This window comes from Strongylocentrotus purpuratus, unplaced genomic scaffold, assembly GCF_000002235.5.
Source record: "Strongylocentrotus purpuratus isolate Spur 01 unplaced genomic scaffold, Spur_5.0 spur5_scaffold_13, whole genome shotgun sequence".
Classification (NCBI taxonomy): domain Eukaryota; kingdom Metazoa; phylum Echinodermata; class Echinoidea; order Camarodonta; family Strongylocentrotidae; genus Strongylocentrotus; species Strongylocentrotus purpuratus.
This window is the reverse complement of record NW_022145598.1, coordinates 35,521,783-35,593,871: the sequence shown is the minus strand read 5'-3', so window position 1 is coordinate 35,593,871 and position 72,089 is coordinate 35,521,783. Positions and strand designations below refer to the sequence as shown.

Here is a 72,089-nt window from a genome sequence, read left to right as displayed (position 1 = left end):
CCACTCCCTGGGGGAGCATTCTAGAAAGGCACCATTTTACTGACGCTCACAATGCTGAGCAAAATACATTAATTTTCGCATCATACTATTTTAACACGTGGGTGGCAAATGTAGATTAACGTCCTGCCGGACGTTACAATTAATGCCGGACCTTGGATGTGAACCCGTACCTTGTGATCCACTACATCACGACACCTCTACATACGATCCCGTAAAAAAGCTGATCAGAAGTATCATAGACAATCTTTAAAAAAACATCGTTGATAACATAACGATCTTAAAGAGAAGGTTGAGTTCTGGGAAGAGGTGAAAATAATTTGTGAGCGTTATCATTCTTATTATGCAAGTGTGGAAGAACATCAGATAAGACATGTTCCCTGAAAAACATGGCTCTTCAAATGCCTTCATATTCTAAATATGTCATGTAACATCGTAAAACTCCGGGGTAGGATTTTTACGCCACGTGTTCGTGTAGTCCCATATGCATCTTTCTGTGTACAGTGTTTGTAACTTTACAAAGACTTGGCCAAATTTCTTATCATTTTGATGTTTCCAGAACCTTGCAATACACACAAATTCTTATATGCAAGATGATCAACCTTTCCTGGTTGATTCCACACCGTTTCTTTCACAATGCAATCGCATGACCAGAACTCAACTTCGTCTTTAAAACATAACTTTTTGAAAATTAACCCCCTCCCCACAAAAAAAAAAAAAAAAAAAAAAAAAAAAAATTAGCATTGATAAACCACTTTAATCTTATTTCTCTCTCATAGAACATGTGCCTCTTCGATGGAGATTTATCTAAGACCTCTTTTATTAAAAATCTTATAAACAAATAGGATCTCATGAGAACAAACCTATTCCACCAGATTAGCGAATTTCAGTGTTGTCTGCTATACACGATATACAAACTCCCACCATTCTCAGTATTTAAACCAACCATCTGGTTCGGATACTTTCACACCACTGTTATTGATCGAACTTGCCCTACAAAGGAGACATAATCATGATGATGGCACAGGACAAGACCAAATTATTGGTAGATGCAGGGAATAAAACAGAATGACACATTAAATAAAATTACAGCATAAAAACATTTAAAAAACGTAGAATCTGTAATAAACTTACAAGAAATATTCAGACAGATGTCAACGCGTAGGACCTCAGCAAAATAATGACATTTCGAAAAAAATTCGACACTGACATTGATGCCCCGTGAGAAAGCGCTCTTCTTTATTCAGGTGACCCTATAAGATAAGATATCATGGTGTTTTTGCACTCGAAGCTTTGAACTTTCTTATCTACATATTTTCTATAAAGGCAAAGGCATACGGGAATATTTTTGCCACTGGGATTGACGCTCCTTGCCTGAATATCAACATCTTAGAAATGAAAGAATCTTTGTTATTGTTGATATGAAGAAGAGAGGAAAAAAAATCGTCATAGCTCAATTTGATGCTATAATGAGAGAGGATGTGTGTGCTGAAAGCTGGATCAAAATCCATGTAATCCACCACTAGAACTTGGCTTTTTGGATACAAATTTGCTTTATTCTTCATTATTGACACCAGATGCAACTATATGGGCAATTATTTTGTTCATTCTATGTATTTTGGAGAGTTTTCTTGGAGAATACATTTTGATATGCAGGCATGCCACTGGAGTGAATACCATTTCAGTCCCACTTGTGCATTTCTATGCGAGCAGTAACTTCACTACTTTTTTAGTTTGGTGTTCTCAACAAACACGATTGTGGACTGGACCTTACTACAAGATAACATCAATATCATCAGGAGTGATAAGTGTTGCTACTATCTTTGTTTCAATCAAAATCATGATTCATGCTGTTGGATGTTTTTGAGATTTTGAGTGCTCTTTCAGCCCTTGCTTTGACCTTGAAATTGAGTGAATAGGCCAGGTCTTGTATCTGTACAACATTACTTAACTGAACTGAGTGAACTTTGAATTTTGTCTGTACATAACTGTATTCAACGTGAGATGGCTACCCGCAAAGGAAACAAACCACCTTCTACTACTACTAGAATCAGACAAACTAGAGGAAGTGTGAACTTAGATGAAAAGCAGTCGACAAGCGCATCCAAATCAAAAGATGATAAATGCTGTGGCTCATGTAGACTGATCGTTTTGTCTGATGATTATGCCATTGAATGTGAGTTGTGTAATTTCTGGTTCCACTGCACATGTCAAAATGTCTCAAGCAAATTATATGATATAGTCAATGAGGAACCAGAATCTGTCCACTGGTATTGTCACATCTGCAACGGAACAGCACGGAGTATGCTAAATGCAATGGCACAGCTCCAGACCCAGCAAGCAAATTTACAGAAGGAGGTAGAAGACATGAAAAGGGTGATGCAGGATTACAGAGAAGAAAGTGTAGACACCTTCCATCAAATGACAACAAAGTTGGAGGAGGTGAAGAATGGTATGATCAATGCAGAAGGTGCAGCCAATTCTTTTCAGCCTGAAGCTGTTCACATTGAGCTAAACAAACTGGTGAAAGAGAAATTTGATAAAATGGAAGAAAAGGAAAAGAGAAAGGGCAACCTTATACTCTTTGGAATTCCGGAGTCTACCAGTATCGAATCTGGCACACGAAAGGCAGATGATGAGAAAAGGTTTCGAGATATGATCGGAAGTAAGCTTACCAATGATAAGATAGAGATCAAGGCATTATATCGACTTGGGAAGAAAGACGGCGAAAGACCAAGACCATTGAAAGCAGTTTTGAACAACCAGTCCATCAGAGATGAGGTATTAAAGACGTTTAGAGATGGAGGCTTGAATCTTATAGAATATCAGGAGAGATCGGTACAGATATCTAGAGATCGTACTAAGGCAGAAAGGGAAGAGTACAGGAAACTACGTGAAGAGTTGAAGTATCGATTGGAGAATGGAGAGAAAGACTTGGTCATTCGAAATGGAGTGATCAAGACGAAACAGTCTTTTCGCCACCCAGGCGAAGAGTCTGGATAGAAAACAGAATTCATCAAGTCACAAGGGCACCTACACAAGCACCACTAGCACCACCAGCACTGGCCACAACACCTTCTGCAGCAACATCACAGTCACAGGAGAAAGGTGCAAAAAACTTAAAGATAGTGAGGGGGGTTATCACAAAGGTGAAGCCTCCCACAGACCAAGGACCGTAACGAAGCAAACCATCACATGCACAAATGTACATAGAGCACCCTTAAAGCACTACACACATTTGGAAGAACCAAGAACTTTGATGGAAAGCCACCACGAAGAGGATCATCCAAATTATTCTGATATAACAGCACAAGAGACACATGGTAGCAAAGAAGCAGGTATAAATGTGTATAAACTGAGTACTAAGAGATCAGAATTAAGATGTAGTCTAGAGGAACCAACCACTTTGGAGGAAAGCCACCACAAAGAGGTCTCATCAAATGTTTTCAATACTAAACAAAAAGAACAATTAAGACGAAATGCAGGCCTGAGGAAATGCAACTCAAACAAAAGAAAAGGGAAAGTGAAAAACTACATAGATGAACAAGGACCTCTAACAGAAAGAAATGATGGAGGCACAACAAGTACCCACGATGACCTTAAGGATCAAGTGAAACAAGGAAAATTAAAGGATACTCACGCCAAATCCACAAATGCCAGGAAAAAGTTGATGTGCATCTTTACCAATGCACAAAGCATCACGAACAAAGTAAATGAACTGTCTGCCGTAATTGAAGCAGAAAAACCAGATCTGGTCAGTATAGTAGAAACCTGGTTGAATGACAAGACCACAAATGCAGAAATTCAAATGCCAGGATACCAAATCACAAGACTAGATAGACAAAGAGGAGCCCATGGAGGAATAATTTTATATGCAAGAGATGGCATTGAAGTGCAACCGAGAGAGAGCCAAACACTAGCTGAATATGACGAAGCACTATGGTGCGATATCTCAAGTAAGGATGCAGCCCTTGACTTACTTTTGGGCATAGTGTATAGGAGCCCAAACAATTCAAATGACCAAAATGACTGTCTGAATCGAGTTTTGATGCAATTAAATGATGAACATAAAGATATAATGATTGTCGGCGACTTCAACTACAGAGACATTGATTGGGAAAACATGCAAGCTGCTTCAAGCAAATCAGGTGCATTTCTAGAAGTTATACAGGACAATCTATGGTGTCAGCATGTGACTCAACCTACAAGGCTTGATTCAATTCTGGATCTTGTCATCACATCAAATCCTGACATGATCGATGAAGTGGAGGTCCTCGCACATCTTGGAACCAGTGATCATAACATGTTAAGATGGGAAACCAACTACTATGTCCAACCATGTGTACCTCAACCTAAGAGAGACTACAAAAATGCTGACTTTGATCAAATCAGAACAGAACTAAAAGAAATAGATTGGATAAAGGAACTTGAAAACCAGACGACTGATCAAATATGGAACACAATTGAAAGAAGGTTGAAGCAGTTAATGCATGATCATGTACCATTAAAAAGGCAATCTAGAAAGAAGAAAGCTATCTGGCTCACAAAAAGAACACAGAAAAGCATCCGTCGAAAGCATCGAGCTTGGAAAAGGTACAAATCAGATAAGACAACCAAGAACTTAGAGTACTACAAGAAATGCCAGAGGGACGCCAAACATGAAATAAAGACGGCAAAACGTGACTTCGAGAAGAAACTTGCTCAAAACATTAAAGAAGATTCGAAGAGCTTCTATGCATATGTTCGATCAAAACAAAAGGTCAGAGACACTGTAGGACCTCTTAAAAGAGAAAATGGAGAGTCAGTCCCATCAGGCCAACAAACGGCAAATATCTTAAATGAATACTTTGCAGCAGTCTTCACTGAAGAGGACCTAAATGTTCCCAATCCCCAGAATGTCTTCATAGGAACTAATGAAGAGATCCTTGCTGAGATAGAAATCACTGAAGATTGTGTGAAAAAGAAGCTTGAACACCTCGACCCATCCAAAGCAGCGGGTCCAGACGATATACCACCGGCTTTTCTAAGACCCCTGGCTGAAGAACTGAGTGTTCCATACACCATTTTGTTTGGAAAATCATTAAAGGAAGGACATGTACCAGAGGAATGGAGATCAGCCCATATAACTCCAATATTCAAGAAAGGGGCAAGATCTAAACCGGAGAACTACCGACCGATCAGCTTAACATCAGTCAGCTGTAAAGTACTAGAGAGCATTATCAAAGACAAAATAACTAACCACCTGAATAAATATGGTCTGATACAGGATACCCAGCATGGTTTTAGGAAAGGGAAATCTACAACTACCAACTTGCTAGAATACCTAGAAATCATCACCAAATCAGTAGACAATGGTACACCAGTAGATGTAGTATACCTTGACCTAGCAAAGGCCTTCGATACCGTCCCACACAAGAGACTAGTAACAAAGATCAAGGCCCATGGAATAGATGGTAACATATTACAGTGGATAACAGCCTGGCTCAACAGTCGCAAGCAGAAAGTCGTTACCCAGGGAGCCAAATCTAGCTGGAGACCTGTTACCAGCTCTGTAGTACAAGGATCAGTCCTGGGACCACTGTGCTTCTTGATATACATGAATGACCTCGAAATTGGGCTAACCGACAAATTAACAGTTAGCAAATTTGCTGATGACACCAAGCTAATCCATCCAGTGCAAATAGACAATGATAGAACAGACATGCAAAACTCCATCAACCACCTTCACAGATGGGCAAATACATGGCAGATGAGGTACAATGCAGACAAATGTGGAGTGATGCATTTTGGAACCCACAACCCACACTACACATACACGATGGGCAACTCCCAGCTGAAAGAAAGTACAGAAGAAAAAGATCTAGGGGTTCTAGTACACAAGTCCCTGAAAGTTGCCTCCCAGTGTGCTGCAGCAGCAAATAAAGGAAACAGGACACTAGGAATGATAAAACGCAACTTTACATTCAGGAGTAAGGAAGTGATCTTGAAACTATACAAGTCACTCGTCAGACCCCACCTAGATTACGCCATTCAGGCCTGGTGTCCTTACCTGGAAAAAGACAAAAAGAAGTTGGAAAAAGTTCAAGCAAGAGCCACAAAACTCATCCCAAGTATTCAACATCTACCATATGAAGAGAGACTAGCAAAACTGAAACTAACTACTTTGGAGAAAAGAAGAGAGAGAGGAGACCTACTGCAAACCTACAGGATAATGACGCAAATCGACAAATCCAACCCCGAGAATTATTTTCAGTTTGCTAACTATGAAAGAACAAGAGGCCATTCCATGAAGCTAGCCAAAACAAGAAGCCGCCTTGACATCAGGAAACATTTCTATAGCCAGAGAGTTGTAAGCAATTGGAACAAGCTGCCACAAACTGCCATTGATGCTCCCACACTCCTAAGCTTCAAACAACAACTATCCAACCTGGGTTTTTAAATGGGTCCCATGGGACCCCCTTAACCCTGCCACACCACACTATCTACGGGATCTTTATCACCACGATGGCGAGGTGTGGACTTCAAGGTATATTCAAGGTATAAAAGACATTAAAGATGCACAAACATCACTACCTTACTACCAATCACAACCAGGCGCAAATAATGACATAGCATGTTGAGGACAAAAACCATAGAAAAAAGGAACATTTTGATAGGCTCAAACTTATAGCCAATCACGGCTCATTGTTTGCACACACCATAGCACAGCGTACTGATGACGTAACAACTACTTCAAAGATGCTTTTTGCTCTTCTCTCTCTCTCTCTCATGTCCCTTTTGGCTTCCAAGCAACTAATTCATTCCTATGTTGCCGAATTACATGTTCTTATATCCACTCTACCGATATAAAGAAGTCTCGGATTTTTTAAGGAGCTTTAGTTTTCTCGCGAAGAAGCGGGTGTTATGCTGCCTTTTGTGCAGGTAGGATGATAACCTGTGATAAGGGACAATATATTCAAAGCATATTTTGAGATAAATTTTACATTCACTGGCAAATTTTGTCTCCTCTTCTATTCACTTGTAATTTTTATTTGGATGTCAGTGGCAAATTGAGAGTGTGTTAGAGAGAGGGAGAGAGAGACGAGACGAGACGTGACCGGGGGTGAATAAAACCGATAGAGAAAATGCAATGGACCATTATAGATGGAACAGAGAGAGAAAGAGAGAGAGAGAGAGAGAGAGAGAGACGTGAACGAGGGGTGAATAAAAACCGATATAATATAGAAAATGCAACGGACCATTTTAGATGGGGAATAGGGAGAGAGAGAGAGAGAGAGAGATAGAGGGAGAGAGAGAGAGAGAGAGAGAGAATGAGAGAGAGAGAGAGAGAGAGAGGGCGCGCTCGTGTGGAAATACTGTATCCAGTAGAAATGGCACTATACAAATTTATATTATTATGTCTGCATTTTGTGGGAAAAATGTTATATCCTCTGTTAAGGCCTAATATTCGACAGTCGTTATAATATGACCTCTCTATATTTTTCAGATCCCCGTTCAAAGTAATTACGAAACATAATTATCTTGGCTCTGTAATATCGTTGATGAAGATTGGAAGGAAGAAGCAGAAGAGGCGGAGGCCCGGCCTGCCCCCCCCCCACTCAGTGTTATTTAGGGTACGCATATGCGTGTTCCCTCCTTTTGAAAACACCCCCTAAGTCCGGGTTAAAGTCAATTTTGTGTATGTACGAGCCGGACTCTGGTGCGTGAAAAGTACCCCATTACCGGACATTTTGGTAACACGCATGCGGTCATTCCGACCCCGGAGTGGGGGGGGGGGGGGGGGCGGGGGGCGGAGGAGAGGAAGAGCAAGTAAAGTAAGATGAGGAAGAGAAGAAGGGACAAGAGGAGGAGGAGGACCAAGCTCAAGAAAATGTGGAAGGGATGAAGGGAGACGAGGAGGAGGCGGAGGAGGAGGAGGAGAAAGGAGATGAATAGGGGAGAGAAGAGAGAAGGGACCAATTTGGTTGTATATCAGGTTAGGACAAAACTCTTAAAGTTGATACTCTAAGACAATCCCAAATACTGAGATAATTACATAAATAGAAAGCTTTTAACCCCCATAATAACACCAAATGGTGTCCACCCGACAAAACAAGTTTAGAATAATGAATTTATTCGAGTAAACTCTACCAAAATATCTAATACCCCATTCACAGTGGCCTCAAACACCGCGACAGCAGCGGGACTGTCCCGCTGCTGTCGCGGTGTTGTCTTCAGTGTGAAGGCTCGGACCCGTTATAAACTATCGCGGGATAACACCGCCTCGCGATAACGCCGCGACAAACTATCGCTAGGTTCGCCTAGCTACAGCAGCGGGACAGTCCCGCTGCTGTCGCGGTGTTTACTCAGTGTGAAGGCTCTCCGCTATAACACCGCGACAAACACGTGTGATTTGTTTACTTACCTATCACTGACTTTTTTCTCCAGCAATGGGGAACATAAAGTGAAATAGAAATAAAGTAACCAGTGGATTCAAATTGATTTTATTATTATGTAGATATTATAATTATCCAAATAAAAATATTTCACACTTCAAAAAATTAAAATATTCTGACTGGAAGCAATAAAAATGCTAGTTTTTTAAAAAGTAATATGATCGCGCGCAATTTCAAGCAATCGAAAACCCCGCGCTGAAGTATTTCCGGTCATATCGGGGTCACTCGCGGGTCATGAGCCATGCATACACGTGTTTGTTACGGAGGTAATAAAAATCACCCGCTGCAGCGTGAATGGGTACATGATATTTATCCCGCTGCTGCAGCGGGATAACTTTTCTACTGTGAATGCATTTGTAGCGGTGTTATGGCGGTGTCGCCGCTCCGCTACAACGCCGCTACAAATTTCAAAACCACTGTGAATGGGGTATTAGTCTGAAACCCGGAAGTGCACGTAGAGTCGGGCCTCTATCCGTGACGTCACGAACGGGACTTATGGGCTCAGTGAGACTGAGAGTGAATGGCAGTGATATCCCTACGTAAATGCTATCCTGTCAGAGCTTAGATTTTTTGTTGTTAAGGAGTATATTTGAAGGATTTTCTGTTTTCATTTGAATGAGGATAACGAAGCAACATTTTCCAGTCGCTGATTTCTTTTTATATCCTCATATTCACCTATTTGGTAGAGATTTAAGACGAGTTTACTGCTTAGGAATTAAAGTTAAATCGTGCACGTATGAATAGGCGGATGCATTATATTGTCATCAGATAAGGTACAGGAGCAGTTTTGTAAAACGAATAGGTCTAGAACTATGATAGTACTTATCATAGATGTGTGTGACTGCCTCAAAAAAGGATACAGTACCAGTTAAACATTTTATGTTGTAAAATATCAAACTTGAACGAGATCATGCAAGCGCTTCCTCTATAATATTTTGGCGAGTGATGCGGCTCTTGCAAGAACGTTCGTGAAGCGAGCAGAATCGGGAGGTATAAGACCAAGCCGCTGCTCTAGGCGCTGCTTGCTTGTGATGGAACATACGTGCGCTAGTTATATGTTTATCGGCAATTGCAAGAGAATGAAAGCGACGTTGCCAGCTAAGAAAAACAACTAACAAAGACTTGCTCCTGACTACCGGTGTCAGAATTGGTAGATGAAGGATCTTCAGGGCCAAGGAAGGCGAAAGACATGGGAATAAGGAAGAAGAAACCATCGGGAGATCGCTGTAGTGTATGGTAATGAACTGTGCATGGGTAGACAGCTACTGTTCACTCCGTGCCTGGGCCGATTTCAACACCAAAACAAAAATTACATGGTGAAAATATCGACTAATAGCACATCGTTGGCATGTATATGTCATTATTTTTAAAAGGAGAATTGATATTAATACTATGAAGTACTATAGGGGAAGGTAAAGAATTGTACATAGAATTATGATTTATTAGACTTTTCAGCCTTTGAAACAAAAACATGCAGAAAATCGTATCACTCTGCACATGTTTGCTATGGAACATCCGAGTACGTGAATATACTCTTTCCCGGACGTGAGGTCATAAATAGTAGACCAGCGCGGTGACTGATTTTCTATGCAAAGAGAGGCGGATATTTTCAACATTTCAATTGAGGATTTCGAGTAGACAGAATTTTTTTGTGATATACTAAGTAATTGAAAAACTTGAAAATAACATATACTTGCCGTAGGTCACAAATTAAGGGACATTTATTTGCTTAGAGTATCAACTTTAAATATACGAGACGAAACGAGGGTCGGTATTCATATTTTTTGACACTCCTGATAAGTGCTCTTTCCATCTCTAATAACCGCCCCTTTTATTCTGACACGTGCCCCTTTTCTTTCCTAATAAATGCTCTTTTTCCTTCATATAAGTGCCTCTTCCCCTTTTCATGAAAGCCCCCTTTCACCTCCAATAAATGCCGCTATCAAAATCTGATCGGTGCCCCTTTTCTTTCAACAAATGCACATTTCCCTTTATTATTAGTGCCCCTTTTTCATTCTCATAAGTGCCTCTTTTCATAATATGGTCAGTGCCCTTTTTCAGATGCGATAAGTGCCCCTTTTCACTTCTGATAATTATCCTTGTTAACACTGATACGTGCCCCTTTTCCTTTCTTATAAGGAACCTATCCCTCTTTTATAAATGCCCCTATCAAAATCTGATGGTTGACTCTTTTCCGTCGACAAATGCCTATTATCCATTCTCATAAGTGCCTTTTTCATCCCTGGTGAGTGCCCCATTTTTACCTCTGATAATTACCCTTTGTACTTTGACACATGCTCCTTTTATTTTCTAATAAGTGTCGTTTCCCTTCGATAAGTGTCCCCTTTTCCTCTCGTCATTAAACATGCCCCTAATTTCAAGCGACTAAGAGCAATATCTCCCAAAGCTCGCTCGCTACGCTCGCTCACATTTATAGATGTTATAATTATGTTACTTATCAAAGGTCTTTTCAGTCTGCTGTCATGAGAATGTGCTTATTTATAAACCGATGAGGAATGGATTTTTCCTCTTTATAAGATGTAGTTTTCGCACTGCGACCTCACAAATCTTTTTTTTCTTCCTCGCTCGCTTTGTTTGCTCGCAAATGATTTTTTCGACCATCACACCCAACTGCAAGGTTTGATGCTTAAGCAATATTTCATACGATGTATAAAGAGAAACAAATATTGCAATTGTATATTTTCGCTTCGATATTTCCCTTTGTAGGTGTCCCTTTTCCCCCAAGAAATTGCCCTTTTTTTTGGTGCCTCCCCCCCCCCACTTTGGATGTCGCTCTGACGCCTCTGACAGTGGCAACATTTTTCTCGTATGCCTACGGACATTTAATACGTAGATAAGAAAGTCCATGCTTCGAGCGCAAAAACACCATGATATCTTATCTTATAGCGTCACCTAAATAAAGAATAACGTTTTCTCACGGGGCGTGAATGTCAGTGACGAATGTTGTTCGACACGTCATTATTTTGCTGAGGTCCTACGCGTTGACATCTGTCTGAATATTTCTTGTAAGTTTAGTTACAGATTTTATGTTTTTTTAATGTTTTTATGATGTATTCTTGTTCAATGTGTAGTTCTTTTGTAATCCCTACATCTACCAATAATTTGGTTTTGTTCTGGGTTTTGTGCAAGTTCGATCAATTAAGTGATGTTAAAAAATATCAAGATGACAGCCGAACCGGTGGATTGGTTTATATAGATATTGAAAATGGTGGGAGTTTGTATATCGTGTATCGCAGACAACACCGATATTTGCTTTTAAAGAAATTGGATTCTTCCTCAAAAGATCCTATTTGTTTATAAGCTTTTTAATGCAAGAGGTCTTAGATGAATCTCAATCGAAAAGCCACATGTTCTGTGAGAGACAAATAAGTTTAACAGTGTTTGTCAATGATGCTTTTTTTTGGGGGGGGGGGGGGGTTATGAAAGTTATGTTTTAGACCGTTATGTTATCAACGATGTTTTTTTTTATATAAAACTGGCTATAATCCTTTTGATCAATTTTTTCCGAGAGGTATAATGAGACTACGATGAAATGTCGTTCAAAATTTGATATTAGATCAGATGTAGTTTCATTACAAAAAATTATGCTAATGACCCCCACCTCCACTAATATAAAGAGCAAAGAGCCATGCTGCAGGTTTATGTATACAGAAGTTTTGATCGGTCTGTTGTCGGTCTGTTGTCGGTCTTTGTCGGTGTAGTATTTAGCATGGAGAGAAAAGATGAGATAGGGAGGGGGTTAGAGAGAGAGAGAGAGAGAGAGAGAGAGAGAGAGAGAAAGCGAGAGAGAATGAGAGGTTAAGGCAAAATATGAGGGAGAAAAATAGTTAAAGTAAGGAATAGGATGACCATTATAATATCAATCAACCCACAAACAGGTGAACCTCGCAGAGAAGAATCGTTTCCAAAATGGCGTCCCTGATACAGAAGATACCTCTGATGGTGCTTCTCCTGACCGGCTTCGTTTGGCTTTCTGAAGGTCAGTTCTGCACGAAATGTCCCGATTATTGGATGAAGGTCGGTGAATATTGCTACCAATACTTCGGCAATAAAAGGACATGTCACGACGCTGAGAACATTTGTAATCGAATTGGAGGAGACCTGCCCAGCATCCGAAACGAGAAGGAAAGTAACACCATCTACCAGCTATGGAAGGGTCTCGTTAATCATCCCACTCAAAAGGAATCTGTAAGTGCAACGTGCTTCAGTGGTGGATCCAATATTCTCTGGTGTTGGATGGGGTTGGTGTTGGGGAAGGGGGGGGGGGGAGTGTCACAACTGTGAACAAATCTGTGACAAACAATCAATTTTGATATACACAGGACATATTGTGTTGTAAGTAGTTACCATTCCTTTACAAGTAAAACATTATTATACAAAAACGTCGCGGCTTTACTCATTAAACTACACCATCCCTCCTAAACAGGCATACTGGATCGGTCTCCGTGATACCAACCAGGAAAACAAGTTTGACTGGACAGATGGCACCCCTGTAGACTACTATAACTGGCAGCCTGGACAACCCGACAACTGGCAAAACGAGGACTGTGTTGAAGTCCGCAACGTTGGCAACAATGACTACGAACGACAGCGCTGGAATGATAAGGGGTGCAGTACCGCTCGAGCCTTCTTTTGCCGTATGCCGCTCAACTGAACGTCAGAGATCCAATGTCGATTATCACGAAGGGGGGGGGGGGGGGGGGGTAGAAAGACAACTTTTTGTTTTAGTTTCCCTTTTTAATCTTATCTGCTAGTTAAGGCGAAAGCTAGTCAGTTTCAGGTAAAATTGTTGACGGGAACCATATAAATTTTGAATTATTTTGATCGTCAGCTGTACATTAGACCTGCGGTCTCTATAAAAAATATATGCTGCATTCGATCTCTACACGGGATACACGCGCCTGACTCGAAATTCTTTCATTTATCCATAATTTTCATCTGATCTTTTAGTTTTTGTTCTCTAAAAAAAGATACCCTATAGAAACAAACATAGACAATTTTTGGCTAATTTCGGCTAACGCGCCCCGCCACAAAATCCGACGTTTCAGTAAAACCTTTCATTTTTTATTTGAAGCACTTCTCTACTGTATCAAATTAAAGTCGCCCCTTTTTGAGGTTTACATCGAAACACTCGATTTCAGTTTTGATTAGGATTTGAAAGCAAAATATATTTCGGGCTTTCAGCTGGCCATTCACCAGACAAGTTTGAATTTAGTAACCTAACTTAAAATTATCATCATACATTAGTGCTTTATTCGTTGTTTTTATCTGCTTGTTGTACCGTATTGATAAAGCCTATACCAGGGACTTTGGCAAAATCAAATCAAATATTTTGAAGACTAACAATGATATCATCATATGCATTAACTTATTTCTGTGTATTCTGTATCGTACTTGGTACGTGGAGATGACAAAGTGATGCAGAGGATAGAAGATTAAACATAGTACTGAAGATTTTTAAAAAGAAGAAAGAAAGAGAGAGAGAGAGAGAGAGAGAGAGAGAGAGAGAGAGAGAGAGAGAGAGAGAGAGAGCATAACTGTGAGGGGTATCTGAAAAATAAAGAGCGGTCATAATTATTATAAGGATTGTCGATTACTAGGCCTACACAACGACAGTAACTTTTGTCTCACAAAATAATATTCATTCATATTGTGCCATTGCTACTGGATACAGCGTTTCCTAAAACACACACACACACACACTTTCTCTCTATCTCTACCTCTCTGTCTCTGTCTGTCTATGTCTGTATGTCTCTCTGCCTCTTCCCTCAATTCTATTACATTTTCTCTGTCGGTTTTATTCTCCCCTCTTCCACCACCCTCTCTCTATCTCTTTCTTTCTATCTCTGTCTGTCTATTTCTGTATGTCTCTCTGCCTCTTCCCTCAATTCTATTACATTTTCTCTGTCGGTTTTAATTTCCCCTCTATCTCTCTCTCTCTCTCTCTGTCTCTCTGTCTCTCTGTCTGTCTGTCTGTCTCTCTCTCTCTCTCTCTGTCTCTCTCTTTCTCCCTCTCTCTCTCTTTCTCTTACACTCTCTTAACTTGCCACTGACAGCAAAAATAAAAGTGAATAGGAGAGGAGACATAATTTGCCAGTGAAGGTGAAATTCATCTCAAAATATGCTTTGAATGTGGTATATAGAGCCCTCCCCCTATCCCAGGTTATCATCCTACCTGCACATAAGGCAGCATACCAACCGCTTCCTAGCGAGAAAACTTAAGTTTCTAAGACTATCCGAGACATGTTTATATCGGTAGAGTGGATATAAGAACATGTAATTCGGCAGCATAGGAATGAATTAGTTGCTTGGAAGCCAACAGGAACATGTGAGAGAGAAGAGCAAAAAGCGTCTTTGAAGTAGTTGTTACGTCATCAATACGTTTTGCGCTATGATGACGTGTGTGCAAATATCGAGCCGTGATTGGCTACAAGTTTGAGCCTATCAAAATGTTCCTTTTTTCTATCGTTTTGTCCTCAACATGCTATGTTATTATTTTCGCCTGGTTTTGATTGGCGGTCAGGTAGTGCGCACGTGATGTTGTTTCTTCATATAAACCGTAACAAATTTTCTTTTATTTCTGAGATGTTGATATTCAGGCAAGAAGCGTCAATTCCAGTGGCAAAAATGTTTAATTTAATACGTAGATAAAAGAGTCCATGCTTCGTGCGCAAAAATCCCGTGGTATCTTATCTTATGGGGTCACCTGAATAAAGAAGAACGCTTTCTCACGGGGCATCAATGTCAGTGTCGAATGTAGTTCGAAACGTCATTATTTTCAATCATTCACTGAATTCCCCCCCGGTCCCCAACTTAATTTTTTTTTTGTCTGTGTGCCCATGCCTTGAGCCATAATGCATGGTCGTAAAGAGGATTTTTTTATGTTGGGGGCCGGGGGAAATGCAATGAATTATTGAAAATTTATTGCATTTTCTTTGTTTTTTTTAATTTGTGGGAACTGCCCCCTACCCTAGCCCCCGCTGCATACAGTCATGGTTCAGTGGCCAAGCAATGGCCTCGTAACTGTGAGGCCCCAGGATCAAAACTGTGTCACTGTGCTATATTAGTGCCCTTTTGTGGGGCATTCATCCTCATTACTGTCATTTATGAAGAATGGATAAGCTTGAGAGCAAAACCTGTAATACCAAAATGGTCTTCAAGACGATAAGGCAGAATCATATGGTCCACTGTGTCAAACGCAGCAGACAAGTCAAGCAGCACCATCATTACTCCTTTCTGACTGCCAATGTCTTGAAGTAAATCAGTCTGAATGTTAAGTAGTGCTGTTTCAGTGCTATTAAGTTTAGCCGCGAGCTCAGAGGCAAATTCTGGCGGGAGGTATCTGAATTTCAAAGGGATAACCATATTTCTAGAAAGTTAAATTTCTGCCCTTTCAAAATGACATCTCAATCAGGAAAAATGAGCCTGGAATAACAAAGTTCTGATTGTTTAAAGTAATGCTTGCATTTCCATAATTTGATTAAACGAATTCGTCCATGCATCAAGCCGTTCGTCTTCTGAGCATGGCTGATTATCAACTCTGTTTGTTGCTACGACAATAAGCCAGTGAAAATGAATTCGTTTTATTAAATTATGCCTTCAGAGGTTTAGATGGCAATGCTTCAACCTAAATTCGCAACAAAAAAAAAGCAGAAACATATGCCCAAATGTTCAATTTTGAAGTGCATTCGCGATATCTATCCAGGCCGGATCGATCTGATAGTTTACCAAAAATATCAATTAGTGGGCGATTTCCCGGCAAAATTTGTATCATCACGTATTAGTCAAACCATATACCACCCAGATATTATCGGGTATTTTGTGATTTTCCACTACTCAACGTGTGAAGATGGGCGCGGTTATTATATTGGTTTCATAAGATGATATGACGCAATTAAACCTTCAGATAGTCTTCGACTCTATTCTGACTGAGGTTCATCACCGCACTTTTAATTCATAATCTTATTTTCTAGACCATTTTGCGCGAATTTTTCATTTTTCATTGAGCCTTGATGGAAAAGGTAATAATGCCTTTAAATTTATCATTTTTTTTCTTCTCGTAATTAAAGTATGTCGAGAAAAAAAATTGATTGAAATGTGGACACTTTTGTAAGCAACAATACAAACACAGGTGGTTGCTTTCTTATTAATTTTAATTTCTTGCTATTTATTTTTCCCATGTTCACGGCCTCAAGCACAAAAGACTGCTAACCTTCGAACAACAAAGGGTTCTCACCCAGATTTCTATATATATAGGTTTTTTCTTGCTATGTGTTTCTTCCCACGGTAACGCACAAAAGATTGCTAGCCTTCAAACAACAAAGGGTTCTCACCCAGATGTCTATAACATAGGATTTGTTCCCCTTACATCAGTTTTAAAAATCCAGGCACCGTTAATAGTCGCTGTTCATCATTTTTGTTTATTCATCATCCCATCTGGCATATTTTCCTGGCATTTTCCATCATTTGTGTGTTTGTTGAGATACAGAACGGTCGCAATGTTTTCGTTCCCGTGCATCCTTCTGTCGTGTTTCGCCGTCGCCGTTGTGACCGCTCAAGAAAATGGCAAGTGTTAGTTCTTTCATAAATGGATACTTGGATAATTTAATTAAATTCAAATTCTGTTTGTGACATTGATTCTAAATTTATTTAAAAGGTTTGTAACTCTGAAACAGAAATTTCCCATGGCAGTGGGTTCATAATTCCGAAAATAAAATAGGGTTCATTTTACGGAATCAAGGTTCGTTCATGATTCTGAAAATGAAATAGGGTACATAATTCCGATAACAAAAAAGGGTTCGGTCTCCCGAAGAATCGTTATTAAATTAAAAAAAAAAAAATTGGCTTTCATTTTCGGAATTATAAACCTTCGGGATTATGATTCCTATTTCATATTCGGAATTAGGAAACTTTGGAGGAACGAACCTTCGGAAATACAAACCTGTGAAATTATACATCCTTCCGTGTAACGAACTTTGAGAATAACTAACTTTCGTATCAACCTTAGGACATTGCAACATGTAACCGGGTCTTATGCAGGCTTTCAGAACTGAATCACTTTTTTGGTGTCATGTCTGAGTATACCGGTTAAAAAATGCAATATAGCCTGAATGGCTTTCACCCCTTTTAACTTAAAACATAAATCTGCCTTAAATGTTTAACATTCCAAATAATTCCAAAGAAGATTTAATTAATGTATGATACCGGATTTTTATGATTTTATTAGGACTTACAGGGTTAATTGATGTTTCATTGAATGAGGACAATCTTTAATGGTACAACTTTTGTTGTTGTAAGCTATCATGGTCAGTATACGGGTGTATGGAAACATGTTTGGTATGTCCGGTATAAGAGGCGTCCGATAGTCTTCTTCTTCTATAATCTATAATAATAATACGAGAAGCTCCATGGGTCCGATTGTGGGCGGTCCGATGACGTATTTCGCGTCGAAACGCGTCGATCTGCGTCACTTAACGAGGGTCCGGGCTCGACGTCGGGAGAGCTATCTCCTCCCGGACGACGGGTCGAGGGGGGGCGGGACCCGACCTGGGGGACGAGGAATTTTTTTCTACATGGCAACGGCCGGGTTTTTACCCATTCTGTCCCGCCATCGACCAGGAAATCGTAAAAAAACGATGTGACACGCTCATGAATATTATGCATGACCTGTTGCATGCATGCATGAGCCTCGAACTGTTTCAATCCATTGCCCTTAAAAAATTGTTTTTATTCTAATTTGATATTATTTTAACAAAAAATATTCAACAAAAACGAATGTGTTTTTATTCTGTTTATACAGTCAATAACAATTTGATAAAACGGAGATATACAATCACGCAAAAGCAACGAGCTAGCTTATACTTTTGAGCAGCACAGTCCGACCTTGATCTATGAATTGTCTGCCAAAATCAGAAATAAACATTTTGTGTTTGATTTCTTAGCAAATACATGACATGATAATAACAAATTTTGGTAATATATTTTTACAATCCTGATTAGATTTATATTGAATATACGCAAAAAGTAACAAAAAGAGGTACGTACGTACCATCTCTATGGTACGTACGTAGTACATGCATGGACTTCGGCTGTTCTGTACATGCATTGTTCTAATTAATAACAAGTGTGCGCCCGAACTGTAACTCCATGTATTACTTATTCATGTTCATATTCAGTAAAAGCAATAACAGGACAGAGCCACAACAATCACCTCAGCGTCATCTTAAAATGGCCAACAAAATATACATTTACAATGTACTAGTATACATTAGTTTTTGTATCGAACTCGATACTGGATTTCATTTTTTTTCCGTAACATTATTTTATTTTATATATATTACGTGGTGTCATTACAGGAGGATAACACAACCATAACCTTCTCTAACGTTATTACGTACGCCAAGCCTGGTTCGGAAGATGGTACGGCAATCACCCGTAAATATCACATGCAGGTTCGGGACGAATGTTGCCTCAAGAAAGAGGAAGTCATCAGTGGGTCCTTCAGACCACAGCTTGGTGAGGTGTCCTTTAGCGACAAGGGCTCTGGTGACTTCAGTCTGAGACTCGAAAGGTTCCAGACAGATGCTTTTGATGAAAGTGAATCCGAAACCACCTCCGTTGTCGGGAAAGGAGATGACCTCTACTTTGGTGTGTATCTTGAGTCGGTACCAGGCGTTGGTATGTTTATCGACAGCTGCTGGGCGACAACCACTCAAGACTCAGACGCAGAGCCACATTACTCTCTAATTTCTTCAGGGTTAGTAGAACTTTTCATGAGCCTCAAGAAAAATATATCATATAGTGATGGGATAGTGGTTCATTCACTTGACTCTTAATCCAAGGGTTAGAGTTTCCAATACAAGTCCGGCGCTTAGGTCTTTTGGCAAGACATTAATCCACATTTGCCATTCTCCACCCAGGTGTTATTCGGTAACTGGTTTACTGCTGGGTAATGATACTTTGAAGGCCCTCAGGAAAATTGGCATTGATGCTGATGAGGCTTCTTGCCTTACTTCGTTCTGCCGGGTGTTCAAGTCGGGTTCCACAATCTTTCTTAAAAAGTAACCTCAAAATTACGAAAAGTCGTGTGCTTCATGTTGTCGGGTTAAACGATATTTTGTGAAAATATCCCCCAATGGTCAGGTAAACTTAATGCAAATAATCATGTTTTCAAAGATGCTCTTTGAGATACCGATACAGAATACAAAATAGTACAATGAATATTAGTGGCAAAAATATTCAGTCCTGACTGATTGCCAAACAAATATGAATAATATTTCAACAATAACGAGGATTCGACCGCTAGCCTTTTTTTAAAAAGAATGTATGTAACCCGTATTAAAAGTGCTGGGCCGAGATACAAGTTTTCTTAGATTTGATGTAGGTTTTTCAGAGTGTCTAGTAAACTAGACGCAACACTTTGGCGTTGGGTGGGAAGCATTTCACAAACATTATACCTGACCCTTGGGGATTCACGACTTGATTTTTCACGAAAGTTTGTGTAAACCGAAGACGCAATGAACCGATGGAACAAATAAGCTAGGCTTCTATGGGTAAACAAAGTTAGTAGAAGTAGTGGTAGTGGTGGTAGTAGCAGTAGTAGCAGTAACAATAGTAATCGTTGTTGTAATCATAGTACAAATTGTACACATTTTTGGTGTTGTTATTATTATCATTATTATTACTACGATTAATATTGTTCTTCTTCTTCAACTATATTTCATGATTTCCGGCCGTTCTCCCACGGCTATGACTCCTGCTAACTCGAGTACATGTTTCGATTGGTTCTACAGTTGCCCGGATGATGAAACAGTTGCTATCTATCGTCTCCTTGGATTGAATCGAGAAGGCTTTTCTTTTAGTGCATTTGCCTTTGTTGGAGATTACACTGAGGTGAAATATTTACATGGAATGAACTTATACACCTAATTTTATTACAATTTTGTTTGCCAATTTCATGAGAATGGAAGAAGAAAACTAAGCTGTAGGATCTAGGTCTTAGATAAGTCATGTCTGCCCTGTCTCTTTTGGCTCAGTAATTACCTACATGTAAATGAATCGCAAAGTCTTGAACACATTCACTGAGCTCCATGGGATAGGATATAGAAACTTGAATCGTATTGCACTTCACGTCATCTTATTAAAGCCTTTTTTTAAAGCCTTTTTTTAAAGCCCTTTTTTCATTTTGGATCATAATTGCCCACCTTCAAGGGGAATTGCACCCTGATATGACTTTGGTTTTAATGACAGCAGAAAAATTAGACTAACAAAAATAAGTGAAAATTTGAGCAATATCCGGTTAAAAATAGGAAAGTTACGGTATACAAATTTTTGTAGTTATCTTCAGTGAAACACAAATTGTGAGGTACCTTGCGAGCTCTCCTCCATTTTGCTCTATACATAGACTTACATAAACTTTCATTTTCTTAGTTATTGATGACGGAATAAATATGTTTCATACAGGGGTTTATAAAAACATATTTGTAATTATCATATAGAGGGCAAATGTATGGTTTGAAATTTCTGAAGATAAATTTAGATTCTTGACGTTTTTTAATACATGGAAAATGGGAGGGGACCTCACAACTTGAGATACATCAAAGAGAAGCCAATTTTTTGTTGAATGCACCTTTAAAAAATTCCTAACTTCCTTATCTTTAATTGTTTTTTTCACTGATCCATTTCTCTCACCTTTTCTGCTTCTATTAAAACCAACTTAAAGGGATAATTGAGTTCTGCTGCAGAGGGCGCTACACAATTTTTGTGTGTGAGATAATGAAAAACTTGAATGTCAAATTTGAAAGAACATACAATTTAAATGATAAAATCATCTTTATTTGATCAAAATCGGTTCAGAGACGGCAGGAATATCCATTTCTAATATTTGTGTACCACCACAAAATTAGATAATTTGAACCAGCCGTTGAAAAAACGAAGTAGCGCATTATACGTTTTGTTCCAGCCAATGAGATGTTGGCGTTTTGGGCTTTTTCTTATATGTTATAATACGCACAACGAGCCGACCCTTGTATTGTTATTATTAATTAAGTAATTGATTAACGGTCACCGTATTTTGAGGAAAGTAGAGCTGAATTGGTATGATCGTATTGGCTAAATTTCACACATGTTGGATCTAAAAATACCTTCATAGTAATTTTAGGTCCTAAAAGGGCAATAGAAATGTCAAAAAGAAGAATAAGAGCAATAACCATGCCTTTTGAAGGCATTTGCGGTCTGAAACAAGAACCTCACTATCCTTTTAATATCAGGGCGGAATTCCCTTTAAAAATTAGGACAAATTTAAAAGCAAATTTGTTTGGATATTTAATGCATGCATCATCACATAATGTTTTCTCAGGTGTACATTCACTGTTCAGTGAAGGTCTGTGGTGCCGCGAAGGCTCAATCGTTTCGAGACGCAGGATGCCCCTCAGAATCTCCACCTCCCGACCGCAAACGTCGATCTTCGTCCGTTATGTCCACTCAGACCATCAGTAATGGTCCGATTTACATCCGTCGCTCAACCAGCGATATGGCTATAGGTATGTACTATTTTGGAACAACAACCATTTAAAAAATCTGAAAATGTAACATTTTCCTCATAGATAGCTTAGCACGTACACTCAGTTATGATAATTCTTGACACAAATAAGGATTGCAATATCTGAAAATATGCCATTAGCAGATACTCTCTTCTATTTTCTACTTAAAGGTGGAGGGGACGGGGACGGGGAGGAGGGGGACGGGGAGGAGGGGTACGGGAAGGAGGGTCGTTTCCTGTTCCCTTGGATACGCTTGTGAATATATCTAATCCACATCCAATTGTTCTACCATATTTTATCTTTTCCAATGCTCACAGATTTGTCTTCCTACAACCCTCTTGCCATGCTCCTCCTTGGAATGATAGCAACATTGGTTGCTATGGTAATCCTGATGGGTGTGGTCAAGCTTGTTCGTATCTCATCCGATAACAATTACTATCAGCGAGTTCCAATTGCTGAATCCATGGAAGGAATTTAGATTAAAGCTCTTTGGAAGCGCATAGAGATGTTATTTCATAACGTATTATGCGCTATACAAGAATTAAACTAATAAACAAAATAAAGAGCAACCATCAGCTCCAAAAGCCATAGTATGGAAAATAACCTCCATCTTTATCGATCATTGATTTGAAATCGAAACAGGACATCCCACAACGTCGTTTTATTCTGACATACAAACAGGGCCCCTTACTACCCAAAAGAACAACAAGGGGGACACTTCATATCGTTAACATTTTTCATATAAACTGTTAATAAATTATACTAAAGAAACACAAATTTGTCTAGAATATGGCGTCCCCCAGGCTCTGTGATCGGCCCTCATTGCTTTAACATATACCTTCAGCCAGTGATATATAGATATCTTACATTAATATGATGTCTTATCAAACCATATTTACGGCGACTACAATCTCTTCGCATATTAGGTGTTAGCTTTGACAAGCATATGAATATTTCAAATTATGTTTAAAATGTAGGTGTTAGCTTTGACAAGCATATGAATATGTCGAATTATGTTTTAAATGTAGGTGATAGCTTTAACAAGCAGGAATATGTGAAATCATGTTTTAAATGTAGGTGTTGGCTTTGACAAGCATATGAATATGTGAAATCTTGTTTTAAATGTATAGGTGTTAGCTTTGACAAGCATTATTATGAATATGTCAAATCGTTTTAAATGTACGTGTTAGCTTTGACAAGCATATGAATATGTCAAATTATGTTTTAAATGTAGGTGTTGGCTTTGACAAGCATATGAATATGTAAAATCTTGTTTTTAATGTAGGTGTTAGCTTTGACAAGCATATAAATATGTCAAATTATGTTTTAAATATAGGTGTTAGCTTTGACAAGCATATGAATATGTCAAATTATGTTTTAAATGTAGGTGTTAGCTTTGACAAGCATATGAATATGTAAAATCATGTTTTAAATGTAGGTGTTGGCTTTGACAAGCATATGAATATGTCAAATTATGTTTTAAATGTACCAAAATATGTTATTTCTATTTACGTAACCTCAGTAGAATAAGGAAGTTCGTATATACAAAGATTCATCAATGTAGTTTTAAGATCTCTTGTTTAGTCTGGTGTAGATTAGTGTAATTCGCTTCTATATTGCTTATGATCTTAACCCCCCTCAGCTCCCCCAACATAAAGCACCACGGCTCATTCATTGGAAACAACAGAATGTAAACGTCTCACCTCCCATCACTAATCTTCACTCGCTGCGCGTTCTTGGTCGTATCATACAGAAGACCCTCTCATTTACAAGTGTTGAATAGGACAGTTAGATTTGCACGTCGACATAGTGGACTGCTATATACGTGTCACGTCCTTTTAAGGCACTGTGATTTCCTTTTAAGGCACTGTCGCGTCCTTTTAAGGAACTGCCATGTCTTTTTAAGGCACTGTGATGTCCTTTTAAGGCAATGCCAGTGCCTTAAAAGGACGGCACACGCAGCGGTCCACTAAGTCGACGTGCAAATCTAAAAGTCCCTAATCAGGCCAAAGCATACCCAGGTGATCTATTCCGTTCGCACACCTGCATGACACGATCAGCCAGTACTAAAACACTTACCGTCCCTCTAACGAGTAAACAGTTTTCGTTATTGCTCCCAAAACCCAGAACACCTTCCCCCGTCTTCGAATCGCCATACTCTCATACTTTGGATAGTTTCTGCGCTCTATAAATGTATTATTATTATTATTATTATTATTTCTTTTTAGTAGTGTTTTTCTATTTTTTTTCTTCTCGATTTATAGTTAATGTAAGTTTCATATGATAATGTTTATTTTTGTTTGTTAGTAGTTTTTTCTGTTTATGCGCCTTGTATCTAATAAAAGGCGCTTTACAAATGTATTATTATTATTATTATTATTATTATTATTATGTAATATTATTATTATTATGTAATATTATTATTATTATTATGTAATATTATTATTATTATTATGTAATATTAATGAAAATTTAGTTCTCTACCGTCGGTAGTTATTTGAAAATCTTATCCATAAATAGTATCCAATTTCACCTTTTGTTTTTGAGTGTTTTACTACAACTATTACTACTACTATTATTACTAATCTTTATTGAAAGGGGCAGCTTTTATAAAAGAGAGTGATATAACCCAGAACAAAATAAATAAGATCATAGAAGTAAAGAATCTTGTATTTATTGGTCAGTTTTGTTTTGTATCGAACTCATGATTTTTAGAAAACCTTTGTTTCAACTAATTATTGACCTCGAACCTTGTTAAATGGATAGTTGAGTTTTGTTTTCAGACCGCAAATGCCTTCAAAGTGCATGCTTATTGCTCTTATTCTTATCTATGACATTTCTAGTGCTTTTTATGGGGACCAAAATTGCTATGATGGTACTTTTAGACCCCAAAATGTGTAAAATTTATCCAATACGATCATACCAATTCAGCTCCACTTTCGAAAAAAATACGGTGACCGTCAATTAATAAATAAATTAATAATAACAATACATGGGCCGGCTGGTTGTGCGTAATATACCCAACACGACAAAGCCAACAAGAACAAATCCAACATCGGCATTGGCTAAAATACAACATAAAAGGCGCTATTTCGTTTTTTTATCAAAGAGATTCGATCATACACAGTATGTCCTCCGTAGGAGGACTAGAGGGCCAACTAAAATCATGACCTTTGACATTTCATAGGTTTTGCATTGGATGCATTATGGGGGTTTTGTCCGATTTGAACGACGGTTTTGGAGGGTCAATGAATATTCATGAGCAATGACGTAAAAAATACGCCAACTACTGTTTGTTGATTGGCCATCGACAAAATGTTTTATGTATTAGGTCATGCATAAAACATTTTTTTCATTCCCAGAATTCCCTACGATTTGAGCACGAAAATGGCGGTTGTATGAACTGCAACTTTCAAGTTATTCAATTACGAACAATGAAACATTTTTCTTTTAAGTGAATTTCTATTATAATAGAAGTTTGTCAAGTACATCTCAGTGAAGCAGAAAATCTTCAGGCGAACATTGACATCGAAGTGATACCCTATGATATCAAGAAAAGTAAGTAAAGATCCATTTTGTGTGAAGGTCTCTGAAATGATTGTGATGTGTTCGTCATTGCAGTGAGCGGCTCTCCGCATTGTCACAACGTATTAACCGGTTAACCCCCTACCCCATCCTCTTTTCTTTCTTCTGACCAAAGAATATTAACTAATTGAATGAACTCTAATTTAAGTCATCGACGCTAATATTTTTAGAAACAATCAGGATTTTACCGTAGGTTATTTCATTAGAGCACATCTCATAATTTTAAGTTCAGTTCATAGCTTGATTACCGATAGTAATCGGTCGTAGATGTGGACCTGTTGGAGACTGCGCAAATGGCTCAGTGCTAGTCCAAGCCGATGAGATCTCGTCGAGCGGTTTATGATCTTCAATCCGCCGGTTCTAGCCGGCTGTAACACTCCACCAAGAAGCGACTGCGTTTCCTGAGCTGGCGCGGCTATAACTTACAGTGTGTTACTGTAAAGCCTAGGGCTAGGCTAGTATTCATAGCATAGTCTGGCCTGAATTTTCTGTCTCTTTTGTTCGTTAGCCTCTGATTTGGGTAGGGTCGGCTCCTCTCTTCAGCCGACCCTACCCAAATCAGAGGCTAACGGACGAAAGAGACAGAAAAATTCGGGCTAAGCAGAGCCCAAGCAGAGCCTAGGGCTAGGCCTAGATCTAGATCTAGGTCTAGAGTCTAGTCTAGATCTAGATCTAGATCTAGCACTTAAATATAAACAGCATTTAACCCGCATCTAGTATAGGCCTAGATCTAGGGCTAGATTCTAGGCCTAATGCATTCTAATAAAGAAAGACTAAATAAATGCCTGGTGTAGCACTGTAGGTGGATCAAATAAATGATGTGGAAGTTATGGAGAGAGGGGGGGGGGGGGGGTGTGCACAATCATTCTGTGCCCCCTTTTTCAGATGTGGCATAGGGATGGGTCTAGATCTAGGTCTAGAGCCACCTACTAATAATATTAAAAATAGGCAATTAGATCTAGATCTAGCTTGTGTTATGCCATAGCAAAGAATTCCATAGCCATGGGTCTAGTCTCGTTTTTGCTCCACTAGACTAGACTAGTCGTGCACATGTGTCATTATTGTGATCCAGCTCCAGATTCAGCTTAGTTTGAATGTAGATCTACTACTAGGATAGATCTACCATCAACAACAAAAACAAAACAAAAAAGGTGTCTCCTCCCCCCCCCCCCCCTCCCACTTTCCCTGATTTTGCTCTTAGTTATGTCATTGTGCCTTGTTTGAAATAATTAGTTTATTTTCAGGATTTTATGCCACCCCTTTTAGTTTTATGTTGGTGAGAATTCTAGATTCCAACCCTACATATGATATGGATATTTCTTTCTCTATTAAAGGACATGAACAAAGTTATAAATTGATAACTAATGCATGCATTTGATATTAGCAGGAACCTTACTAAGTTTATGTTTTCTTTAAATTGTAGATCCTATGGAACAAAGAAGCAGATAATGATCACACAAGTGCAACAAAGCGCACCAGGACCTGATCATCAAATGTTATGGTGTAGATCTAATCAGGAACAGGACACCTAAGTTGAACTCTGGCAAGGTATGTTTGTATAAAGTTCGAAAATATTCAGGCTGTATAATCTAAGCCCATGCGAACACCGCACTCGACTTTGACTATATACAAAGATTTGGGGAACTGCATTATATCTAGTAATTCTCATTTATTCTCTAGCTTTTTATTTAGGTGACAAACTATGGTGTTGCTACAGTTTATTCTCTAAGCATATTAAAAGACGTACCCAAAGGCATTTTCCCCTAAATATTACATTATATCTAACAAACTTTTGTTCACAAAAGTCTAGCAAATAATAACTTAAAATAAATTGGAAATTACTTTCAAAATAATTGGAAATACATCTAAACCTTTGCTCTTCTTTTCAGAAAGGCCCTATCAGATACATAAGTGTATCATTTTTTAATAAATTAAAATGCAAGACCTAAAAAAAGTGGGGAGGTACTAAATCTATTTTTGAAAATCCAATATAATGCAGCAGTTTTAATCTTATTTGATTTCTCCTCTCTTTTTGTTTTTATTATGCAGGTTGTCCCATGCAGAAGGTTTGATTCCCAGGCTTCTTTTGTACAAGTCCCTTGTCCACCCTCATCTTGAGAACTGTTCCGGTGTCTGGGATCCCTACAACATCTCAGATGTCCAGGACGCTACTTCACAATGGGGACCACAAGTGAACCAGCAGTTTGACTGAGATGATCAGCACCTTTAGTTGCCTACTATATCTACAACTACAAAGCACTCTGCAAGAAGACTGGGAATGGTGCACAAGATAGTCAATGGTCTCCCCGCTCTCCCTTGAAAATTTTCCTACTTATAGCTACTTGCGCCTTCTATATAGCAAACAATGCCTAATCGGTGCCTGTTGGTCCCCCATGATCCTCTTTTTCTTATATTAATTGAGAGCTGATTTGATGAGATAACCACCTGTAAGTGACCTTGCAGGATGGTCTAATCTCCCTGACCAAACTAGTACAGACGGGCTTTAACAAATCACGAGCAGGAAGTACCATGACATGACCCTCCAGTTGCACCAAGCCAGAAGCGACATAGACAAGTTTGTATTTGCCCAACACTCTGTCCCAAAGTTAATGGAACTTACTTTAAGCAAATATAGTGCATGCTGACAGTCCAGAGAACTGACAGGGACTACTTCTGAGGCATCTACTCTCCTTATCCCACTTAGAAACAATCTATCTTCCTCACACCACTTGGAATCTTTAGTATTAATTCATCTTCGTGATAGGCTACAACGCCTTTTGAAGATTACCAGAAGAAGAAGAAGAAGATATATCGAGGATCATGAAAGTAATCATTTGTTCTTTTAAATCGTGTACATGTAACATAGTTTTTTTTTATATTTAATCTTAAGTCAAGTTCTGACAATATATTAGGGATGCTGAACTGGATAGTAAATTGAAGGGGGGGGGGGAAATAAATGATGTAGTTCATAGTAATACTGTAGTAATATAATTAATAACATTAATAATAATAACAATATTACAAAGAGTAACAATAATGACAATGGTCATGATAATAGCAGTAATAATAATGATAATACAGGTAGTAGTACAAACAGCAATAATGTCCAATGTAAGATAAAGTACTCATAAAACTCAGTATATACCTGTGCTTTACATAATAAAGTAGCATGTTGATATTATTGAATTTTTTTTCCTCAAAATCTACAGTAAACTTTTACAACTGAAAAATTTGAATTCAAGAGACAGCACCCCCCCCCCCCCCTCCCCCATCCTTTTGTCATCCTTTTGTTGATGTCATGTTGGATTTAAAAAGATCTTTATAAAAACAAAATATGTTGATACATGAGTTCATAAATATTAATAAATTAGTTAATACTGCTTAATTCTGTTCTTTTCATTTTCTTATTTTGTGAAAAATATTTGATGATGCTGGTGATTATGATGATGTAGGCACTCTGTAATGATAATGCTCTATGACTGAGGTGAGATGGGGGCTGATGCAGTCTTGTGTAGAATTGAGTATGGTGTTCGACCTTTTGATGTTTGTTTATATCTGGCATCCAGTGGCGGATCCAGGGGGGGGGGGGCCCCGGGGGCCCGGGCCCCCCCCCCCCCTTGAGAAAAAAATCATGTAAAATCATGTGATTTTTACGATTTTGGGGGTTGTGGCCCCCCCCCTGGCGCTCAAGGGGGGGGGTGCAAATTGAATTTTTTTTTGAGGATCAAAAAAAAAATGTGCTCACTACCCCCCCCCCCCCCCCCCCCCCCCCCCCCCCCCACTGAGCGAATTTTTTGGCCGGCGCGTTTTTCAAATTTTCGGGAGCAAAAAAAAAAAAAAAAAAAAAAAAAAAAAATTGTGCTCTGTACCCCCCCCCCCCCCCCCACTGAGCGACTTTTCGGCCGGCGCGATTTTCAAATTTTCGGAGCAAAAAAAAAAAAAAGTTGGGCCCCCTCCCCTAAGAAATCCTGGATCCGCACCTGCTGGCATCAGCGAGATAGATTTAACCATCTTTCCTAATGAGAGAGAAAGCGGAAATGTAACAAGAGAGTGGGCAAGACTAATGTATAAATACAGTACAAAAAATGGTTTACAATAAAGATGAGGGGGGGGGGGGGTTAAATAAAGAATAAGTCAATGCCAAAATGATGAAAGCATAGGTAATTGGGGTGTGGATGGGGGAGGGAGGGTAATAGAGCCTATGGAAATGTCAATATTGGAAGGGGTCCCTGTATTGAAAATGTTACTGATGGGGGGGGGGGGGCAAATTTTTAAAAAATCAGTGGCGACGAATGCAAGAATGAAAAGAACGAGACAAAATAGAAATTTCATTGGGGATGGGGCACAATATGAAGATCATTGAAGTCGAGGTGAGAATGATTCATCATTTGGACACTAAAAATATGAATATATGACTAGTTGAGTGGGCTAAATGATTATTGCAATTTTTCTGATTAAAAAAATATTTAAGTTAATAAACGAACAAAACAAAAAGAGGTAAAAAATGAATTGAGGTACCACAGTGAAATGGGGTCATTATTTTTGCCTTTTAACTGAACTGAATTTTAAAAATGTACTTTCCATCCTGGTGACAGTGAAGTTTGTGGCCCCAACTAAGTCAACCATTTGAAGTTTATTTACCCCCCCCCCCCCCCCCCCCCCCCCCCCCCCAACACACACAGCTCCCCAACTCTGACCTTTGTTCTACATTTATCGGCCCAATTAAGGATTCTGTCGATATAGTAACGCATGCGCATTGTCTTTTTTTATTGCGATAATATGCTTATAAGTGGAAAAGAGCTCATGAATATTCCAAATTTTAATTTAAATATTTTGCGCGCTGCGCGCAGTCCAAAATCCCCATTTCGCTGGTGCACTAAAAATTTGTCGTCTTCATAGGCTAATACACGATAAGTGGAAGCAGTGTGCACTTTTGACCCTCCAAAATTTCCCCATGGCTAGACGGATGCAGAAGCGGAGTTGAACCCCCCTGTTTTTTATTCAAATTATCGAATAATTTTGTGGTGATACACAAATATTAGAAGTCGTAATACTTATGGATATTTCAGCCGTCTCTGAACCGATTTTGATCAAACAAAGATGATTTTGTCATTTAAATTGTATGTTTTTTTCAAATTTGACACGCAGTTTTTCATTATCTCACAAAAAAATATTTTGTGTAGCGCCTTCTGCAACAGAACTCAACTATCTCTTTAATAAAGAGCCCATCTATACGTCATAGCGAATACAAAGTGGGTAAAATATGAACATGATAATAATAATTGCTTATATAGCGCTTCACACTTACTTTATCAGAAGTCTCTAAACGCTCTACAATAATGCAGCATAATTACCCTGGCTTTAGCAGTGCAGCTGTTACGCGCGATGCGTTTTCAAGGAATAAATCCCTACCAGGTACCCATTTACATCACCTGGGTGGAGTGTTGCAAATGTAGATCAATGTCATTAGTACAGCGGCGGGACTCGAACTGCGGACCTTGTGGTCGAAAGTCCGGCTACGTATCCACTAGGCCACGACACCTCTACTACATGCACACGTTTGATTCAGTCAATCTGGAGAAAAGACTGTAATATGTTTATCCTAGTAGTATAATTGATGTATTTTTATACACAATATCTTCTATTCTACTTGAATTTAGCAACAATGCATCAAGTAAAATATCAAGTTTATTTGTAAACCATTGATATATCTTCTTGTTAACAGTATAAATATATTAATATCAAAATCAGTTTCTAGACTAATGCTCCAATTCCATTAGGTTCATTCATTTACTCTTCCTTTGTTTCTGAAAAAAGTCAAACATGACGTTTGTTTATTCATCTTTATTCAAGAAACAACATATAACATAGTAATAAAGATGTTACATAAAACCCAGGACCGAAATTTGAATAGCATTGAATGCATCGCATGCAGGGTTAAATAATTACAATACACAATAACAAAACGGAACAGAGAACATCATAACTTTAGTTTTTTAATTAAAAACATTAATAATTTCTAACAAAAAAAACAAATACAAAAATTATTATTTTCTTAGTTAGGAATACCTCACTATACATTTATATACCGTGGTCATATCTATCAATCTCTTCTTAATGAGTGATCAACCACGGGAACCTATCTCCATAGAGAGAGAGAGGGGGGGGGGGGAGAGAGAGAGAGAGAGAGAGCGAGAGAGAGCGAAATAGAGAGAGAGAGAGAGAGAGAGCGAGAGAGCGAGAGAGGTCCCGTTATAACAAGTTATATACGTCTCCTAATTTAAAGTAATTACGCCTCCCACGTGCTGATTCCAAGTTTTTCTTATTCTTTTGAAACATTACTCTTCCCAATTACATATACCTCACCTTACATTTAGGTACCGTCATCATTATCTATCAATCTATTCTTAGTAGCATGCGTAATCACACCACGAGAACCTATCACCATAGAGAGAGGGGGAGATAGATAGAGAGTGGGGAAGAGATAGAGAGAGAAAGAAAGAGAGAGAAAGAAAGAGAAAGAGAGAGAGACAGAGAGAGAGAGAGAGAGAGAGAAGGGATGAGAGAGAGAGAGAGAGGTCTCGCTATTGTAAGTCATACAAAATTGTTAAACCAATTACATTCCCAAGTAATGTTGTGATTGCCAGGTGCGCTACGGCTGTACAAAATAATATACGATCCAAACAGTACGGTTTTCAGTTGTGGATACCTTACTTTGCATTTACATGTTTTTTCAACATATCTATAAGTCTTTTCTTGTTATTGGGAGTTATCAGACCTCGGGAACCTATCTCTATACACAGTAGTTTGGGAGTCCAGCCGGCTTCTGAGATATCATGTATTAGTCCGGCCAGGCGCGTACGCAGGGGTGGGGGGGGGGGGGGGGGGGAGGGGGGGGGGTTGAGGTTTTTGCTATTACAAGAGGTGAGTGTTTTGGAGAGTAGTCATGTAATCATGTTATCCTATTTTACAATCCACTTTTATCAGAAATTATATACTACTTCTACTTCTACTGATATTACTGCTACTATTACCTACTACTACTACTACTACTACTACTACTACTACTACTACTACTTCTACTACTACTACTACTACTACTACTACTACTACTACTACTACTACTATTACTTCTACTACTACTACTACTACTACTACTACTACTACTACTACTACTACTACTACTACTACTACTTCTACTACTACTACTACTACTACTTCTATTACTGCTACTGCTGCTACTACTACTACTACTACTACTACTACTACTACTACTACTACTACTGTTACTATTACTTCTATTTCCATAACTCATTGTCGATATTATATATGTTCAAATGCGCTCTACAATCATATAATGTTCAGAAAAATTGAGTTTTGAAATGCTTTCTGAAGGCATCAAGATATTGTTGGTTGGGGAGAATTCGAGGTACATGTTCATATCCTTGGCACAGAAAACACTTCAAACAAAATAATAATAAATACTAATAATAATGGCTTCTTATATAGCGCACATGTCCGTCACGTTGTGACGCTCCTGGCGCTGCCCCGATTATTACCCTGGCTTTAGCAAGGCAGCCACATGTAGCAAACGTTCTGAAAATTGTGTGACATTACTACGACTTCTAGAGCACAACAATCACGGCATTCAATTCACATATTTTAGTATAAAAGATTTATTCAATAATTTGATTTACGGCTCCTTCGTGCCTAGTGAAAAGGGGAATTGTAATGCCACGCTATTATGATCATCAGAGGTGAGTTTGTATCTACTTCCGTATCAGGGTTAACTCGCTACTTGTTATGCACTATTACACCTGACTCGTTCAGGAGGAAGCGAAATTCATTTTCTCTCCATATAAAAATCAACTGTTATCAAGATCCGTATTATTTTAGGAAGAATATTTGCTGCCGTTTCTTCGGAAAACAATCATCGAGAAAGCCTAACCAGGTATAAATAGCAGCATCTCTCAAACCAAAAGGTAGGTTCAATTTCTTTAGATTATTACATGTTAACAATGACTTGATGCTTTTAACGATCTCTACAAGTTAATCTAACATTGGTGCTTACAGTATTATTATTATTAGCCCGATACCTGAATGCAACTATTACAATCATACTTCTCATCACAGCGTACACTCTCCACTCCGCTGTGTAGGGGGAGCATATATTTCAGCATGTCGTCATTTTCCTTGTACCCACATGCTTATCCAATCATGTTGACTTCTGTATCCTATCGGGTACCTATTTAACTCATGGGTGGAGAGGACCAATGTAGATAAAATGCCTTGATCAGAGACATAAGTGCCATGCCGGGGTTCGAACCCACGACCTTTGTATTTCCAGTGAAGTGATTATAAATCCACTCAGAAACGATCCCCATGACAAGATTCAAAATTAATACTTGACTATACAGATTGACACAACCTGTTCAAAATATGATTGAACTTTCATGCAAATGTGGTTAATTATCATGATCATGGTTTTATGAGAGAATGTTGGCGTATCTTGGTAAAAATCGGTTTCGGACAACCCCTCCCCCTATTAAATGGGAACTTTTTCTGATTGCTTCCATTAAAAGGACAAACCTCGATCGGTTCAGATCATTGTACCAAATGATAGATCTGTCCTTAGAGAAGGTCTGCACATAGGGGTGTTATGGTCTAGTGGGCTGTCCCCGCACTGCGAAGTACAGTGTATAGGGTTTTAACGCTGTATTATACAATGATTTTACCTTATTTATCGTATTGCAATATTGTGGGGCACAGTGCAATGTATCTTAGAAGTAGCATTGAAGTACTCCAGAAACGTGCAATAGGAGTAATCCACAATATTCACAACCCCTTATCATTATAATTATTATTATCGTTACTATTTTTTATTAAAATCAATTTAAATACTATTATTACTACTTTTTGTATTATCATTATTTTTGTTATTATTGATATTATTATTGTTTTAATATAATTATTATTATTATCATTATTATCATCATAATTGTATTACATTATACGTAATGCAATATAATAATCTCACGTTTCATTTCCTTGTATTTTACAGCGAAAAGTATTGAGGTTGAATCGTTTTGTTGTCAAGTAATTCCCGCACAATGCAATTGATATAAGCAAGATGTATTTCTTGTATACATGTGAGTACAAAATACTCACCTGTTACAAGCTGCATGCTATACATGTAGGTTGATTTCGGATCAAATGTAATACCTCCATGGAGAGGAAAAGCTAAATCAGCTAAGAATCGTAGCGTTGTCAGACCAGTAATACAATTGTCTACGATTTGAGGCCGATTCGACTTTTATTCTCGTTAGAAGAGTGAAATGCACTCAAATTTCTGTTTGTTAATATTATGATCATTATTTAGAACCTAAATCAGGATGATAGTGGTTGCATAGAATTCCATGTCTAATATAACCGCCCTTAATAGAAATTGTTTTCTTGATTATTCTACAGAGGGGCCACCATGGATACCTGGCGGGTTGCTGCAGTGCTTTTAATCACCTCGTTTTCTTGGTCGCTTGTTGCGGCAACTTCCACTATTTTGATGCCTACAACTGGTATGGCATCTACCAATAATACAACGCCAGACGCAACAGCAGCAACAAACGCTACCACTGATGGGATTAATACCACAGCTACCCAAATTATGGAAACATCGCCTCCTACAACTGCAACCATAGCGAATAGTTCCACATCAAATGATACAACAAATGCAACAACACCTACCACAGTTGGCACTAATGCTACGGAGACGGAGAGTTCCACATCAAATGATACAACAAATGCAACAACTCCTACCACAGTTACCACTAATGCTACGGAGACGGAGAGTTCCACATCAAATGATACAACAGGTGTAACAACTCCTACCACAGTTACCACTAATGCCACGGAAATGAATAGTACAACAGATGCAGCAACCCCGACCACACTGGCAATATATACAAACGCAACAACAATGTTTTCGTCATCATTAGGTAATGTATCACATTGTCTTTCTCATCATTCTTAACCAAATACTTTGCTTTCAGTATTATGCATTATCAAAACATTAAATACCGATGAGGAAAATTTACAAAAAGTTGTAGCTGTAATAGCATTTAGAGACATGGTTTTTCGGAATATCATCATAATCATTATTATCATTATTATTACTAAAAGCAGAGAAGGTGTCAATTGGTAATGGAAATGGAGAGGGAGAGGGAGAGAGAGAGAGATAGAGAGAGAGAGAGAGAGAGAGAGAGAGAGAGAGAGAGAGAGAGATGGGTGGGTGGGTGGGATAACGGTAGGGTGGGATAACGGTAGGGGAGGGGTGGGAGAAAGGGAGGGGAGGGGGTGGGAGAAAGGGAGGGATGGACTTTGAGGGATATCTATTTAGAGAGAGATATATAAAGAGATAGATAGATAGAGAGTTAAAGAGAGAGAGGTTGAGAGACAGAGAAAGAGAGACAGAGATGGAGAAAGAGAGAGAAATAGATGGAAAAGGGAGGGGGAGGTAACAAGGGAGGATTCTCTTGTCTAAACGCAGCAAAGTTTTCTGTATAAAAGTTGACTCTCTGCTTGGCATAAAATTGTTTCCGCAATATATTTCAATATTTCACTTCGATCAGAAACGATGAACTTTTTGTTCTGTTTTTCTCTTCTGAGAATGAGGAAGAGTGGCTTAAAATGTCATGAATTACAAATAGAACGTACAAACAAAGCATTGCATACACACGTCCAGGAAGTTTAAGTCCATTAAAGTAAATGTCTTAAGGAACAATAATAAGGAAATTGTGATATCATGGATTTAATGTCGATATATTTGTTTATTTTCTCTAAAATTGATTAATTTATTGTTTATTTTATTGATAATTATTGACTACTTAATTAATTTACTTATCTGTTTATTTATCTTTATAATTGCAATACTGATATTTCCTTGAACGTCGAAGTGACAATGAGGTGATGTTTCTGCATCTTATCAGAGGAAAGTAATGAAACCAAACTACATTGCTTTCTGACGGAGCCCTCCATAATATCCTCGTGGTTTTGTAGTGCCTATCAATATTTGTATACGCGTTTCTATGGTCTATGTAAATCATACGAAACCTGTAATTTTGCCATAATGTTCGACTACTAGACCTTGAAAAACACGAGACATGTCATTCAAAGAATGTTTGCTTGATCGTATTGTATCAAAGGGAAGTTCAATTGACAATACGCGATCACCAAACTGGAACGAACTACACGTTACAGGGATTTTCCCACCGGCGAAGTCATTTCGACGTGCTTCAATGGCGCCAGGGGTGGTGGAGTGTCTTTAAAAGTAGGGGTGCACCAACATAAAGGGTACTTCTTGGGGGGAAGGGCACCTACAAAGGGTAACTTTAAAGCCAGAACAAAACCCAAACTGTTTAGACAATGGTATATACCCTTACATTGTATTAGGAATGATCTTCAACTTTTTTCGGTTACGTGATCCAAGATACTGCTTTAGCACCATGCTTTGTAGTTGTACGTGATTGTCTTAAAGGGATCCGGTAACTTTGTCTCAGATTCTGAAACAAAATTCTGGATTTAGCTCATGATGCAATGATAATTATAAACCTTTAGGTCAGTCAGGAACCCCATGACTTTTACAAGCCGATCGCCTGTCTGATTATCAATATATTCATGATTGGAATTACAAATTTTGAAAACCGTTCGCCTGACGGTTTTCATAACACTACAGTCTATTGGGGAAAACGAGTATGGTAAAACCGGTCACTCAAAGATTTTTACTTTTGTGAGGCACTTCTTGATCATTTTGAAGCGCAATTTTTTTAGGGCTTCAATATTACACCATATCACAGACACAGATAACACGTAGGGCCGTGTATCTCAGATTTAACATTGTTACACGATCCCTTTAAGGTCAATTTGCGAGCGAGCGAAGCGATTGATCACAAAATTGAAGATGTCCAAGGTTGCTTTGAGACCGATGCGGTCTCATCATTTCGATCAAATCACCAATCCTAATGGGGCTTTAAGCACAGTCTTATAATGAAATAATGAATGAGACCCCCCTTTTTTAATTAATGAGATAGGCCGACGATAATTACGTGCAAGCGTAGATATATCAAAAACACGAATAAACAGCCACACTGCCCAAATATCAGGTGACAGCTAACGAAATAGTGACAGTTCATAATTTTCCCTACTCTGGGCGGCCGGTTGAGGGCCCAGCCCCGTGCCTCATAAGCCACTGCTCAAGAAGTGCAAATATGTATGTTTACGGATTCAGAATGTGCAAGGGAAATTTTGGAGAAATTCGAGAAAAGTGGGTGGGGGGGGGAACTCTATAATTTTGTATATTTATACAAAAAAGGCACCTTTTGTACAAACTTTTGAGAACAAAAAACAAGTCTGAAAAGAGGAACAGCAATGACATTTAACCGAGCCGTAATTCATTGTTAGTGCCCTATAAATATTCCAAAAAGGAACCGCAGTTTATCATAAAACAATCTAGTGCTTTTTCCCCTCTTCATGCTTGTTAGGGATTTTCCTCAAGGACCGAACTAGCGCGCTACTGTAAATAGCCTTTACAAACAAAAAGGGGAACAAGCTTTTTGTAAAGATTTTTGAAAAGAAGTGTCATGTGGAAAAATTGCATTTGAGTCTGGGGTTTGAAATGCAGACTTAATGTGCTATAAATATTTCAAAAGAAACCAGTCATGTTGAGGATACTGTGTTGCTCTCAAGATAGCACGATCTCAAAATGATAAACTGAAATGATGAACATATGCGTTGGGCACGTAAGTTATTGGGTGAAGGGTAAAAAATATAATTAAGAGGCAAGGAAAATTAATTGTGCTTGAAGCCGAAGTCACACATGTACATCGACCTTCTTTAAACATTTTATATAAATTACCTCGAGATATTTTTCTTATACAATGTGCTCAAATTTTATCCAACTTCTTCTGTATTACTTTTCTCTTGGAGTTGGAGATATTATTGAAAAGACGAACCATGATTTTCGACACACAGACATCAAAACTTTTAAGTATTTTGAAGACAAAACGCCTGCTAAGTAAAATATTCCAGACGCTAGAAACAGTGAAAACTATTAAAAGAGTATCATGGCTTGATTGTAAATAACGTCTGCCTTTGAATAAAAAAGTTAATAAAAATAACATACTCTAACAAATTACCTTTGACCTTTTCTGCTACATGTACGTTGCAGATTTACACAGTTATTCGCGTTTGTAAGCGGTCGCGCGTCTCGGACTAATTGCACTTCATGCCAAACAAGGGAGACAGAGGGTGTATTGTACAAAAAAAGAAAGCAAGAATATCAACCATGATACTTTTTGCTTTCCGGGTGTAGTGATCAATCAAAGATAATTGTTAACTTTCAATCACATGCAAGCTGTCGGGTTTCCTATCAAAACTCGACAAATCGTCTCGTTTAGGACAAGAAGACGAGATGACGAGTGATTGAAATTTGGCAAATCGACTTGTTCAGGACGATGCCCCCATCACCTGTGATTTGGCATAAAGCTTTTTTTTCTGGAGGGGGGGGGGTACCTACAAATGTATGTATAAAACTGGCTCACCCCTTCTTTTGATTTTCAGCTGAAAGGTTCAGCATGTACGATTTGACTCTTATCCATATCTCCAACATTTAAGATAGCTTTGGCCGGGTAGAAAACAACACGCAAGAGGTCCCCTCCCTCTTTCAGCGACTTCTTCAGGGATGTCACCTTCGCTACATTTCGCCTACTTGTTCTATACAAGTCGACATGGTTAACTTGCCGGGTTCCATCAACTCGTATTCTTATGTCCTCGTCCTAAACAAGTCGACTTGCTGAATTCCAACAGCTTGTCTTTTCGCCGTTTAACTCGTCTTTCGTCTTCGTGTCCTAAATTATCTCGTCATCTCTTTGGCACTTTTAAGCTTCTGTAATTCTTTTACAAAAGTAATTTACTGAAACATTAGCTGTTCCAATGGAATGCTTAGTATCAATTTCTTAGAAACCCTCAGAGCCAAGGCTAAGGCCAAGGTTTGAAAAAGCTGACCTCGTGATGCTTTACATCCAAGACCGAGCATCGAGGCACTTTACTATCTAATTTCATTTAAACCTACAGAATCTTCTACCGATATATCGGCAAACACATCGGTGACATCTACGACGAGTAACGCTACTCAAACAATGATGAATTCGACAACACCAACAGCTCCTACCGACAATATCACGACCACGAACCCGATGTCGACAGTGATGACGAATACTACAGGCAATTCAACATCATCTACCATGTCTATCACCACAAACAATACGTCGTCATCGACCATATCGTCGACAATTATGAATAATGTTTCGGGCAACGCAACGACGTCTATGACCTCGACTATGGCAGTGTCAAACACGTCTACCGATGGGCGGATAATTACGAATGGTTCCGACATCATTTCGTCATCACCGACAACGCCGATGACACCAGCATCGAGTAACGTGACCCGAACTGAACCTTCAAATAAAACGACAAAATCAGCAGGAGATCTAGGTAAACATCTTGATGTAAATTAAAATCATAGATTCGAATGAACTATCTACCGTGCACCCACACACATGCACACCCAGATATGGTGCGTATGTGTGGTTACGTGTATAATATTTGGGTAAATGATGATGGTAATGGTGATGACGATGAGGGGGTATCATGGAGAAGAAATGAAAGTTTCTTTCATCAGAGATATCAGCTCCAATCAGAGTGAGATTAAAATCTTTAGTATAGGAAATGGATGAATTATTAGTGACATATCAAGGTGAAAAAGAAAAAAAAGGCATCTCTTGTGGTTCTTGAGATATCGCAATAGCAAGGCTAAAACCTGATATTTCAGAAATTATCCTCTGTGATATTTGAACTTGGAACCCAAAATCTGATTAGATCATCTTCCTATGGTGTAACATATACTATCACCAAGTATGAGCCTCGTATCTCTAGAGGATTTTGAGATATCGCGATAACAAGGCTATTTCTAGAATTTCAGAAATTGACCTGTGATCTTTGACCTCTGACCTAGTTACTACAAATCTAATAAAAACCGTCTTCATATGGTGATACATATCATCAGCAAGTTTGAAGTTCATATCTCGAGTGATTATTGAGATATCGGGACGGACGTACGGACGGACAATCCGACAACAGAATGTCTCCGGTACCACCTTCGGTGGGCGAAGGCATACAAATACATTTCAGCTTGATATTGTGTTTACGATATCATTTTGTTAACAATTTCTACAGGCTTTTTGACCACTCACGCTATCATTGGGATATCTATCGGTGGTGCAGTGCTTCTACTCATCTTGTTCCTGGTAATCATCTGCGTGTGCTGTAGAAGGTAGGTCTCTACTCATGAACGTCTGTTCGGGAAGGGGGAGGGGAAGGGGAGGGCAATTTCCCCCTCTCAATAATATCAGAATAAACTGTGCATCCCCAAGAGCGGCTTTGATTATTTCAAAATTTTGTCCACATCCCCCCCCCCCCAGACAAATCGATGCCAGTGTATCTATTACGCTGTTACGCACATTTCTTATGATTTTCCCCTTTTGCTGAAATGCTCCCCAGGGAGTGGAGAATGTGCATACAGTTTGCGCGGGCAAGCCTGAATCCATACCGGGATAATAATGTAAAGCGCTTAGAGACATCGTCGATATATCAAGCGCGATACAAAAGCGGAGTATTATTTACACTATTAATATTATTTTTGTTCTCTCATTGGATCCCCTTCCATGACTAATCTTCATGTTATAATACATGTATTGTCGTATTTTCTTTTTATCAATAATTTTAATAATATTAATTTCCTCTTCCGCCTTTTGTACATTCATCGTATTGTTACATTGTCATCGTACTCGTTTCATTTCCCTCCTCTCTTAGGCGTATAAACAACCCTAATTTCTTTTTATTTTGTTTTCAAGTTCCCTTTCTGGAAAATATTTTGTTCAATTACTCATCAGTCATTAGGCAAAATGAACTCTATTTGGTTAATCCTTCAAAAGAATAAAAACTATGAATTCTAATGCACGAAGTGTTTTCAGATACATGAGGGTCCTCATATCTGAGAATTTCTTTTTCATTTTTAAAGTGAGCGTAAGCATGATTATAATGTTGCGATTTCATGTGGCAGTGTAGCCTACTGTACGCGTACACTGTCACTTGAAGTTAAATCATTCTTTAAGATCCCATCATCAGAACATAGAGGTGTGGTGGTCGAGTGGTTTAAACGCTTGACGGGAGATGGGAAGGTCGTGGGTTCGGGAATCGGCGCGGCCACTCGGGTGCTAAATGGGTAATGATAGGAAGAAATTCCTTGATTGGATGGTGTGGGCAAATGAGATTTGTAGCATAGCTATTAGCAGGATTTTATTATTGTTATAATTATTATTATGATAATGACTAAGCTGCAATTTCAAGTGGCAGAGTCGCCATACTGATCTGGTAGGCCTACTTAAAGTTGAAGCATTCTTGTTGTATTATATTACATGATGTTAATGAAAAGAATGATGTCTGACTCCCCAATCCCCAACTCCCTTCCCCTTCCCCGATAGGCCAGCCAAGCCACTCTCAGCCACCATTAGAGAGATGCACAGTGAAGATTTCGACCGGGGTTTCATAGCACTCGATCCCATCAACGCCGGACTCAACGGTGATGTGAAGAATAATGTGGGCATCGATGGTCCAGCCTCTCTCGAGATCAAAGATGAACTCGTTCCAGAGAAGGAAGCGACGGAAAATAAAGCACCAGAATCGGCGACCGCGACAGGTAAGTTTTACAAATAAAAAACAGGGGCGGATCGGGGAAAGAAGCCTCCTAACAAGACCTTAACTCATATACCCAACATAGCCAGCGACATGTATATTTGTACTCCAGTGACATTTCTTGAAAACATATCTTTTCTAATGTCATTATTGTGACTCTGAAAATAGTGAAAGCCTTTACTCTTTTGTTTAATGTTTATGAAAAAAAGACAAAAAAGATGTAATCATTCTACTTAAAGAAGGGAGGATGTTATCTTTGCTTGTCACAGATTTCTTAAGATTTCTACTACTACTACTACTACTACTACTACTACTACTACTACTACTACTTCTACTACTACTACTACTACTACTACTACTACTACTACTACTACTACTACTACTACTACTACTACTGCTACTACTACTATTACTACTAATACTACTACTACTACCACCAATACTACTACCACTACTACTACTACTACTTCTACTAAAATAATGATAATAATAATAATAATAACAATACTAATAATATAGCGTTTAATAATAATATTTCTGAGCGCTGTACTACCATCTGAAAAGATCACGATTAGAGACCTTGTATTTCGTAGACTAATTCATCACGTTCATAGAGCATTGTATATCAAAGGTTAATCATTCAAAGGATGTATGAAATATTAACCCTTCTTCCTTGTTTCGATCTGCTTGCTAACTTGCCTGTCTACTAGACATAACGGTCCCCGTATTTGGAATGATTTAACTGATAAGCTAATATTATGCACAACTATATCATCCTTTAAAGTTCTATTGAAGAGACAGTTGGTCTCTTCTTATTTCCCTTAACTCTTTCTTTTTAGTTGTTCTACCTTGCAATGTACCATGCATGTGTGTGCGTGCGTGCGTGTGTGTGTGTGTGTGTGTGTGTGTGTGTGTGTGTGTGTGAATGGTGTTTGTGTGTGTGTATCTTTAATGTGTAGTTTCTTATTTATATATTGTTATTGTTGTTGTAACGTGTACAAACATGTAATCTCGTTATTTATTATTTATGTCAGGGGACTATTTTACTTACAAGTTTTTTCAAACTTCCTTTTAGTCTCCGATTTCTTAATTCCAGAATTGTAAGATTATGATTGTTTCATGTTAATTTTGTATATATATATTATGTTATGGTTTTATGATTGAAATAAATGAACTGAACTTATAGACACATTTTTGTTTGCTATTAATCAACCTTATTCGATTAATTCTAGAAACATAATTTTGATCGACTAAATTCACAGTGCATTATATTTATTTCGAAACCTCGTTTAAATTGAGTATCAATATTTGTTTTGCAAAATGTAAATATATAATGATGAATATGCAAATAGCTATTTTCAAACGTTTATAAGTAAAAACGAAAGCAAGTTAGCCGAAATAAGAACTAAAAGGAAAGAATGAAAATGGTTCCAAAGATTCACAGCCGTTCTAAAGTTTAAGGAATACGGTCGCAAGGACTTTCGAAAAACAACGTATGGTAATGTCATTTGCAACCCCTCGGATTTTACAACATAATCTAAACACTTTTCTATTATATCCATTCGAAGTATTGAAATTGCTCTTGACTAGATTTTTGGAAAGTAATTGCGATCCTATCCATTTCATTTTCAAGACGGAAATAATAAACGCCTTCTATTATTTGCCTTTGAGAATTCTTCTCGATTTCATTTTTTTAAACCGCATGTTTCCTTGTAACAATTAACTCCTCTCAATTTTAGATAAAACGATTAATTCATCTAAATGTTCACAATAAACACTTACGCAGAAGCCGCGTCAGTTGATCACCCCACGCCAGCCATAGACAGCAGCGCCCCCATCGAGGAGAAGGAGAACATTGACAGTGGCAAAGATGAAAAGAAAGGCGAGGACGATGCCGACAAGGGCCCTGACCAGAAAAACAAGACCGTTGACATCTTCGCAATGGAACCGTATGTACACGTCGACATGATTAAGAGTAGTCGAGGAGGAGGGGGGGGGGGGGGGGGGGGTGGGGAAGGGGAGTGGAAGGGGGAATTTCCCATCACAAATGATTTTCGTAAACAAATTATGAGTGTACTATTTTCTATTGTATTCTTCGGTTTATATGCTTAGGCAGCCCCTCCCCCAATCGTAATCCCAAATGAAATATATCGCTGTGAGACAGGAACTTAACCATCTTAAATCATGTCAAATATATGGCCGCTTACCTAGCTTATAATATTCGTACTGAGAATGTTTTTAGAATTTCGGTATTTGATAATGTCATTGAGTTTGATACAATAATCCCCTAAGAATTAAACCCCCAATAGCCTTCCATGAATCCGTATTCCAATTGGTGTTATACAATTTGTTTGTTCTATAACCTTTGACCCTTTAAAGGTTCGTTCAGATATAACGCACTTCATCGCCTCGAAGACAGCAACACCGCCCCTGATTTTTGTTAACGCAAACATGGTGGCTACTGCGCCACAAAGTTTTGTTAATATTTGTATGAACTGCGCCACAAAGTTCCTGCCCGTATTTAATACTTTACGTCATTAAAAAAAAAACTGCTTTCAAATAGATCAAGACCGGCTCCGCTTAGGCCGATCAAAGCTGATGTCATCGATCCCGAGCTTGCTACTGACAAAACGGTAAAGCCTAAGCCTAAACCTAAGCCTGCACCCGTTCCTGAGGTAGACCAGGTCAACGAAGGCGATGTCGACCAGGGAGACAAGCAAGAAACGCCAGCAGACGACAAGGATTTACCCAAGGCAGACTTGACCACCAACGATACGGCTAAGCCCAAGCCTAAGCCTAAACCTAAGCCTACACCCACCACCATTCCTGAGGTAGACTTGACCAGCACCGACAAGGTCAACGAAGTCAATGTCGACCAGGAAGGCAAGCAAGAAACGCCATCAGGCAGTGACTTACCTGTACCAGCGGATAGGCTGTCAGCATCGTAAGTTGTAAAATGTATATACTTTATTTGTGTTTTCTGTTATTACAGCTTCATGTATTAAAGATTGGTTAATTCTTGTTTCGGGTTTTATACGTCTTCATCTGATCGTTGTACTTTCTCCATCCCCTTTAGCTACCCTTCAAACGCGTGAAAAATCCCATAACTGTTATAATTATATATTATGCAGCCTTATATCTATCGCATTTTGAACAATTTCCGAATCCCCTTTACGGATAGGACCCCCCCCCCCCCTCTCCCTAATAACATAATTGATTTTACAGTATAATCATACAGAAGATGCTTTAAAATTCAAAGTGACATCCTTTCAAAATCCAAACTTTCTCTCTCGGTCGCTACGCTCCGTAGAAGACCATTATTCTCTGAAAATATAAAAAAATATTATGAACGAGATAAGAAATGGAGTTGGGGGGGGGGGGGGGGGGCTATATGAAGGTAAATGTAGTAAGCGTAGCTGCATTTCATAGCTAAATTTGTCTTTGAAGTCATGTTAACGTCCACGTAGCTTTAGGTTTGCTCGTATTCACTGAAACCTATTAGAGATACAGAAATGTGTATCGTATGAGGTCATTACAAAGAACCCTGTTTTCCAAACAGGTCAACCCCTGCTCCGACAGGTGCCGTCTCGTCCCGCTCACTGCTAGCTGATATCATAGATCCCAATCGGACTCCTGGCAACACGGCTAAGCTCAAGCCTAAGCCTAAACCTAAGCCTAAGCCTACACCCAATCCTGAGGAAGACTTGACCACCAACGACAAGGTCAACGAAGGCGATGTCGACCAGGAAGCCAAGCAAGAAACACCAGTAGACAACAAGAACGTACCTGTACCAGCGTATAGGCCACATTTGTCGTAAGTTGTACAATGTATATTCTTGATTCGTGTTTCTGTGTTATCACAGGTACATGCATTTCAGAAAAGGTTATAGGATTGGTTTGCCCCACCCCCTCATCTTAGAGAAACTGTTCAATTTTTCAAGTACCCCTTTTTTAAATACTATCCCTAGTAACAACTAGAAGATATACGTTTATGGATGGGTTGTTATGTCCTTTATCAATGGGCATTATGCTATTTTGTTAGTTCCTTCTAGCAAAATATGTCTGTGTATCCGGGCTGTGTATGGTGTACATAATATCTGTTAACTCTCTGTACCTGTATGAAATCTTTTTTTTTTGGTAATAAATGATAAAACATAATGACGAGTTTATCAGGGAACATTTACGGGTAAATGTGCTAGGATAGTTGTCCGGGATAGCCTGAACTAGCCTTTGGTTATTATTTTCAACCTCCCTTTCATTCTCTTTATCTTTTCTGTGCTAGACCTAGACGGAAGAATACTGTCCCTACACAGAACTCAGCCGCTGGACTCCTGGCCAATATCCTGAAACCAAAGGCACCTTGACAGGCACCTTGGCAGGCACCTTGGCAGGCACATCAGAATGACCATTACATCATCTTTGGTTATAAGTACCGTATGCAGCATTGGCTCTGCAGTTGTTGTCCCTTCTCCCATTTGAAGGAAACTGAACGGTTCCATGGAAGAAAAGTTGTATTTTGTTAATCCAAGTCATGATTCGGTTGAAGCCTAATAATAACCCTTCTTTCATCCAGCTAAGGTTGGGCGTTGCATCATGTCTGTATACCAAATTCGATTTGTATTATTCATTGTTTCTTAGTTTATGTAAACAAAAAGAAGCAAACAAAACAAATGAGTTAATACAAATAGGCATAATAACAATTGAATGCAGAAAAGTACAGGTACAGTATGCTTCTTATCTCTGTGTATACAACCCCATGGTTTCTGTTAACGCTTCTATATACAAAAGATGCAACACATATAATTATACCTATGTACAGAGGTACATATCTATCTTACAATAACAACAAAGGTAGCCTTAATGAATAGGCTGTTAGTAGTTTGTTGATGTTGAAAATGACAAGTGGAAGGACTGATGGCAATTACCATATTGAAGTCAGCATTTTCATTGCCTCCACCAGCAAAGATGTGCCGGAGGCATTATATATGAGCACTCTTTCCTTTCCTTTGTATCACTTACTGCATAAATCTACCTAATTTCACCATAGACCGATGAACTTGTTACATTTATTTTCAAAGGGCGAATACAATATACGGTCTGATTATGTGCAACAATAGGTTATTTGTACACTTTGTATAATTCGTCCTTGTTTTCACGAAGTGACGGTAGTGAGGAAAATCGTAACGCAAAGTGAATGCAATTTTGTTTCACTACCGTCACTTCGTGAAAACAGCGACGAATTATTATAGGCAATTAAAACACTTGTGTCATTTTTGTGTGTGCTGATATCTTGTCAATATGCGCTGGGATTTGAATATAATAACTACGTTTATTGCAATTATTGAACGTGATTGTTTTATACATAGCGTGAAGTTAAGTAAAGATCATAGGTCTGCAATTCTAAATTCATTATGAACATGATGAAGACAACGAAACATGAGTTCACATGCCGCAATGTATAGCTACGATCTGATTTGAATTTAAATATCATGTTACTGTACATAAATGTCATATTTTTGTAATCTCTTTATGAGTATATCTATGGATAAACATTTATATTAAAAAAAAAAGAATTTTGTGGATCCGTGATAGTTAGTACGCTTGATTAACATTGGGCTATTATAAAATGTTAATCCCAAGGAAGGCTAGTCAGCCAAATGTAACACTTGTTTCCAAGACATCTCATTCTGTTTTATGTATGATATTATGGTTTTCACTAAATAACTACATTTTATATTTGTTTGACCTTCATCTGGTTCATGCACATAAGCAAAAATAGTGTAGTGTTACTAAATCGGAGCAGGCCTTTGAACAAATATCATTGAAATAATAAATGGCGAATGTAAACAGTAATGCTATTAAACTTCTGGCTTTTAAAATTATTTTGAGCCCTTTAAGACCAGAGGAAGACTGAGGGAAACATAGCCAAAGAGAAAGAGAAAAAGAGAAAAAGAGAGAGAATAATTTTAACATGATTGAATGTTGCTGAGCTGGCGGTGGTAAAAAAAAACAAATGCAAAGAACTCTACATAATAAACCGAGCACAACAGTTATCATACTAGAGATATAGTGTAGCTAGATCTAGATTGAGAAAGAGATAGAGTGAGAGAGAGAGAGAGAGAGAGAGAGAGAGAGAGAGAGAGAGAGAGAGGGGAGAGAATAGAGAGAGAGAGAGAGAGAGAGAGAGAGAGAGGGCCATATACAGAGAGAGACAGACAGACAGAGAAAGAGAGATAGACAGAGAGAGAGACAAAGAGAGAGGGGAGGGCAGATAGAGACAGAGAGAGGGAAAGAAATAGAGAAAGAAAGAGAGAGAGAGAGAGACACACACACACACACACAGACGGAGAGAGACAGATAGGGGAGATAGAGAGAGAGAGAGAGAGAGAGAGAGAGAGAGGGACAGAGAGAGAGAGAGAGAGAGATACAGACGGAGAGATAAAGCGACCTCCTCAATATCATTCAAAACCCGATCTACTTATTATTTTTAAAAGTTTTGTTTAAATGATACCAAAGTCAAATGGTTAGGTATATGGTCATATCGTAACAACAGAGAAAGAAACGCTAAAACGTGAATTGCAGAATTTCCTGAGAACCTTATGTCAATTCTTAACAAAAGAATGAGAAAACGCTTTTTCGAAAATACTGCTCATCATCTTAGTCATTTTGCATCCACCATGACCTTTCGTGAAACGAAATCAGAATATCATATGAAGATGACGCAACCTTTCGTAGGGTTTTCACAAAGTGTCATGTACATTGGACCAGACCATTTGTAGATTAAAGGGTTTAATTTCACAAGCATTACCTCCAACATTTCGTGAATAAAGGGTATGTTTTCATTACATGTCGGGTAACAGACCACCCGACTCAACACGATGACTCGATGATTCGAAGTCAACCCATTATACCTATATCATATATATCATCAGTGTCTTTTCAATTGCAAATTTGTTTCCGAGACAAGAATAAATAGTACAGTATATGTAACCGAATTTGTCAAATACATGGCCTGGCTGAAGTTGATGATTCGGTTGTCGCATTTTAATCGCTGCAATTCCATTCTAAACATTGCAGATGAAGATGATCTTTTCACAACGACTGGTTTAATAATTGTACAATACAAGTCATCAGATTGGCTGAGCTAATAGTAACACGATACATGACGCATGATCGGAGAGGGCGTTTGGCAACTGATTCTTCCTCTTCCATATACTGGCAAACAGTACCTGACGATAACTCGAAATGATGACGATGATCATCAAAATAGTCTAGCACCATAACATTTCTGTTTTCCTTGGCTGAAAATTGTACTAGCATATCATTTTGATTAACACCTGTACGAGGAAGAAGGGGGCTTAAAAACATATAGTATCTTATTTCATTTGAGCCAATTCCAAGTGCCACATCTTGCAGACTGAAATAAAACGCCATCATCTTATACCATAAGATCTGGTATTGAATTGTGAGTGATCATTTTAACTTCGAATCTTGGTGTCTCATCACCTAAACTTCCTGCTCATCATCATCGTCATTTTCGATTTGGAAGGTTTTTTCACGTTATTTGAACTCCTGTTGAATAGACCACTACAATGGCACAACTATTTCAGAGGTATGTGGTTTTGGTTTTGCACTAATTTTCAAACATATGAAAGACAAACTTTAATATTTTCGGGATATCTGAGGAGGCTTTATTAAACTTATCTACCCCTTACTTCGAGTGTCGGTTGCTCAAAGACAAACGTTTAACAATCCATGAGCACACAGAAAGAATACGTATGAGTTTAAGAATAACAAATTTGTTTAACACAGCGATTATGTAAAAATATTATTGTTCTCCCTTATTTTGAAATTATTTGGATATCACCATTTGCTATTGTTCTTATCTCGATTTGTTTAAGATAAAATGCATTAAACACAATGCCGACATTGTTTGGCCAATCTCAAAAGCAATTTGAATATATATGAGCGCATTCATCTCTAATGTTACTTATAAAGGTACGGAATAAAGTATGTACGATCATCGTGAGGCGAAATGAGAGAACATTAATACACTAAATTGCCTTATTGGATCACTGTTACTTTCTATACTTTTCTTTCGTATTTTTCTTCTCACACAGATCTAAGTCACCGTCGTTTATCGCCAGTGTAATTTTTCTTATAACTATCATAATGCTTGCGGAAAACACACAAGCACAAACGAATGCTACGATGGAGTACCAGAGGGAAACTATCTCAGAGACAAACTCTGCCACAACCTCACCCACAGACTTGACCACAGGCTCTACCACAACCTCACACACCGACTTGAACGCGAGCTCTACCACAAGCTTATCCACACCCTCAACCTCAGGCCCTATCACGACCCCATCCACACACCCGACATCAAGCTCTACCATAGCCACACCCACACCCTCAACCTCAGGTCCTATCACGACCCCATCCACACACCCGACATCAAGCTCTACCATAGCCACACCCACACCCTCAACCTCAGGTCCTATCACGACCCCATCCACACACCCGACATCAAGCTCTACCACAAGCTTATCCACACCCTCAACCTCAGGCCCTATCACGACCCCATCCACACACCCGACATCAAGCTCTACCATAGCCACACCCACACCCTCAACCTCAGGTCCTATCACGACCCCATCCACACACCCGACATCAAGCTCTACCATAGCCACACCCACACCCTCAACCTCAGGTCCTATCACGACCCCATCCACACACCCGACATCAAGCTCTACCATAGCCACACCCACACCCTCAACCTCAGGTCCTATCACGACCCCATCCACACACTCGACATCAAGCTCTATCATAGCCACACCCACACCCTCAACCTCAGGTCCTATCACGACCCCATCCACACACTCGACATCAAGCTCTACCTTAGCCACACCCACACTCTCAACCCCAGGCCCTATCACGACCCCTTCCACACACCCGACATCAAGCTCTACCTTAGCCACACCCACACTCTCAACCCCAGGCCCTATCACGACCCCTTCCACACACCCGACATCAAGCTCTACCTTAGCCACACCCACACTCTCAACCCCAGGCCCTATCACGACCCCTTCCACACACCCGACATCAAGCTCTACCTTAGCCACACCCACACTCTCAACCTCAGGCCCTAACACGACCCCTTCCACACACCCGACATCAAGCTCTACCTTAGCCACACCCACACTCTCAACCCCAGGCCCTATCACGACCCCTTCCACACACCCGACATCAAGCTCTACCTTAGCCACACCCACACTCTCAACCTCAGGCCCTAACACGACCCCATCCACACACCCGACATCAAGCTCTACCACAAACTCATCCATAGACTCGACATCAGGCTCTACCACAACCTCACGTACACACTCGACCACAGGCTCTACAACAACCTCATCCACACTCTCAACCTCAGGCCCTATCACGACCCCATCCACACACTCGACATCAGGCTCTACCACAACCTCACGTACACACTCGACCACAGGCTCAACTTTAGGCTCAAACACAGGCACAATCGAACCGCCTTCGTCTTCATCCCAGGTAGGCCTACGTTCTGAAACAACCATTGCAACAATGGCATCTTCACGGGTTACAACTAAAACACAGGAAACTGCAAATCTGAACCCCAAATCTAGCCAGGGAGACGGAGCCGTGAGTAACGACGCAGTCCGTAAACAAATAGGTGAGTTATGATTTTGGTAGCAAATCAATAGTTGTTCTTTAAAGTTATCAAAGCCTAAACACAGCAGCTCGTCTTGTTTCTTGTGTTCCTCGTACTTCTCACTTTACTCCTGTTCTGCAAAAACTTCACTGGCTTCCTATCACTTCTCGCATTACCTACAAAATCCTCCTCCTTACTTTCAAGACTTATCATGATTTCGCTCCTTCATATCTTTCTGAACTCCTTCCTCGATACACTCCTGTCCGGACTTTGCGATCTGCTTCTCAATCTCTCCTCTCTCGGTCTCACACTATTTCATACAAACAATAAGGTCAACGTTCTTTCGTTTATGCAGCTGCTTTTCTTTGGAACAATTTTTCCCTTCAAATTCGCAATGCTAGCTCTGTAAATACATTTAAAAAAATTCTAAAAACACATCTCTTTAGGTCTTGTTCCTGAATAGCTCTTTTGACCTTTTGCCTTTTTAAATATTTTTTGTATATTACCGTAGGATACTATTAATTTATGAACTATTTGTATTTTGGTTGTGAGTGATTTGTAATTATGTTCATGTATTATTGTCATTTGCAAAGTTTTAATGGTAATTTAAATTGATATAATTTGTAATGCAATTTCCGTTTCCTTTACTTATCAGCTATTTTTCTTCTAAACCGCTTAGAGGCAATTTGTAATTTGCGGTATACAAATATCTTATTATTATTATTATTAAAGGAAAAGGTGTGCAAAGTTTTTATGGAGACAACAAGCAATAATTCTTGGACTGTTTTTGAAACAAGAAACGCTATTTCTCCAAGAAAGAAGGCGGTCAAAGCGCATATCAACAAGTTTGGAAAGAAAAAAAAAACACCATGAAAAAACCCTCTAAAATGCAGAGCGGTGCAAATAAAATAACCTTAAACATTAAAAACAAACAAAGTTATTATATTTGTGCTAGAACGCGAGATCATACTGATTTTAAGTAGTCTCTCTTTTAATGTTTGAAAGATTTAATACAGATATTGAACATTTATTTTCCGAAGATCTCGGAGGTTCTTGGCTAAATTCTAATCTTGTTCCTCAGTGTGTGATGTTCCTAAGTTTCTTAGTAAAAGACAATCAAACCCTTGTAATAAGTTGATTTTTTAAGAAAGCAGCCAAATACCAGGAACAGAAAGGCACAAGTTTGAAAAGTTATGGATGTTTAATGTTTAATTTTAATTTCTAAATTTGTATTACCTGAATGTACAATCTATTACATGTAAACTAAATAGGAATTGTGTATCATTATTGTTGTTTGTAATCAATTATTTTCATGTATCAGGCATAAATGTTCGTTTGTATTCCGCCCTATCTCTGTTTCCTTCTTTTCTAAGCGCACAGGGACTTTCTTTGTGTTAGTGATATGTGCTATAAAAATAACGTTCATTATTATTATTGTTATTATGTTTGAAATATGAGATCACCAAGTCTATGCGAATCTCAAATTGGTAGTGTGGTTAGTGGATTGTGACGTAGGACGTGGATAGCTCTTCCATTTGTCGTGTACAAAAATATCACTAATTTCTGTTTTTCCCGTAAGTTCCTTCTCTTCTGGGGGACTACTCAAAATATATAATAGATAGCAGATCATTATAGGTCCTCTAAATAGAAAAGACCCTCCCGAGCCATGAACTTTTGACGAAATTAAATTTAAGTAATTTTATATGTTGGAACAGATGGGAAACTAGTTGGGCACTATACGTCACATTGACATTACCGCTTCAACAAATATGAAATTCCCATATACGTACTGTATAGTGATTACAACTTTCACAAATTCACAACTCTCTTATATTTAGTCAGATTTAATTGAAACTTTCATCAGTTTGCTTCTTTGAAGTTTCTGCTTTCGTTTAGAGTAGTTGTCTATTCGGGGTGGATTTTCCTTTAAGACATGAAAACAGCCGTGATAAGTGTTCATTGATAAGAGCTAGGTTGGCAGAGACAACGCCAATATATACATTTTGTGTTATACAAGAAGGTGAAACTAAACAGAATAACGCACTAAAAAAGGGACTTCAGTGGCAAATAGCCATGGAAGCCTACTAATTAGAGAGCAAAGATTGAATTTACCCCTTCAGTTGATATGACTTTTGTTGACGATAACCATAATAGTATACAAAGGAGAGTATTTAATAAATTGTTTAGAGTCTGCCAATTAATTGCCACTATCTAACCATGCTAAACCATCGACCAAACTTTGCTAAAGGTAGTAGTATAATGAATACACATGATCATGAACGACAAAACACCTTTAACATGATCGGAAGTGTCTATTGCTACCATGGTAGGAATTTATTCCTTGAAATGCTAGAGCGCCGTATGGCAGCCGTGCTAAAGCCAGGGTAATAATCGGGAGCGCCAGGAGGGTCAAATCTGACTGACATGAGCGCTATACAAGAACCCACTATTATTATTATTATTTATCTTGTCCAAGCATTGTTTTTTTCGTGAAAAATAGAAAAAACTTATCGATTTGTGTATTTTTACGGTCTCAATTTGCTTGTATATTTTGTCCTAGATGGAATCGGGTCTATGGCTGTTGCTGGATTATGTCTAGTTGTAGTCATTCTTCTAATCATCGCAATTAACGGATTGCTATTCTTCCGATCAAAATTAGGGTAAGCTGAATTTTTTAAAACCACAGGTTTAAGAAATTATTAGGGGTAAATCATACGTCTCTCTCTCTCTAAGTGCCATGTCGTTTGACTTTGACGATCATGCTGTTCCACAACCCTCGGCTCCTAGCATTCTGTATTAGTACCACTCCCAGTTCTTTCACTCCTCTCTTCCAACAATTTCTGCAGACTGTCCATCCAAAGTATCCTCCTTCTTCCCCTACTCCTTCTTCCCACAATTTTCCCTGTCAAAGCAAGATTCTCTTGGCCTTCTTCACGTGTAATGTGACCCATACGTACAAACAAATATCGCCGATTGAATTGTGTAAGAAACAAAGTGAGCTTATCTGCCGTAGTTTACAGGAGGGATTAGACCGCTCTGCAAGGTCACTGGACAGGTGGTTATCTCATCAACTCAGTTCTCAATTAACAAAAGAAAAAAAGGATCATGGGGGACCAATGATCACCGATTAGGCATTGTTTTCTATATAGAGGGAGCTAGTAGCTACACGTAGGACACTGTGGCTTTTATCTCTAGCCTCATTCGTGCCTTGGAAGTAAGCCATATTTTAGTTGATTGCGTAGGTTTTGTCAGATTAAAAGGACGACACGTTGATAATACTGTAATGAAAGAAAGTAAACAAAGATACAAACAAAATTATTGACGAACATCTCGTTGAAAAAAACTATTGTAATTATTCCTTTAAATTCATTTCTCCATGCATGCCCAGTTAAAAAATAATAAAGATGATTAAGCAAACGAAATCTTAAATTAATATTTGGGGATAAAGCCCTTTTAAAATGATGGCAAAATTTCACTTAGTTTGTATTATAATAATAATAATAGTGAACATTTTGATGGTTACTCCCAGGGAGTGGAGATTGTGCACACAATGTGTGCGGCAAGCATTGAATCCAATGACCAGAGTAATAGTATATTGGTAAAGCGCTTAGAGAGATCCTAAAACCTAAATATTATTATTATCATTATAATGTGCCATGTCTGTCAAATTGACACACCTGAAAGAGGATGACATTAAAGACACATTACTGCAATGATTTTAAAAAAATGTGTTTGAAGACAAATGTTGATAAAAGAATACATAATTTGGGTTTTGATTGTATATTCTTTCATCAATATTCGACCTCAAACACAGTTTATTTTGAAAATCATTGCAGTCATGAGTTTCAAATGACACCCTTTCACATTATGATACAATTTGAGTGAAATTTCGCCATCAATTTTGGGGGCTCCCAACACTTTAGAGGGACCTGAAGTATTAAATTATGATTTCTTGCAGTACTGTTGTTGTGCTCTTTTAATTTAATTAAAAATAAGTGTTATTTTGATTTTTTTTATTGATAGATTGAATACTAGTAGCATTGTAGTAAACAAAGTTCATATTATCTTGCAGCGTATACAGTTCACGAAGAGAGGTTCTTCACGCCCTTCAAATGTATTTGATGAAGAAGGACCGTGTCAGTGAGGACGACGTCGAAGATAACTTCAAAGAGGACGCTGACGTCGACAGGAAAACCAACTCGTCGACTTCGCTGAACAAAGAGAGCCCTGTCGACCAGCCCACTGAGAAGAACGGGGATGTGCACGTGAAGGTCGAGGTCGAGGACAATGCAGGGTCTTCTAAGAACAAAAACGATGACGAAGAATCTAAAACCCCGGTAGAGAATGGTGACGGCAAAGACGCAACTGCTCCAGCTGCTGCTGCTGTCGTCGACGAAAGCAACAAACCAGAGGGAAAATCGAGAAGAATGAGATTGTGGTTGAAGTCATAGTAGAGAGTGCTATTAAAAATGAAGACAAGCAACCGTGATGTTTTTACTCGCAAGTCTGCTGCGAATGCTAGTCTAAAAACTACTTGGTAAAGAAAAAGAAAAAATGAAAATGAAAATAATTGTTTTTTCCTAGGGTTGATGCACAGGGTTAGAGACCTTGTACTTTACTAAAAAGTAAACCGTAAGCCTAGACGTCTTATAAATGAGACATGTGTGTCCTTTCCCCCAATTTAATTGAGCTGTGACCCCCTCCCCCACCCCATTTTTATATTCTTGTTTCCGCCAATAAAAAGGAGGTGTTATGATGTGAAATACTCTTATTACGATTCGCTTCAAAAATCTGAAACTGAAACTCGGCCAGCATTTCCATCAAAGTCATCAAAGAACTTGTTTTAAAAGTTAAAAACCCCACCCTTATCCAGTTTCTGTCTATTTAATATTTACATGTAAATGATGATAAAGATGTAGAGGTGTCGTGGTCGAGTGGATATGTCACCGGACTGTGGATCACAAGGTCCGCGGTTCAAGTCCCGCCGCGGCACTAATGTCCTTTGGCAAGACATTGATCTACATTTGCCACTCTCCACCCAGGTGTTAAAATGGGTACCCGGTAGGATGCGAAAGCTAATGTGGTTTGATTAGCAAGTGGCGCTTGTAAAATGGCGACTGGCTGGAATGCTCCCCAGGGAGTGGAGAATGTGCACACCTTGTGTGCGGGTAAGCCTGAATCCGATGACCGGGGTAATAATATGTTCCGCGCCTAGAAACGTAGTATTAGGCGCATTATAAATGTGAGCTATTATTATTATTATAAAGATGATGATGATGATGATAATATTAATAATGATAAATGTTTCTTATAATAGAAGCGCATTGACATTACAACTGAATGTTTGAACCATGTAATATCTTCTGCTATACACATAACTTGCCTTTAATAAGACTATTCCAATCAGATACAAATAGGCAAATGTATAAATACAAAATTGCTATGGTCGATAACAATTTGCATTCTATTCAAAATCTTATTCATAATATCTGAAGATATGTTCATCCTCTTTATTTACATTGAAATGATAAGTATTACTAAGTGTTCGACCATGTAATTAAAAGCATCTTTGCAGGAAATGTAAACTCTCGACGCCATATGATATCATAGAAATTAAAGTGATTAATGTGATTATTAAAAAAAGCAAAACAACAAGGTATAAACATAATACAACTTGTACTGGGAAAAGTGAGCTTTCATGAACTTAAGGAAATGATTTAAATTTAAATGGAAAATAAATTATGCAAACGTTGACTAATTTGAATAAACTCCCTATAATTTACCATTAAATTTTCCTTGTGACTAGCTGTTTATTTCCATAAATGTCTATTTTCTCCAAATATTGTCTTATGATTTGTCATCTCTGCCCTGGGGAAAGAGATTTATTCCTTCATTAGCAGATAACAGAAATATTTATAAACTTGATTATTTCTTTGTATACAAAAGAGGAAAGGTGAGCAAAAGGGAGATCACGGAGTTGCCAATGTTTGTTAAATCAATTACAACTTCAAATGTTCACAGCTTTCTCCATCTTTACCACAATCATGTCCCTTTAACTTTAACTACTCGTATGAATTTGATATCATGGCGGACTTTCCCTTCGAGTACCTGAATTATAGATTTATAAATTTGTATGAAGGGCAAATGCTTCTTGCTATGAAAGTGAAATTAAGCCAAGTACATGATTATCGGCGTGAGATCAAAACTCCTATTTATAGAACACATACTCAAACATAATATTCTCATAGCTTTAGTAATAAATCAGACATGGGATATTTCAGAAAATAATTTGAAATAATTAGATCATCTAACAATTATCAAATTTCTTTTGTCTTCTTTTTCTTCTCCTTCTTCTTTTTCTTTTTCTTCTTCTTCTTCTTCTTCTTCTTCTTCTTCTTCTTCTTCTACTCCTTCTTCTTCTTCTTCTTCTTCTTCTTCTTCTTCTTCTTCTTCTTCTTCTTCTTCTTCTTCTTCTTCTTCCTCTTCTTCTTCTTCTTCTTCTTCTTCTTCTTCTTCTTCTTCTTCTTCTTCTTAACTTTTCTTCTTTTTCTTCTTCTTCTTCTTCCTCTTCTTCACTTCTCTTCTTTTTCTTCTTCTCATTCTTCGTACATGTACATGTAGATACATGTTATGTGCTCTATGGAATGTGCTTTATACAGTTAAAAACTAAATAATGTATACCCCTTGTTAATCTGATGTTTTTGTGTATAAGCCAAGAATCAAAAGTGGACCGTTTGAATTATGGCTCTTGTTGAATACTCTCACGTTCCCAAGATAAATGAATCAGGACAAATAAAAAGTTCACATACTTAATTTTTTTTTTTACAAAACTTGGTTAGGGTGTGAACAATTTAGTTGTTAACTGTACTAATATATACCTATGATCCGATTCTATAAGCATGTATTTCTTATCGTTAATTACCAGGTCCCTGTCTATCAAAGACTTCAGATTGATCAGAATTGATTACCTATCAATCGCAAACTTGCAAATATTTGCTCTTTATAACAGAAGTGAAACACAGTCAATATCAAGTTGCAATTTATTGGAATCAATCATAACTTTGCACAAGACGGTATCCATGACTTATGACAATAAGAAGAGTAATGATGATTTATATACCAAGGGACGCCTCATCAGCATCAGAGCTGTTCTCCCGGGGGCTAGCAATTACCAGGTATCCATGTGGATGTGGATTAATGTCTTGTCAAAGAATGTTAGCGACAGACGGATTCGAATCCTCACCTCTATGGATTGAGATTCAAGTTAATGAACCACTATACCATGACGCCCCCGCATGGTAATTATCTTAAAGGCATCGTTTAACAATGTTAAATCTGAGATGCATGGGCAGCATGGCTCTATGTGTTAACAGTGTCTGTGATATGGTGTAATATTGAAGCCCTAAACAAATTGCGCTTCAAAATGATCATGAAGTGCCTCAAAATATTAAAAATCTTTGAGTGACCGGTTTTACCATACTCGTTTTGCCCAATAGACTGTAGTATTATGAAAACCGTTAGGAAAAAGAATTTTGAAATTTCGATTTCCAATCATAAATATCATGATAATCACACAAGTGATCGGTTTGTAAAAGTTATGGGGTCCCTGACTACGTAAAAAGTGTATAACTATGATTGCAGCTTGAGCTACATCCAGGATTTTGTTTCATAATCTTAGAGAAAGCTACCCAATCCCTTTAAATCACTAGACAGACCATTGAAATGTATGACACCACGATGCTTGGCTTATGTATAGCATTATCATCTCTGAACCAGGAAGAACGTGCGGTGAGAAAATAAAGTCCCATTCAAGTAGAAACAACATCCTGATTGACACTCAACACCAGTATCTAACAGACGAATACCTGGCAAGCGAACATGTATATCATATTCATAAATATATATCATCATTATCAACCGACGCCTTGGTGGTTAAGCGTTATCTCCCGTTGATCAGTACTTCATTTTGATTTGAGCAGTCGTCATTTGCATGTCGAGAACTTCTAAACGGAACTTCAGAATGGCAGGATTTACACAAAGGTTAGTGCCTTACCGTCCTCTTATTTATCCGTGCATAGTTTCAGCCTTTTTTAAACCCGAAAGAGATGATTAATTTGTAAGGGAAGTACACCTTGATATTAAGTTGGTTAAAATACAGTTGGTTTAATAAAAGCAGAGAAACGAGAGACAGAAAGTAGTGAAAGTTTGAGCAATATCCGATTAAAAGTAGGAAACTTGTAAATGTTTCAAGTTGTCATCAGTTGTACACACATTGACATCACTGTGACGTATCTTGCTAGGTCCTCCCCAATGTACTATTTTCAGAAAATTTCGACAACATCGATTTTCTTAATTATTGAGGACGGAACAGATTTCTTTCAGACAGGGGTCGTATAAAACATATTTGCACTAATAATATTTAGGGGGAATGTATGATTGACAATTTTCTTGAGGGAAAATATAGATTTATGACGTTTTTAGTACAGAGCAAATTTGAGGGGACCCTTCAAGATACGTCACAGAGTTGCCAATATGTGTTTGATTGTTTGCACCTTAAAAAACACAAAACTTTCTTATTTCAAATCGATTTTCGCTTAAACTTTCACTGACATGTTTTACTAATATCGGTGGGGACTTCCCCGTTCAGTATAGCATGTCTATAGGAAAGCGTCAGGACATTGCGGAACTGAGAGCTGATATTCTACGTTTATTTCTCAAAGTCAACTTTGCATGTATATGCATACTAAATGGAACTACATGATTATAGTTTCTCATACTCGAATAGGTGTATACATGATATTGAAAACAGGAACATTTTTGTTTATATCAATCGACGTTCAGTAACATAGAGAACGAATATAAATAGATCCTAAATGAATGTATGCATAGACGATCTGGAGAGGAAAATGTTCAAGACCAAAATTAAAAAAGTTGGCGAAGGAGGAGAAGACGAAGAAAATAAAAAATGAAGAACAGAACAAAGAAGAAAAGTAAAAGAAGAGGAAAAACAATAGGAAAGAGAGGGAGAGAGAAAGAGAGAGAGAACAAGAGGAAGAGAAAAGAAAGAAATGATAGAGGTAGTACAGGAAGAGGGTAGTAAAAGAAGCAGAGGGGGGGGGGGGGAATAACAAGTAATGAGAATAAGAGGAAAGGGAAGGGGTAATAAATAATATATGGAACAAAATTGGGAGGGGGTGGTGTCAGGAGAATCAAACCTTAATAAATATGTTCTGAGGGATGTAGAACAATCGGAGGAATTAATTCATTTGAGATCACTACCTTTTTGAAGATCAACCCCTGTTTTCTTTTCCAATTGTCGTATTAAATTCCTTTCTCAATTTGAGAGATGAAGTAGAATATACTCGTATACGGCTACATTAAGATGTTCGTGTCCAAGTCTTACTAGGAATCACAGCAAAACGCTCATGCCCTTTTAGCATAATTATAACAAATGAACTTGAAGATCCACTACAAAATCACAATGATCATCGTGACTATTTTGCTAACGGGAGGATCAATGCGGCAGTTTGTGATCCAAACTTTACAAATTCATTACTTTCGTATCTAATATGTGATATCTAGTTCATCTCACATTTTGAGAATTTATGAACCAATTTTTTTTCTTCAAATTATATTTCCATCCAAGCCAACTGTACATGCAAGTTTTTAGATGTTTTTTTAATTTTTTTTTTCTTAAAGTCTACATGAGTGCGCCTACGACGGAGAATGAATTAAATTTACTTTTTAAATCGTTGAAAAGGGACGTGAAACGGAATTAATCGGGAACCAAGAGTATAATTAGGGTGCTGAGCATGATATGGGATTCTTTCAACTTGCCCCTCTGGACATCATGATGATTTTCGGTTTACTCGTATAGCGGAAAGATTTTGAAGTTTTATTATTCCTTGTAAAATGAACGTTGATTTTTACTATACTATATATTTATTAAACATCTGTATGGATATTTTCCGTTGGACCTATAATCATGATAATCTCATTAATTAATATCACAGCAATGTCAGAATGTTGAGTAATGCAATTAATGTCCACTACATATTATCCTAATTGAGTGTAGTAAATATGTACATTTAAAATATTCTTGTTTTTTGTCGTCTTCTTATTATTATATTCTTTATACATTCCTTCAATTAGACTGATTATTGGTTGTAATATTGTCATCTTCGTTGTTGTTGTTGTTGTTTTTGTTGTCAACTTGTAATATATTCCTTGTTTACTGAAAGAGTTACCAAGCCTTTTATATAATATTTTATAATATATTATAATATACAAAATCACTAAAATATACCTGGTAAATATTGTGTTCACTTTAGACACCGGTGTCCATCGGTTACCGGCTGCATGTTTCTGCTTGGAATGATTGCCCTGCTTTGTGCAGAAACGATAACAGCGCAAACAACCACAGGTACTAGTACGCCAGAACTAAGGACGGCAGAGATGGTGACAAGCAGTATGACCCAAACTAACGGAACTCCGACAAATCAGGCAACTTCAACTCAAGTATCTACAACCAATGTATCCTCACCGAAGGTATCCACGACCACCGTAACCAACACCACTACCATCACCACAGCAACATCATCATCTACGACCAATGCTACGATGCCTGGATCTACTCAAGATGGGGGGATTATAACTTCAACGAAAATCAAAGAATCTTCTACCGAGAAAATAGGTTAGTTACAAATCTAGTTACAGAATACGAATTAACAGAGAATTTGTAAAGTGTATTAAACAGAGAGCAAAAGAGAAGCAAGGACGTTTAATAAGTATTCAACGGGGGGTGGGGGGGGGGCAGCGCACTGAAACGAAAAAAAGCATCACTTTAGGAAGGTCCCCCGATTTGATGCCTTGCGTTGCTTAGAAATAACGCTCCGTGGACAGTTTCCTTGGACGATATTTCTTAATATAGTTTATAGATGTTGTAATCGGCCTATACGTTCCGGGTTTAGAGTTAGGGATATAGTTAGGTTTAGGGTTAGGTACATTTTGAATGTTTGGTGCATGGTTAAAGTTATGGGTTTAGAGTTAGTGCCAGGGTTAGGTTTAGAGAATAGGTAAATTCTTATTTTTTGGTGCAGGTTGGAGTTATAAGTAAAGGAGTATGTATCGCAAAATCTTACTTGCTCCCAAGTTTTGAAGAAAAGAATACAATCTCAATATATCGAAAATGAATAAGGTTGATTATTTGAAAGTATTTTCCATCGTGTTTTGTTCATTCCATCATTCTTATACTTTCAATTAACCCAGGATCCATAGCTATCGCAGGCTTGTGTCTGGTCATCGTTGCTCTACTTCTCATTGCAGTTAACGGATATGTGCTCTTCAAATCAAAAATAGGGTGTGTATTTATTATCATTGTTATCTAAATATATTTTCTAATAAATGAATCATTATCATTATCATCATTATCGTTGATGTTATCTATTATTCATTAATATTATTTTCATTATGATTGTTATTATCATTCTTCTTGTTCTTCTTTTATTATAATTAACATTATTACAAATATTATCGTTCTTTATTATTATCATTATAATTTTTTTGTTTTGTTATCATTATCATCCTCATCCTCATCATCATATATGTACTTACTACTTTTTTGTTTATCTATTTTTATACAAATCTACATGATTCATATATCACATTAACTGCCGGATATGCTTATTTCACATGAAATGATTTGGTTATCTGGAGTTAGACATGTTAGAATACCAACACTATTAAACGAACAATGCATAGACATTCGTCAATTTCGTAGAACAACGTACCGCGGTACAATTTCTTTCGCTTTCCTTTGTTTCCTTTAAAAAAAAACTTCTTCAAGGTAAAAAGTATCATGAAATTTCGTTATAACAAAAATACAAGTCAAATTAAGTTTTGAATGTATTCGACAAAATTAAAAGTTTATAATTTGCCTTTGATCATTTTTAAGTGTGTTGTATAAACTTAAAGAACAAACATTCTGCGGTATTAAGTTTGAACTAAAAATGATACTTCAAACAATGATCATGATGATAATTCATATGATCACATACAAATCATGTGATCGGTAAGACATCATACCACTGGTAGTTTACAGTTATTCCATAGACTAAACTTCATTTTTGAAACATTTATTTTTATCATTTTTCTAAAGTTTCTTCAAGGTTACATAGTTTACAAATATGTTGATGTGTACTAAACTTGTAAGATTATTATTAATTTTTCGAGAATGCAACGTGCATACTATTCAGAAATGACAAATCTTCTCGCTCGACCGCTACACTCCCTCGTAAGAGACTTTTGTTATCTGTACAAGTTAATTGTTTACGATCTGTACACGTGTTAGGTATGTATTAAATGTGCCCTCCTCCCAGTCATGACAACAACTCACTGATCTTGACTCTTAACCTTATCTCGCAGCTCATGCACATCATGCAGCTCAAAACAAGGTATGTTCCACGTCCTACAAATGTCTTCCACCAAGAAGGACCCTGTCAATGACGACGACGTCGAGGATAACTTCGACGAGGACGCTGACGTCGACAGGAAAACCAACTCGTCGACTTCGTTGAACAAAGAGAGCCCCTCCGACCAGCCGGCTGAGCAGAACGGTGATGTGCACGTGAAGGTCGATGTCGAGAACACCGCAGAATCTTCTAAGAACGAAACCGATGACGTAGATGCCAAGACACCCGTAGCTGATGTCGTTGACAAGAGCAACGAACCGGAAAACGAAGCCGAGAAGAGGAATGAGACTGTAGTTACAGTCACCATAGAGGGCGGTAATGGAAACAAAAACGAGCCTTGATATTTTGTGGACCATATTTTGTTCAGTGCTTCGCATCTTGAGTTTGTTTCTAATGGAAAACGCGATATCCAAATGTAAATCGGTCAAGGTTTCAGTACAGGGATAGCGTTGATGGTCTGCAGAGGATTATTTTTTCTCTCGCAAAGTTATAACAGTTTGATTGATATTATTTTTTGCATGTTTTGAGATGACATTAGTCCAAATTGTAAGAATAGAACCTTCGTGTGAAACTGGCTACTTAGTTAATTACATGGAAATAACATTGAGTGTTCGTCATGCAGGGTATTTGAGTGTGTTCGTGAGCGTGGGGGGGGGGGGGGGGGGGTGCATTTCTGCTAATGAAGCTGGGGCTGTCTGACTAAAGCACTCTTATAACGCTTTCTCTACCAAGTATGTCAGTTTATTTCCTGCTGCAAAACATATATTACATACTACTTAATGACATGCTACAAGGAAGGAAGGATATGTTGTCACTTAGCCAAAATGAAACCTGAACTATTTGAGAAACACCTTTTTATTACAAACCCATCCTCTTTATGAAGATATATTCGTTTAAATTCCTCTTTCCGAGTCTGTCCTCGAAACTCTTCACTTCTTCAATAATATAATATCAAATTACTCTACATATATAGCAGGCACACTATTTCTGTCGATATATGTTTCTTTAATTTTGTTTTCACTTAGTACTTCAGAATAAATGTTTTCTTAGACCTTGAGGAATACTTGACTGAAAATACAAATACCTGGTGGAATACCGCCCTCTTCAGACTAGATGCGCTGATATTTTATTGTTTTTATATCATTGTAGGATAAATTATGTAAGGTAATCTCCCAACACGAGGAGTAGACAGTGATGCTAGTTTATTTTAAATCTATTATAATGTAATTTTTAACTCTTCACCTAGGTTTTCAGTGGGTTCCCGGCTGCGAACATTCATGTGGTTGGAGAAGTATATGTGTGCGCTTGTAAAATGGCGCTGGAATACTCCCCAGGGGGCGGAGCGCGTTCCAATATCCGATGTGATGATTATAACAAATGTAAAGCGCTTAGAAACGTCTGATTAAGCACTTTGAAAATGTTATCACTAATATTTTTATTATAATTGCTCTATTATATTGTATTATACACGATTTTACTTTTTATTTATGTTTTCACATTAAAATGATAATGGTTTTAAAGAGTTGTTGCTACGCATCAAAGGCAGGCATATCATCGGTGGGGTGACAAAACCCGTAATTCAAATTCGGATTATTTTTCACAAATAGCACGATCACATGGACTTGAAAAAAATGAACCCTATGTAATCTCAAAAACATTGTGCGTCACCAATTGAGCAACTCTGTTTCAAAATACACCCCCTCACGAAGTCTTCGCTCCTCATCAGACACGCTATTACTTAATACACCCAGGATAAATATTGTTTGGGGCGATCGGGCTTTCTCTGCAATGGGTCCAAAACTCTGGAATAAGCTCCCTCTACAAATACGCCAACTGTCGTCAACAGAAACATTCAAATTACAACTGAAAACTTATTTGTTTATTTCGTTGTAAATATTGTAATATTTTAATTTACCATGTCTAGGAGAATTTCGAATTTTGTTTTTCGGTTTATTGTGTTTTTTCTTTCTTATGTATGTTACATGTCCTTTTCTCTAAGCGCCATGAGCATCGAAAGGTGGACCTGTGAGCTATACAAGTAGCTACTATTATTATTATTATTACATCTTACATAAATCCGAAAATGAGTTCTATAGGCAATACATTTATAGGGATTCGGAATTGCCCTTGATTTTTTGAAAATCTTTGCGATTGTGTTTAACTTGTATCTCAGGAGTAATCTAATACTCGGGTATACCCATGTTACGACTATCTGCAAAACAGTGCCACAACCGATCGGAATAAGAAAGAACATAAAAGCTTTAATATTGTTACAACACTGAGGTGATTTTAAACTGAACCATCAAAAGTGAAATCTTTGAGTTACTTTTGTTTCACCCCATCTACGATGATAATGTGTTCAGCACATGCCTTCCGATTAGGTGGGCATGTTCTTTTTTTATGTGAAGAGGCGGAGTGGTTTTACACATTTATTTCCCCTATTACCATGGTAACGGTCACATTTGATGTAAACAACGTTTGATGTCACATTCTTGTAGACGTACGTCATGAGAGAAAACAAAAATTGCCGCCTTGTTGTTCAACAGTTTGATGTCTGTTATCGAAACTCCCACATGAATGTTATCGAATGAAATTTAAGTAACTTTGGCTTATTTGCCAGATGAAAGTCCAGCAAAAACAATCTATGTATTCCTCCCCCTTTCTTTCTTCCTTTTTTGGTGGTTGTCTTTCATTCTTTTTTCCATTTTTTTCCATTTTTTTCTTTCTTTCGTTGTTTGTTTGTTTATTTCATTCTTTCATTCATTCATTCATTCTTTCTTTCTTCATTTCCTTCGGCTTTCTTCCTTTTATTTGTAGAAGTTTTTACGTGTTTATCATTTCGTCCTTGTTTCCACGAAGTGACGGTAGTGAGGAAAATCGTCACGCAAAGTGAATGCAATTTTTTTTTTCACTACCGTCACTTCGTGAAAACAGCGACGATTTGGTACATTATTTGTGTCATTTCAAATGTTCTGGAGCCCAGACCCCTTCCCCAGCTCGGGAGTACTACTACCCCCCTTGCTCTCGGCGTTAAAGTTAACACCCCACTTCACCGGACACGCCACTTAATAAATTGACGCAGTAAAACAAAAAGTTGAAGGATGAAAGGGCGATGTATTCCTGGCCGTATTTACTCAGTGGAGATGGTGAAATGTAGCAATGTTGTTTTTATATGAAGAGTAAACATTTCCTGTGTGTGTATTTAAGGTATGCCAAACTGAATTATTTTTCGGGGGGGGGGGGTCAGTCACGAATTACAGTTATGAATTCTAGATCACTGTGAGGATTGGTTTGTAAATGAGAGGTGTGGTGTCGATGATTGTAAATATTTTATACTTATCCACTTTGATTTTGTATTTGTGAAAAGTTGGTAATAAGCTTACAATGTGGTATTTTGTTTTTTAAAGGAACACCTTTGACATTGGATATAAATGAACCTTTGACTTAGGAATGTAAAAAAAAATCATGATAAGTATCTGCTGATTTCAGAAATGTTACGATGTAATTAGAAAAAGGTTTTCGAGTAAATCGAACGGCTGTATTTTACTAGAAGAACATGCACAATGTGTAGAGCGTCAACAAACAAAATGCATGTGCAATAAACATATGGCACGTTTAATACTGTTGATCACATTGTGGCAATGTTTAGCCAATGTGAGAAGGAGAAACAAGACTGTATTATAGGAATCTCGTCATTTACTTTTATTAGATTTTCGCAAGATTTGGTATCATTTCATTTGTCGTGTTTCTAGAAATACATTTAGCTGCTTTCACGAAAACTTGACGCCGAATTTTACTGTATATAGCCCGGTACTTACTCTCTTAATTTCTAGGACTTAAATTTTAAATCCATTTTGAGACTTAAAATATTTCAAGTCTTTAAGACTTAATAAATTGGGAATTCGACTAAAAGTTTTATCGAAACCAGCTTCTAGATATAAATCTTGGAAAGACTTAAACTTCTCGCCAATAAGATGTGCATATTTCCAGTTGCACCTGTTGATGACTGACTGTTGGCATATTTCCAGTTGAACCAGCTGACACCAATTAATTTGCATATTGAATATGGGGTGCGTGCAGATCTATGTTTTTTTAACAATTTTTCTGAATTTACAGCATATTTCTTAATTACTGATGATTTAGGTATATGCAATTCATTTCGAAAATACTACAAATATAAATTACAAGTTATTAGGACATTTCGCTACTTCGTATGAATTCCATTTAATTAAACATGAATAAGGGAAACATTAACTATGAACTAAAATAATTTCAATAAAATACAAGTATATGAAAAAAAATTCGATTAATTAAATTATGTATAAGTCTACTTATTACCGATGCCTTTACATTGATAATACAGACGTACCAGTATTGAAGTGTTGTTGCCGTTCAATTGGTTGGAAGTTTTACCAAATGGTTCTAATGGCTTAGCTAGACCAGTAAATCTAAAAGACTTGAAATATAAATACAATTGACTTAAACTTTAAATCTTTCAGGGACTTAAAATTTTAAGTCTTAGCTTAGATTTATTTTTGAAATGAATCCAAGAAAGGTTTAAAATAAATATTAAAAGACTTGAAATATAAATCCAATTGACTTAAATTTTAAACCTTTTCAGAGGGACTTAAAATTTCAAGTCTTAGCTTAGACTTATTTTAAATCCCAAAGGGTTCGTCACTAATATCAGTCTCTGTTAGATTTAAAAGTAAGACTTTAAGATTTAAAAATAAGACTTTCAAATTTAGAGAGTATTGTTACTCAATGTCTCAGGATATTTTGTATTATTTTATTTGTCGTGCTCGTAGAAAAAAATTAAGTTGTCAACATTCAACAAAAAAAAAAAATTGTGTATACGTGTGCTTTATAATGTGTATATAATCAAGGCAGTTTCTTTAATTATTTTCCTTTTCACAACATTATTAATATTTCTCTTTGCTTGGTCTGAAAATGAGACTATCATATGAATTTGGACTATACCCAGTTTGAGGTTGTAATAAAAGCCACATTTTGTTATTTTCATACCATGAATGTGTACATTATTGAGGTTGGATTATTTAAACATGTCACTTTAACAAGCATGTCTCAGTTTCTGCGGGAAACTCACCTGTATAGATTACACCTGTCAACCAGTGGCGTAGTACGCGTTGGGTGAGGGGGGGGGGGGGGGCATGTACCCTCCATCGAATGCCGCTAAAACAAAAGTGAGACTAAAAAGAGGAACATGAAAAGGAAATAATATTTTGACCCTTCGATACCCTATCCTCACGTGATCGTCCTGTTCCCTTACATTCTTCAACTAGGAAGACCGATGCTCCCTATTACACTCGTGCCCCCACCCTCTACTGGAATCATAGTATGCCACTGCTGTATGTCCCATAATTGCTATGTATTATACTTCACCTAACACATACAAACATTGTTATCATTAATCATGACAATTGCATGCCAGAAAATGTTTGTAAATATTAAAGGGAAGTATCCTCAAGGAAATTTCATTCATGGCACCTAATATTGATTTACTTAGACTGTTCCGAATGGCACGTTACGCGAAATTCTAACCACAGTTTGAATTATAGAAATTCAGAAAACATTGTCAAGGTGAAAATTAATTTTGAATAAGGGCAGGGAGCGGTGGATGTGGGGGAACGATTATAATAATCGGGTTATCAGACATATTTTGTTGCTCATCAGTTTTAAAATGCCAAAGCAAAACAAACAAAAAAAGAAAAAGAAAATAAGAAAAGGAGGAAAAGGAGAGTGTGTGAAGGGGGGGGGGGCACATTTTGTCAACCCGCCCCCTCTGTTAACGCCCTCCGTCTATTAGACTTATATGTTATAAATATTTACAACCATGATATCGAACCAGATAACCACGTCGTAATAAAATCCAAGATCACCAACAATAATTACTACAAAGAGTGTGTTTGAATATGCACATGGGTTTGTATGCGTGTGCGTGTGGGTGTGTGTCTCTGTGTGTGATTGTTTTTGTTCTGTTTTGTTTGTTTAATATTGTTTTGTTCATATTGTGAACTCCAAGTCACCCATACTGGATCTCTTTGCAGCATGACATATTCCCGGTTCAAAAGTAAAATCAAAAAAAGAAATCAGAAGAGCTACGTCATTTCTCATATAAATGTCATACAAAGCTCAACCGAACTGTATTAGTTGCTATATTTCTGCCAACTTTTTCGAACATGTTCATGATTTCTCAGTTTGTCAGATTGTTTATGCCGGGACCCGGGTAACCATCGAGGTTCAATCACTATAATTACAGTAACTATACAAATAACTATATCAATAGTATTATGCTAAAGCCAAGGCTCAACACATATATTTTGATTTAAAAAAAATATATATTAAATAAACTCTTACTTATATCATTAATTTGTATATACAAAAATTAGTAAAAAATATATCTAAATAATTCATTATTTTGTGAGAATCGCTGACGCATCGTTTGCTAAAAACAAATAGGTATAAAGGATTAGTAAAATAAGGCATGTAACATTACCGAACATAAACGTTTTAGAAGTATGCGCTCAACATGAGAGAGATAGAAGGAAAAAGAGAGCATAGAAGGGGTTATCGACACATAATAACTAGTTGTAGATAAGTATTATGGTAAATCGGGCTAAAATTATCACGGTACAGTCTCAAGTTCGTTTGCAAGCCAAAGGGATGTTATCGCTATGCCATTGCTCTATTAGCGAACTATAGACGCATTCTATCGTGGAATGAAAACAAAATGATAAGAACAGAATAAAAGAAAAGAAAAAGTCTTGACAAGAGGGCAAGGAGAGAGAGAGAGAGAGAGAGAGAGAGAGAGAGAGAGAGAGAGAGAGAGAGAGAGAGAGAGAAACGTGTATTAAATGTATAGACCAGTAGCAGATCGGGAAGGGGTCCAACTGGCCGCGACCCCCCTTTTTTGGCGACCTAAAAAATGGGAAAGCGACTGAATAGAAGAAGGTTAAAGAGAAGAAGATAGAGGGAGAGAGGAAGAGGAGAGACAGAGAGACAGAGAGAGAGAGAGAGAGAGAGAGAGGGGGGAGAGGGGGGGGGGGGGAGATTAAAAAGAAAACCAAAAGAACCTGAAACTTATCAACATAACATTTAAACAAATATATTACATTGCTGATGTGTTGGCTCGACATGTGCCTACGAATAATTCGGACGGGAGTAGAATAGTACAAACTTTTTTTTTTTTTTTTTTTAAAGAGAGAAAGGATCTTGACAGACGCACTGAGTATGCCTTGGCTACACTTATATGATGTTGGTAACGCATGGGACATGATACAATGGCAGGCGTGGTGACTTCTTGTAACAAAACTTTTAGCGACTTCCTCGGTAAATTGTGCTTATATTTTTGTGTAAAGTTGCATCGCGACCGACCGAGAAAAGTTTGTGATTTGGAAATGTGCTTTTTAATGAGAGCACATTAAACCACACCGGCAATTCATAGTCTGATCTTAATATTCATATTTTTTCTTAACGTTACCTTTAAATCACAACTTTAAATAAAAAAGATGTGTTTTCTAAATTTCCAAGGCGC

General features: G+C 37.9%; 6 protein-coding genes and 1 long non-coding RNA gene across 7 annotated transcripts; all 7 read left to right on the top strand.

Moving 5' to 3' along the window:
• The first annotated feature begins 11,401 nt into the window (after positions 1-11,401).
• LOC115923342 (alpha-N-acetylgalactosamine-specific lectin-like) lies at positions 11,402-13,156 on the top strand. The gene is made up of 3 exons (XM_030983798.1): positions 11,402-11,458; positions 12,332-12,641; positions 12,880-13,156. The coding sequence occupies exons 2-3, from the start codon at positions 12,363-12,365 to the stop codon at positions 13,105-13,107; spliced, it is 507 nt and encodes a 168-aa protein (XP_030839658.1). The 5' UTR covers positions 11,402-11,458; positions 12,332-12,362; the 3' UTR covers positions 13,108-13,156.
• Positions 13,157-15,602: 2,446 nt separating this feature from the next.
• On the top strand, positions 15,603-22,472 carry LOC105445434 (CUB and zona pellucida-like domain-containing protein 1). The gene is made up of 5 exons (XM_030983737.1): positions 15,603-15,701; positions 18,809-19,209; positions 20,246-20,345; positions 21,811-21,994; positions 22,312-22,472. Exons 1-5 carry the CDS (start codon positions 15,603-15,605, stop codon positions 22,470-22,472), a joined length of 945 nt encoding a protein of 314 aa, XP_030839597.1.
• Positions 22,473-25,505: 3,033 nt separating this feature from the next.
• On the top strand, positions 25,506-27,906 carry LOC105440629. The gene is made up of 3 exons (XR_004063825.1): positions 25,506-25,552; positions 27,003-27,127; positions 27,629-27,906. It is a non-coding gene; the product is annotated as an uncharacterized LOC105440629 (long non-coding RNA).
• Positions 27,907-33,421: 5,515 nt separating this feature from the next.
• LOC115923295 (uncharacterized protein YBL113C-like) lies at positions 33,422-40,146 on the top strand. The gene is made up of 3 exons (XM_030983735.1): positions 33,422-33,561; positions 35,048-35,571; positions 39,704-40,146. The coding sequence occupies exons 2-3, from the start codon at positions 35,058-35,060 to the stop codon at positions 40,144-40,146; spliced, it is 957 nt and encodes a 318-aa protein (XP_030839595.1). The 5' UTR covers positions 33,422-33,561; positions 35,048-35,057.
• Positions 40,147-44,143: 3,997 nt separating this feature from the next.
• Positions 44,144-47,491, top strand: LOC115923294 (cell surface glycoprotein 1-like). Its single transcript, XM_030983734.1, has 4 exons — positions 44,144-44,331; positions 44,946-45,326; positions 45,942-46,196; positions 46,665-47,491. The coding sequence occupies exons 1-4, from the start codon at positions 44,144-44,146 to the stop codon at positions 46,744-46,746; spliced, it is 906 nt and encodes a 301-aa protein (XP_030839594.1). The 3' UTR covers positions 46,747-47,491.
• A 2,396-nt stretch (positions 47,492-49,887) lies between these two features.
• Positions 49,888-58,581, top strand: LOC105445436 (mucin-5AC-like; the record flags this gene model as incomplete). The annotated part of the gene is made up of 6 exons (XM_030983733.1): positions 49,888-49,994; positions 50,503-52,085; positions 54,625-54,724; positions 56,137-56,514; positions 57,629-57,644; positions 58,438-58,581. Coding segments are annotated over exons 1-6 (2,241 nt in total), but the record flags the coding sequence as incomplete, so codon positions are not given.
• A 1,401-nt stretch (positions 58,582-59,982) lies between these two features.
• Positions 59,983-64,875, top strand: LOC115923154 (mucin-5AC-like). Its single transcript, XM_030983435.1, has 4 exons — positions 59,983-60,104; positions 62,396-62,757; positions 63,333-63,423; positions 64,488-64,875. The coding sequence occupies exons 1-4, from the start codon at positions 60,055-60,057 to the stop codon at positions 64,873-64,875; spliced, it is 891 nt and encodes a 296-aa protein (XP_030839295.1). The 5' UTR covers positions 59,983-60,054.
• The last annotated feature ends 7,214 nt before the right edge of the window (positions 64,876-72,089 follow it).

Bases quoted from the DNA above. Each gene is read 5' to 3' on its own strand.
- LOC105445434 (XM_030983737.1), top strand. From the start codon at position 15,603: ATGGTCTTCAAGACGATAAGGCAGAATCATATGGTCCACTGTGTCAAA. The intron at 15,702-18,808 runs GTCTTGAAGTAA...GTGTCATTACAG, and splicing joins ACTCCTTTCTGACTGCCAAT to GAGGATAACACAACCATAAC. The intron at 19,210-20,245 runs GTTAGTAGAACT...TTGGTTCTACAG, and splicing joins TACTCTCTAATTTCTTCAGG to TTGCCCGGATGATGAAACAG.
- LOC115923342 (XM_030983798.1), top strand. From the start codon at position 12,363: ATGGCGTCCCTGATACAGAAGATACCTCTGATGGTGCTTCTCCTGACC. The intron at 12,642-12,879 runs GTAAGTGCAACG...CCTCCTAAACAG, and splicing joins ATCCCACTCAAAAGGAATCT to GCATACTGGATCGGTCTCCG.
- LOC115923154 (XM_030983435.1), top strand. From the start codon at position 60,055: ATGTCGAGAACTTCTAAACGGAACTTCAGAATGGCAGGATTTACACAA. The intron at 60,105-62,395 runs GTTAGTGCCTTA...TGTTCACTTTAG, and splicing joins ATGGCAGGATTTACACAAAG to ACACCGGTGTCCATCGGTTA. The intron at 62,758-63,332 runs GTTAGTTACAAA...CAATTAACCCAG, and splicing joins ATCTTCTACCGAGAAAATAG to GATCCATAGCTATCGCAGGC.
- LOC115923294 (XM_030983734.1), top strand. From the start codon at position 44,144: ATGTTCACAATAAACACTTACGCAGAAGCCGCGTCAGTTGATCACCCC. The intron at 44,332-44,945 runs GTATGTACACGT...GCTTTCAAATAG, and splicing joins GACATCTTCGCAATGGAACC to ATCAAGACCGGCTCCGCTTA. The intron at 46,197-46,664 runs GTAAGTTGTACA...TTTCTGTGCTAG, and splicing joins GCGTATAGGCCACATTTGTC to ACCTAGACGGAAGAATACTG.
- LOC115923295 (XM_030983735.1), top strand. From the start codon at position 35,058: ATGGATACCTGGCGGGTTGCTGCAGTGCTTTTAATCACCTCGTTTTCT. The intron at 35,572-39,703 runs GTAATGTATCAC...TTAAACCTACAG, and splicing joins AATGTTTTCGTCATCATTAG to AATCTTCTACCGATATATCG.